General features: G+C 44.2%; 1 protein-coding gene and 1 pseudogene across 1 annotated transcript; one reads left to right on the top strand and one right to left on the bottom strand.

Moving 5' to 3' along the window:
• The first annotated feature begins 20,605 nt into the window (after positions 1–20,605).
• LOC133927971 (diacylglycerol O-acyltransferase 1-1-like) lies at positions 20,606–46,301 on the top strand (annotated as a pseudogene).
• Positions 46,302–47,702: 1,401 nt separating this feature from the next.
• LOC133929700 (germin-like protein 5-1) lies at positions 47,703–48,738 on the bottom strand. Its single transcript, XM_062376487.1, has 2 exons — positions 48,467–48,738; positions 47,703–48,393 (listed from the first exon to the last, which is right to left on the bottom strand). The coding sequence occupies exons 1-2, from the start codon at positions 48,579–48,581 to the stop codon at positions 47,864–47,866; spliced, it is 645 nt and encodes a 214-aa protein (XP_062232471.1). The 5' UTR covers positions 48,582–48,738; the 3' UTR covers positions 47,703–47,863.
• Between the last annotated feature and the right edge of the window lie 23,351 nt (positions 48,739–72,089).

Raw genomic sequence — 72,089 nt, forward strand, 5'->3', positions numbered from 1 at the left:
CCATAGGGATGGCACACTCCAAGCTCTGCCTTCAAATAGGTAAATCTTGTTGCCTCTAGAGGCTTAGAGAAAATATCGGCAAGCTAGTGTTGGGTATCAATGTATCTCAATCAATATCTCCCTTCTCATTATGGTCTCTCAAGAAGTGAAATCTCACATCTATATGTTCGATTTTAGAGTGTTGGACTGAGTTATTAGATAAGCTAATGATGTTGGTGTTGTCACACAAAATTGGCACACTCTTGAAATCTAATCCAAAATCCCTCAAAGTAGTAACCATCTACAAAATCTGAAAATAATAACTAGCAGTAGCAACATATTTAACTTTAGCAGTTGACTGTGCAACACTAGACTGTTTGCGAGAAGACCAACAAACAAGAGAGGTACCCAAGAAATGACAAGTACTTGAGGTACTCTTCCTCTCAATTTTATAATCAGCAAAATCCGCATCCAAAAAACCACAAAAAGAGAGAGAAGAAGATGCAGAATACCAAAGACCATTCTCAAGGTTGTGTTTGAGATACCTCAATATGCGCTTCACCGTTTGGCGGTGAGATGTCCTTGGTGACGCTTGGAAGCGGGCACATAGTAGACGGCAAAGGGAGCCAATCATGCTTATATACTCTCGCTGGTCTACCTCCTCACTATTTTCATCTGGATCAAGCATGATCGAGGTAACCATCGGTGTCGTTAGGGGCTTTGCATCGCTCATGTCGAAGTTCTTCAGCCTTGGTGTACTTTGTTTGGTGGACGAATGTACCTTACTTATATTGCTTAATTTGTAGCCCAAGAAAGAAATTAAGCTCACCCATCATCGAAATTTCAAATTCCCTGCTCATAGTATCTACAAACTTGGCCACAAGTGTATGAGAAGAGCCACAAAAAATGGTATCATCCATGTATATTTGAACAAGTAGGAAATCATTACCATGCCTAAAAGTAAACAAAATTTTATCCACTGACCCCATCACATACCCATGCTCTAGCAAGAAAGACTTAAACCTATAATACCAAGCCCTAGGTACTTGCTTAAGCCCATACAAAGAATTTTGAAGCTTGTATACTCTATGTGGGTATTTGGGATGCTCAAAACCTGGAGGTTGCTTAACATAGACCTCTTATTCTACGAAACCATTTAGGAAAGCACTTTTGACATCCATTTGATACAACTTAAAACCTTGGGATGCTACAAATGCAAGGAGGATTCTAATGGTTTCTAGCCTAGCTACTAGAGCAAAGGTCTCTCCCAAAGTCTATTCCCTCTATTTGAGTGAAACCTTGAGTCACATGTGTAAGCTTGTTTCTCACTACAGACCCATCCTCCCCCTGTTTGTTTTTGAAAACCTATTTTGTGACTATGGTGTGAACATTTGATTAGTGCAAGTAATTAAACCGCTCTTGTGGCTCTACAAGGATCCAAACTTTGTTCCTCTAAAAAATTTTCAGTTCTTCATGCATGGCATGGACCCAATTTGAATCAGAAAGAGCATGTACAACATCATGGGGCTCAAAAGAAGCAGCAAATGCACAATCTGTGAAATGAGCATATTGAAAAGATTTGGACCTCGTTACCCTCTCACCAAGGTCGTCGATCATCAGCTATAGAGGATGTCTCCGCTGAATATGTCAAAGACCCTCGCGCTGTGAGACGATCTTTCCCTCAATTGCTGCTAGTGGAGGCTCAAAAGCAACTGAAGTGCGATTAGAGACTGCAAGATCCTCTGCTAGTGTAGAAGTAACAGGAGCCAGCTCTGAAGCCGATGCGATGGTAGAAAGTAGTTGATCATCCTCATCATTGCCGAGAGTTGGAAGGTCACCATCTACAAAGATGCTTTCGCACATCTCTTAATGACCTATACACTCAAGAACAGGGCTAGCATAAGGGGTTGATTCATCAAAGGTCACATCATAGGACTCCATGATAGTGTTAGTGTCAAGATTAAAGACTCTGTAAGAGTGACTATGAAGAGAATAACCCAAGAAAATTTTATCGGAAGAACACGACTCGAACTTATCAAGATTTCCACAATTTAGGATGAAACAACAACATCCAAAAACTTTCAAATGAGAAACCTTCGACTTCCTCCCAAAACATAGCTCATAAGAAGACACATTCAAGATCGAGCACAAGAAAATGCGATTGAAGATGTAGCAAGCGGTGCTAATAGACCCTACTCAAAACATTCTAGGAGTCCTATGCTCATCGAGTATCCTAGTCATCTCTACCAAAGTCCGATTCTTCCTCTCAACCATGCCATTCTACCCAGGAGCACCTAGGGCAAAAAATTGCTCAATGCCATGTTCAGGAAAGAAAGCATCAAAGAGATAGTTCTTGAACTCGGTGCCATTATCACTGTGAATTAGTTTCAATGCACCAGGGAGTTTCTTGAACAATCTCAAAGCCAAGCTCCAAAAGTGTGAGAAAACTTCATCTTTGCTCACAAGAAACAAAATCCAAGACTAGCGAGAGTAATCGTCAACAATGACAAGTACATATCACTTCTCACCCACCGAACAAACCCAGAAAGGACCAATAATGTCCATATGTAGAAGCTCTTCTTGTCATTCATTCATCACCAGATTGACTGGTGGGTGAGACGCAATGACCATCTTGCCATGCCGACAAGGAGCACAGATCAGGTTCTTCTCAAACTTGAGCTTGAGCAATCCTCGGATCTAGCCTAGGACACTCAAACGAGAAAGTAAATCAATACTCATGTGCCCTAGTCTCCTATGCCACATCTAAAGCTCAGACAAAGGTTGAGCAATTAAGCATCGAGAAGAACCTACTGACTCAGAAAAATCAGCTCCAAAGACTCTCCCTATTCGAGAAATCTGGCAAATCAAGGAATCAATAACTCGAGAAGTATTGCCCTTAAGCGTACTTCCAAGTTCTCATCCAGCAACTGAGATACAGAAAGCAGGTTATATCCCAGATACTCTACCAAAGCCACATCCTTGAGAGTGAAGCTCTCATTCACTCTAACAATATCTTTGTCCTTCACTCTATCTTTCCTGTCATCCCCAAGTGTGATGTACTCGTGTCATCTCGTTGGGGGAGGGTGGAGAATTATGAAGCATCTCCGGTCATATGACGTGAACAATCGGAGTCGATGAGTCACTTGTTCTTGAGGCCTCCACCTGTCACCTATATATAAGAAGAATAATAGGTGGATAGCTCAGTACTAGGGTTAGATAAAAACCTCTTGGGAATCCAGTACTGGGTCATCCGCCCTGAAGCAGTAAAAGCAGGTGCATGTAAATCAATACTAGCGTGCTAAGAGTGAACACCACTATGAGGAGAGCACGGTCCGCCAAAGAATTGCAACTCAAATCCTCTTATACGTGCAACAAAATCATATGAATCATGGTAAAATCTACGTTGGGCACCGCCACTAAAGGAGAACTAAAGAGTGTCTAAAACTCATGGGCGGGAGTGAGGAAAAGGCTCATGTACACCAACAAAGAGGCGGTACATGTCCTAAGTACTCCACTCACACTCGCGCTGCTCATTCCTCCTATGGCAAAAGTAAAACCCAACAAGGTGGCCCTCTTTCTAGCAGTAGGTGCAATGGTAGCGTCTCTCAGAAACTCGACTATCAGTCACTCTAGACTCTCTCATAGGATCTCTCATCTTGGGCTGTGGAGCTCTCTTGGGTTGTAGTGTGGCTTTCTTCTTTGTGGATTGTGGAGTGAGTTTCTTGATGGGTTGTGATGTGTCATTGATTTTGGACTTGTCGGCTTCTAGGGTGGTAGGTGAGGTAAAAATAGTCTTACCAACCATATTGTAGGCCACCATCAAAACCCAATCCTAAGGCTAAAACCGTCTTATTGGCACACATCTTTGTCTTAGCCAAGATCAAATCTATTTTTCCCTTGCCTTTTGAGAACTTCTCCACAAGAGAAAGGAGATACTCATTCTTAGCCATGAGCTTGTCAACTTTCCTTATAACCTCCTGAGCTTATCCTTCATGAAGATGCAAGTGAAATAGTTTAGCTTCACATCCTTAGAACTCATAGTGCTCTCCTTAGAAACCTTTATAATAAATGGAATATACCGAATTGTGATCAATCCATATTGCAGTCTAGACTCTAACTCCTTTATGTGCTTGGCTTTCACATCAACATCCTTTGAGAGAAAAAGACAATTCTTGTAAGCATCTAAGAGAGTAGGTCTAGACTCGTCCTCAAGGAGATTCTTCTCAGCAGTATTAAGCTGATTGACGATTTGAGCATCCAAGTCTAAAGCTCGGCAAGCTCACTCATGACCACAAGGCAACTATCACACTCTAGCCTAGACTTAAGTAACTCAAGCTGAAAAGATGAATACTCTAGCCTAGACTTGAGTTCCTTAACCTCACGAACCACTTTCTTCAGCAATCTATCATGGCTAACAAGCGCATCATTCAAGGTATCTACCTGAATAGAAAGTTAGTCGTAGGAGGGTGATACCTAAGAAGAATCAAGCTCGGGGTCGCTGTCATTGTCGTCCTCCATGAAGCAAAGGCCGGTGAAGTCCTTAGCCTTCTTCTTGTTCTTCACGGGCTGCTACTCCTCGTCCAAGCTCTCCTCCTTGCTTGAGGAAGTGTCAGCATCACTGAGCACCGCCATAAATGCCCTTGAAGCCGCCTTGACTACCTTCTTTGTCATCTTATCACAGTTCTTGAAGAAGGGCTTCTTGGACTTCTTGTGCTTGTCGTGGTCGTGGTTGCGGTCTTCCCTCTTCTTGAGCTTGAGGCAATCTGCCTTAAAGTAAGTGGTGTCACCACACTCAAAGTAGGCCCCAAGAACCACCCCTTCTTTGGTTTTGCTGGTTGTTGTAGAAGCGAGTGAACTTCTTCACAATCAGTACAAGATCCTCATCATCAAGCACATCCACCTGCTCCTCTGTTGTAGAGACCACAGAAGAAATAGCAAATCCACCAGTTAAGGGGTTAGCAAAAAAAACACCAACTCCAGACTGATTGCCACCGCTAGGTCTTGAAACCAATGTCATGTTCTAAGACAGGGGGTTTCCTAAGCCTATCCTTGCCGCCTTCGCGATCTTGGTAGATTTGAACTTGATAAAGAGTTCATAACCAGTCAATGTGTCATAAATAGACGACTCTTCAATGCTCAAGATCTTCACTTACAATATTCTACAGTCAAGAGCATAGAGAAGCTTGATCACTGTCTCATGTCAAAGTAGGGTAAAACCCTAGTGGATCTGAGGTTGCTCACAATTCCATCAAATCTAGCAAATATAGCGTCCAAAGACTCTTCGGCGCCCTGCATGAACATTTAATATTCTTGGTTATATGTGCTCTGGCACCAAGCCTTGATTTAATTAGTGCTCTTATGAAAGACACTAAGAGTAGTCCAAATCTCTTGGATGGTATGGAGGTACTGGACTCTGTCAAACTCATTACGACTCAGGCTTGTGAATAATATATTCCTAGCCTTGTTGTTGGCTTTATATTGTTCATTTTGAATCTGAGTAGTACGAGCAATAGAGATCTCATAGTTGGATTCTACGATCTCCCATATTTCACTTCCTTGGCTTAAAAGACAAGCCTCCATGCATACCTTCCAATACGAAAAATCTCGACCTTCAAAGAGCGGGATCTTCCCATGCCTTTTTATTATCACCTACGGATCACAAAGCCAATTAAGATAAGCAGGTGATCAAACTAGCTCTGATACTAATTGTAGGACTGAGAACAGCGACTAGAGGGGGTGAATAGGGGCCTTAACAAATTTCTTTGATGGCCTTCTCATATATTCACACAACACACCTAAAAAATGAATCTCAACAAAACTCAACAAAGAACGCAGTAGAAACTCAATGCTAAAAATATTGTTCATCCGAAAGTTCCAGGTGCAATCCGAAAGTTTCAGATGTCTAGAAGCTCCAGGTGCTTCTGGCTTGGAGTTCTCTATCATGATTTAAAACTTCATTCTGGAAGTTCCAGACTGGATAGGAAGTTCCGGCCAGAAAAGAATAGCAATTCGAAAATTCAAAATCCAAACCTGAAGATCCAATTAATAGTGGGTCTCATGATTGGAATCAAACAATAGGTTTCACAGTATACTAATCCATTACTCATTCGCACATAAGGCTTGGATCTTGAGAAGAAATACCTTAGTATTAAAAAGATGAACATCGGGTGAAGAAAGTCCCCAAGTTGATAGATAAGAGGTAAGGGAATTCAATGCTCAATTATGTATGTTTGTACGTAAATTTTATGTCTCTAGCAACAAGAAAAAAACTCCAACAAGGTGGCAAATATAAACTTAAGCACTAAAAAAAAATCGCAACCGAAGGACAAAAAACTTGCAAACTCGCAAGTGAACCAATAAAGGGAAACTACAAGGAGTTGAATTCAAGCACAAGAGTAAACATAAATTTTATTTCTTGCAGAGATCAACCTATTTTAGGTGGATTACAAAGATTTTTCCTTATAAAGCTCTAACCTAATACATAGGCTAAGCACTTATCCTCCTCTCGTCCAAAACCCTAGCATAAAGCTCTCATATGAATAGTTCAAGAGGCTGAAGTGGCTGGTTCACCCTCCCACATAGCCCTATATTTATAGGCGTTGGGAGCTTCCTTGGATGCTAAGTTTCCTTATTCTCAAAATACCCCTCTCTTGTAGTACACTTCTACCTACCACTGAGAGTATTTTGGTCAATTTTCTCCTCCATCCATCGAACGATCGTGATGCCTTCATAACTTAGCTTCGCCTTGATGCAAGCTTTGCAATGATGCCACATGCACTTATGCCCTTCCCACGGTTTTAAGGTCAAACCATGAAACCCCTTGCACGCCTGTCAAAGTGTGACTCACTACCACTTGCTTGACCTCAAGCAAGCCTCTTGATGTTGACACGTGTATTCCGTCTTGCGATCATGACCACCGACAAGTCTCTCTCGCTCGCGATACCTCGGGTTGCCTTATCACTTGCATTGGCATCCCTTTCACTTGACTTTGTCAACACGTCATCTTCATCCATCCTTCACGTGTACAGTTAGGATCACCCTTGACTCCATCCGGCCTCCTCGATTGTCCGGCACCAAGCACCCCGCTTGGCCCCGATCATCCCACCGCCGGCCGCCAAGTTGCATCCATTACCTATACATCATGAGAAAAGCAAACATATTTTCCCAACTCTAAGTTCAGTTAGTCCAAAATCAAAATTCTCAGTTGAAATCACATTTCCAAGAAGAATTGTGAACACGGGACAAACAAACTTCATCCAGGGTACCCAAAAGTTCCGATCCAAACCCGGTTATTCCAGTACTCAGAAGTTCTAGTTCAATTTGGATAGAGGCTCTCGGTTTCGGTTTTCTCGTGAAACTAGATGTTCTGGGTCCAAGACAGAAGTTGCGGGTTCATGCAACCAAAACTGAACATCGGAAGCTCTAGCAATACAAAAACTCTGAACACTGGATAATAACCTGGAAGTTCCGAGTTCAGACCTGAAGTTTCTGGTTCACCAGAATCAGTACATCAAAGCTTAAGCAAAACCGAAGATCATCAAATCAAATCAATAACAATGTCAACCACTCGTCACAACCAAATCAAGGCATATTTTAACTTGATTTCTCACAAGTTTGAAAATTTTATGAGAAAATGTATCATAAACATGTAGTGCAAATTTTTGAGTCTCGTAAAAATGAAGGTGGAAAATTCTAAACAGATGGAAATTATGAAATGTCTTTGTGAATGAATTCTAGTTCCTTTAACTAGCACAGTTCATTTATGATTTGTTACAAGATGATTCTTCAAATACACATGATACTAATTGTGTGAAAAATTGCTCATAGGTTTTTGGAAACTAGCATAGCATGTTTGCTGTTTTTGTACATGTGGGTTAAGATTGGATGGCTGTAACATAGCAACCATCATACAACACTCTTCTTTGCAATGATGAAGAGAACAAGAGTATCATCTAGTACTTTCACTACATGAAAAAAAGCTCAAAAGTGACAGGTCATAATCGTCATGGGTGACAGGTCCCGCACCTGTCACCCCAAATGTGTCATTGATGACCAATCATAAGTGACAGGTAAGGACCCGTCACAAATGAGGTCATTGGTGATGGGTCAAAACTTAACCTATCACTTATGAAGGTAATAAGTGACGGGTCATAACCGTGAACCGTCACCTATGTCTATGTTACCAATTTAAATTATAGGTTGCTCCAGAGCTTAACTGCAAATAGAATAAAAACACTCTTAATAGTTTGATTCAAAATTTTGGAATCAGGGAGTGGGATTAAAGTTTAATTCAGTTGTTCACTTCGACCGAAAGCAGTTGCAGAATTGAAATATGCAATATAACTAATATTTCAAATAAGTGACCTGGAGCGCCCTCGGTAAAACAAGCATAACTTTTGTATACGGACTCTGAATTCAACGTTTTTTTGACTCTATGGACATCTAAAAAAAAGTTACATCCATTTCACCCCGACTTTGTCAGGTTCGGCGAATTTTCCGAGGCGAAAAATTCCTTGGAAGATTGAGTTCTCGTCCTTTAAAGTTTCTGCACCATTTTCAGAATGCGTGTTTGTGTCCATAGCCACCCCTTACATCAATTGGGCAGATATGTACATATTTAATATATAAGCAAATTGTTGAATGTGCATTATTTCTTTAACTATACATTTTATGGTATGCAAATAAATGCAACTAGTTATTATTTCTAATTAATTACTAGTTATTATTTTTAATTATAGTAGGTAGATTTATAATTGATATAAATTATGAAGGATAATTATTTTTTCTCACAACTACATAAAAAAGTGATGAGTTGATGGGCTAATACATATAATGTTTCATCAAACTGATTGACTAATACATCTAATGATTGAGTAATTAAAATTCCTTCCTCTACTCTGTTGCAACAAACTGGTCATTAGTGACGGGTCAAGTTTGATGCAACAGAGCAGAGGAAGGAATTTTAATTACTCAATCATTAGATGTATACCCGTCACTAATGACTCACTAGGATAACCTGTCATTGATGAGTTAGTCATTGGTGATGGGTTATAACTTGACCTATCACTTATGACTTGCTCAGGATGACCCGTCACTGATTACGAGTCATAAGTGATAGGTCTCAACTTGACTCGTCACTTATGTCTAGCCTAGGATGATCTGTCACTGATGTCGAGTGATCAGTGATGGGTCACAACTACGACCAGTCACTTTTAACATAATTGACGAGTCATATTACGTCCTGTCACTAATGTCGTGTCTCATTTGTTTATTTTTCACCTAGTGTTTATAGCATTGTTATGAGTATCATAGAACATTATATTAATGAGCACCGTATATTATAAAAACGGTGTGCTAATTAAACATGCTTGCAAATCTTTGTTTAGTTACAAAGTTACAATAGTAATTTTGCAAAGAATATGGGGAGTGTGTAGGGATCAGCATGGATCACTCCATAGGTATCCCTAGATCTACTCTAGTTCAATATATATTGTTTAGTTAGTTAATTAATTTGAACTAGAGTAGATCAATAGATTAATCCATACCCATCCCTAGGAGTGCAACGTGGAATACTCCGGTATCATGCATCCATTCCTGCAACACATGAAATGGGGTTGTCTTTAGGCTTTGGTAGCAGCTTAAAGACCACCTTGGATCCAAGAATCAAACCCTAACAAAATCTTTTAGAATTCAATTTTGGGTGGAGGTACTAAAATGAGGTTGTCGAGAGAAAGAATAGGACTCTCATTGAGTCGACAAGGACCAATCTTGATTAGTACAAGATATCGGATCAATTTTGGGTGGAGGCAGTCAACATCGCGTGCCATGCCATCAACCGCTTGTACCTCCATAGGATCTTGAAGAATACTGCATACGAGCTACTTAGCGATAACAAACCCAATGTGTCTTGCTTTAGAGTTTTTGAAAGTAAATGTTTCATTCTAAATAAGAAGGCCAAAAGCTCTAAGCTTGCACCTAAGGTTGATGAAGGTTTTATGCTTGGTTATGGATCAAATGCCTACACCTACCGTGTTTTCAACAAAACCACCGGCTGTGTTGAAATTGCGTGTGACGTAACATTTGATGAATCTAATGACTCAGAAATAGAGTAAGTTGATCAAAATGTTTTAGGTGATGAACAAATTCCAAGCGAGGAGATCAAGAAGATGGCAATAGGTGACATCAAGCCTCAAGAGCCCCAAGAGTACCAAATGGCCAAAAGTAATCAAGATCAACCCTCTTCATCAACTCAAGTGGAGCCACCTACATCAACTCAGGATCAAGAACAAAGTCAAAATCAAGCTCATGGTGACTACAACGACTTCCTTGATGTTGGGGGAAAATAAACCAGCCTGAGGATAATGGTTGAATATTACTATCCAGGTCCCTCCGGAGCCTTGATCTCCGGATCCTCAGCTAAAGGCTCGACCTCTGAAGTCATCGGGCTCCTTCGCGGTACCTCTTCGTACCTGTGAAGCCTTCCCTTGGTTTAACCGGCCCAGCCTCCTGAAGGCTCTGCCTCCCAAAGACCGCCCCCCCCCCCCCCGAGACCTCGGTCTCCTGAAGCCTCGGTCCCCTGAAGCCTCGGCCTCCTGAAGCCCCGGTCTTCTGGAGTCCTACCTCTCGAAGCCTTCACCTCCTGGAGCCATGCCTCCCGAGGCCCCTCGTCTCCAGCTGCTTGGGCTAGCTTCCCGGAGGTTACAGGGTGAGTCAGCAGGCCTTAGGAAAGATCTACCGGAAGGGGAGCACCGGTCATGCTTTGCCTGTAAGGAAGTGATTAGCATTAAACGCCTAGGCTAGTGGACGCCGCTCTGACACCCCGGAGTAATGGAGGCTATCCTGACACCCCTAACAGTACAACGTCGGGCCGTAAGTGGCGACTGGCTCGCCGACTTCAGTGGGCAGGCAACACGATAGTTACTACGATGGATATTTATCTCCCAAATAGGGTAGAAAGTAGTTATCCGGGATAAGGCCCAGTAATTCGATCAAGTCCTAGATATTTGTACATTATGCTAACTTGTATGCCAAGCTACGCACGGCCCTATAAATAGGGGGCCATGATCGCCTGGGCTAAGGACACGAGCTAGACGGCAGAAAGACACAGAGGTGAAAAAACACAAAGTCACGCTGTAATACTCCCCCAGATCGATCCATTTTTTCTACCATCAATACATTCATGGTGTTCCTTCCTCTTAAATTTTATCTCCAAGCTTGAGTCTCCTCCTTAGAAACTCTCGTCCTACTTGCTCAGGCAAGATGAACTCTTGCTGCAACACTTGATGATGATGATGATCAAATGGGAGACTTTCAAACTCAATCTCAAGTGCCACATCCAAGAGTTTATCAAAGCATCCAAAGAGATCACCCGGTTGACAACATTCTTCCTAATATACAAAAGGGGGTAACCACTCGTTTAAGAAATGCAAACTTTTGTGAATACTACTCTTTTGTTTCCTCTTTGGAACCATTGAAGGTAGATGACACACTTGGAGGTCCAGATTGAGCGATGGCCATGCAAGAAGAGCTCAATAACTTCAAGAGGAATTAAGGTTGGACCTTGGTGAAAAGACCCAATCAAAATATGATTGGCAACAAATGGGTCTTCGCCAACAAACAAGATGAGAATGGGATCATGACAAGAAACAAGGTGTAACACCCTAATTTTCAAATGTCAAGTTTCTAAAATTTGCTAGATTTTAATTTGAGTTTCAATTAAATAGCCTTGATTTCAAATCTAATTTATAAAATTAAATTCCAAATGAACATAGGCTATATTTGATTTATATGCATTCATGCTGAGTATAGGCATGTAGGGTTCCTTTGGGGTTTATTTGGCTTTGTTTGAGTTGATTTTGCTTTGAATTTGAATTTCAAATGAATTTAGAAAAGGAAATGAAATAAAAAAAAATAAAACTCTTCCCAGGCCGCTTCCTCTCCCTTTCGGTCTGCCCAGCTAGCCGGTCTGGCCTGCCATGCTCTTTCCCGCTGTCGGCCTGTTTTCGCCTCTGCGTCAACCCAACCACAGCCGCCCATCGCCACCCTCTCCAGAACGTCCCCGCGCCCAACCCACCTTCACCTGAGACACTAACATGTGGGTCCTACCTCGAGTTGGACTCTGGCGCCTTCACGAGATCGCCGCCACATTGAATCCATGCCTAACCTGAATTGAGGATCATCTAGAAGCTTGCCAAATCGAATCCCCATGATCCCCTTTATCTCTAGCCGTCTTATCCCCAAGAGAATCACGTTTAAACGAAGAGTTCTACTCGGATTTATGTTCGCCGCCGTAAGCCGAGTCCGATTCAATCTCCACCGCCACCAGGGAGTCCTAGCCCTCCCCGACTCATTTTGGCCACCTATATATCTAGCCTGAGACCTCCCAGTTCTTTCCCCAAGCCAATTTGTTGAGATCTGAGCTAACTCACCGAGATTGATCTCGTCGTCACCATAGTCGCCACCACCTTGGTTAAGCTCGACGTCCAGTTGCTCCAGAGACTCTCGTCGCCGTCTGAGACCACCGGAAGGACCGCCTGCCTTCGCTGAAGCTCATGTTTCCCTCGTCGTCATCGTTTGACCACGAAAGCACCACCATCGACGAAGACCCGAGCCGCTCTGCTGCCTCTCCCGTCATCGACCACCTTCCCGTGCCTCATCGTGCTCGGTAAGCATCCAGATTGATTCGTCGTGAGCTTCTGGTCATGTACTGCTGCTCGTCATTACCACTGGCAAGCTGGAGCGCTGTTCCGATGACCATCTGGCGAGTACACCACCGCGATCCACTTGGCGCTGATGTGCTTCGCCTCCCCGACCGACCAATCCCTCCCAAGCTGTTCGATCTAAAGCCAACCACACAGATTAGATCTCAATTTACTCCTTTGCCTGCCAATCAGAGTGTGCCGCATGTCGCCTCTTTAACCCAGTTAGTCACCAGCTCAGCTGCCACGCCACAGCCACCTCGCTTGTTTTGCTGACCTGTCAGCCCAGTCATGCCCAATCAGCAAGCCACGAAAGAAATAAGGTTTTTCAATATAAAAATAATTCCAAAAATTGTAGGAATTGATAATCTTGCAAATAGACCCCTGAACTTCTCTATTTTCACAAAATCCCTATCTTTTACACTTTAGTGCTTAAACATTTCTATAATTACAAATAGGTCCCTCTATTTTTACAAAAAGGTCCCTAAACTTTCTGTTTATATCTGATTAAGTTCTTTTCTTTCTCAGATTAAACTATAAACTTGTTTTTAGTATAACTTTGTCGTTCTAGCTCTGTTTTAAGTGATTCTCTTTGTTGTTGGATTCAATTTTCAAAGCTCTATCTTTTTAGATAGGTTTTGTCTTGTTGTTCTTTTGTTTTTGTACTGTTCTTAGTATGTTTGCTTGTTTTTCTTGTAATCGTGCGATTATACAACAACGTCCCAGATCAGTTATTTCCTTGTTGGAAAATCTTTGCCCAAGTGTCACATATAAGGACCGATTCAAGGAGTGACAACCCAAGAAACACCATTCAAACATGAGGCCGATATGGGTAAGGCTTAGCATATCAATTAGACACCTAACTGGTATTCGTTGGGGTAACAGGACCTAATTGATAGACCATGCTTCGTAGTGATCTCCTGGTGACACACCACTGACGTGTGTTAAGTGTCTTACAAACACGGCAACATGGGTATCACGACTCAAGGCTAAAAGTTGTGCAACCTCTGCACAGTGTAAAACTGTTATAACAGTCGTGCCCACGGTTATGGGAGACCTGGATCCTCACTTGATTAGATGTTATGGTATAATACAGGTGGTACTAGTTTGTTATGGTTTATGGGAGGGTTAACCTTGGATGGTTAGTTGTCGGGTTGTTGGGACATATTCACTTAACAATGGCTTAATGCTTTTAAATTACATTACTATTTTCTTTACTCGCACTTACGTAAATATAGCATGTGTCAGCATATTCTTGTTGTAAGCCTACATATCATTATCTTTCCCACACTTGCTGAGTACTCCATGTGCTTACCCATGCTATCTCCCATAATACATATGCTACTCAGTGGAAGACTTTGAAGATTTCCAAGACGACGACCTGGTGTTCTAGGAGCGTGTCTTCCGGTCGATGCCTGTGGAGTTGCTAGGTTGCCAATGCTTTTGCTCTACTACCGTCGTTTAGTTGCTGTCATTTAGCTAATGGGTTGTTTAGGTGAAGTTTTTAATGTAAGAGTTAAACAATTGTAAGTAAAAAGTATTTCTTTTGTTACTTCACCTGTGATGTCCTTATGTATGTTGAACTTCCTGGGCACACATAAGCCGCACTTGGTTTTATTTATTAAAACTAGGTGTGACACAACGCACAGTTGGTTGCTCAAGGCTTCACACAAATAGAATGTTTGGATTTTGGTGGGACTTATGCTCCTATAGCTAGGTTTGAGTCAATTCGTATATTACTTGCCTATGCTACTCACCATGATTTCAAGCTATTCCAAATGGACGTGAAAATTTCTCAATGGACCAATCTTCGAATTGGTGTATGTGAAGCAACCACCAGGATTTGAAGACCCCAAGTTCCCCAACCACCTGTATAAACTCCATAAGGTGCTCTATGGGCATAAGTAAACAGCTAGAGCCTTGTATGAATGCATTAGGGATTTTCTCATCAACAAGGGATTTGAATAGGCAAAGTTGGTTCTACTCTCTTCACTAAAAATGTTGATGATGATTTATTTGTTTACCAAATATATATCGATGACATTATATTTGGTTCTACTAATAAAAAGTTTGTGAAGAATTTAGTAGGATTATGACGAAGAGGTTTGAGATGTCAATGATGGGGGAGTTGAAGTTCTTCCTTAGATTTCAAATCAAACAACTCAAGCAAGGGACATTCATATGTCAAACCAAGTGCATCAAGGATATGCTCAAGAAGTTCAAAATGGAGAATGTCAAGTCTATCAAGGCTCCCATGCAAGCCAATGGACATCTCGACCTAAATAAAGAAGGAAAGGCCATGGATCAAAAGGTATATCGCTCTATGATTGGATCTTTACTTTACCTTTGTGCATATAGGCCCTATATTATGTTTAGTGTGTGCATATGTTCATTCAATTGATTGATTTAGTTTAGTAGTTTTAATAGCTAGAAGTTTGAGAAAATCTCCTTTTAAGTGGTATTTTCCAAAAATATTTGATTCTTTGATCTTATGATTATATTTTGCTACTTGTGGTCATTGTTATGTGTTGTTGATTGTTGGCTAATCAAAAGTAGTAAAACTTCTTACTCATCCAACTATCAAATCTCTTTTAAGTTCCAAATCAAATCTCAGCTCAAAATCAGTTTTGTCATCCTCCAGAACCCGAAAGTTCCGGGTTTCACCCAGAAGTTTTGGATTCTGTCAATTCATCTGGATATTCCAAGTTCCCCTCTGGGTTATCCCTCTCAGTTTTTTTTCACATCTCAACCCGGAAGTTCTAGGTTCCACTAGGAAGTTCTGATGTATGGAGTCACTAAACCCCTTATCGAGCATAACCCTTGATTCCACCCCTCTTTGTTCTTCTGTCTCCACCGTTCTCTCTATATCTCTCTCCCAAAGGTGCCCCTCTGAAGATCTTTGGTTTCCTCCCTCAAAACCTCAAGATCTTCGCACGGGCTACCATCCTGATCATTTCTGGGAACGTCAATTGTTCTCCAAGGTACATCTCAAGACCATTCTTCCCGATCCCTCAATGTAGATCTTTTGAGTCAATTTCATTTGGTGAACTAGCTCCTTATCTGTCATATAATCTTGTCTCAAAGGGTTTGCAATTCAGTTGAATAAATCTTTCATACCCTAAACTCTTGCCCTAAGTCGGGCACCCCAGAAGTTCCGGGTTGCCCAGACCCTGCTCATCTTGATATTGTTCTTCTCTTCCAAATCTTGTTCAATATTTTTTCTATCTCAATCATATCATCCTTGTATTTCTGAGAACAGTGTAAGATGGGGGATGAGAAGGTTGATACTCAAACTTATCAAAGGAGAACAAAGGCTCGGTATGATCCTCAAGTTCAAAGGGATGATCCATCGCAATAGCTTGGATCAGATGGAGGAGGTAGTGGCAGTAAAGGTGGAAGTGAATATGTGCAACATGGAGTTTGAAAAGTCATTCGGAAGGTTCGGGCTTCACAATCAAGTGGTATCCACATTGATGAGTCGACTCAAACAACCAATGTGGCTCGTGGTGGTGCCTTGCCACCCAGGAAAGAAAAGGGAGCGGGAAGAGGAAAAGGAAAGGCAGTGGCCTCCAGATCAAGAAGACAAGATGAGATTGAGGAAGAAGTAGCGCCTTCTGAGCAGCAGGGGCGCACTTCATTAGCAACTTTGAAACTGTGTCCTGCTCGTTACATGACAAATCAATTTGACACTGGAAGAAAGCCAGTTGAGTATAAAGGCAAGTCGGGGCTTGCAAAAGGGATAGGGAAAAGGATCCCTATGAGTATGAGAAGGAAGCCACCGACTATAGATTTCATTCTTGGTTCCAACATGACTTTTATGCATCGGTGATCTATCAAAACAAAGATACAATAACTCATATGCAATGGATCTATTGAGACTATATGGCCAAGAAGAACAATCAAGAGTTCAATTCCATCATTGCAGCTTGTGAGAACAAGAATGTCAAGAAGATCATGAGTGTCATGTATGATTGGAGTATTGAAGTTACTGCACAATTTTATGCCACAATTTTCTTTGAGCATGATGAGGATAGGACCATGAGTTGGATGATAGAAAGAGCAAAGTATAAGGTCAAATATAATGTCTTTGCAGGTATGCCTGGTTTTGATATTTGTGACACTAGCAAGGATAATATCCACGATGAATTTCAACTCTCAGCTGAAGAGATGCACTTCATGTATGATGATGAGAGTGAAGTTGAGTATGGGAAGACCAAAGGCATGAAACCATTCTTTGAGCTCATCAATATGATGTTTCGAACGACTTTATCTTCAAAAGGTGGTGATGCCACAAGTGTTATGGGAATCACAAGAAATTTGTTGGCCAAGATGGATGAAAATGCCAAAGGCTTTAGTGTGTTTGATTTCATATGGCAAGAGATCCATCTTACATCCACCAATATGCTCCATATATCATGTATATGATTGAGAGGGTTACAAGGAGAACTTATGTGAAGGAAGTAAAGCATGAACCATTGAGAATAAGGTCAAAAGTTGGTCAAGCAAGTTGTCCTACAAGCATGCCGTCTCCTCCTAGGATGACAACAAGGCGTTGTTGCTCATCCTCTTTTATCAAGAGGGTTCTCAAGGCTATTTTGAAAGTATGCACCAGCAATGCAGTGAAGATTAAAGAGCATAAGAATTGCACCAACGTGAGGCTAAGAAAGCTTGAAGTGAGACAAAAGGAGATTCACGCTCAACTAATAATTGAGCCTCCTTGCTCTCCAGTGGCCTCTGAGGAAGAAGATAGTGAGCCCGAAGGTTTCAAGAACCCATGGGCTTGGTATGATACTGCCTAAGCTACTGCAGGGAAATTGAGGAAGAATCCAAAGAAGAGGATCTTGGGGGAGCTGAGGAGAGCTCAAATGACAATGATGATGGCAGTGGAGATGGAGATGATGACTATGAGGAGGGCAGCGAGTGATACCTCTTCCTGTTTCTTTTTCCTTTTTGGTGTCTTGATTCCAAAGGGCGAGAAAATGTTCATCTTTCTCCTATTCTGTTCTTTTGCCAGAACCTTCTCAGTTAAACCCTTTATCTCTTCCGATGTTGAACATGTAATACTATTGAACTATGTGGTTTGCTAGTCATTGATTTTTTTAACTTATCTATGTTAGTGTGATGCTTTTGTGATGCTAAGCCATGTGATGTTCTAATGTAATGTTGTTTTTATTCATCATTATATGATATATCATGTCATATGCATCGCAGATCATCTTGTACACTCATTTGTTGCACCCCATGAATGCTAAGATATAGGGGGAGCTCTTGCAAAATTCTTTTAAATATGTACATTTGATGTCAAAATCAAATTTCATTCACTGCACACATTTAGGAGGAGCTCACAATATATCCTAGGATTCAAAATCTTTAATTTAATTATCTTTTGTAAGCTTTAATCGAGTTATCATCAATCACCAAAAAGGGGATATATAAAGTGCATCTAGGCCCTTTATGTGGGTTTTAATTAATTGATGACAAGCGATTAAGGGACTAATAAAGTTTAATGAGTTTATGAACATGTATTAGTCCCATAGAGAATTAATAAGATGTTAGGGACTCTCAAAAAGGAAAAGAGAAGCGGCATGCGCCTACTCAATAGATTTAAATTTGTTTTACTTTTGAAATTGAGTTTAGGTTTGCCGTACTATCAAGAGAGATACGTGTAGATAGATTTGAAGATGTCTCAGTGCTCAAAGTACCCTTTTTTAACCAAGTTGAGAGACACAAATTACGCCATGAACACCGGGAAGTTCTAACTTAATGTGTACCCGGATGTTCCAGGTAAGGTGGAACCTTTGGATAAGGATCTGGGAGGGGTGCTCGGTGTGGCTTTTCTAACCAACCCGAAAGTTTCGGGTTAAACCCGGAAGTTCTGGGTAGCCGGACGTTCCAGATGAGGACTGGTTTGACGTTCTCTGTTTGGGTTTCAAATCTGAACCCGGAAGTTCCGGATTGGGTCAGAAGATTTGGATTTAAGTGGCTAGTTGGAACCTTCGGATTGAGTCCGAGCTAGGGCTATCAGCTCTGCATTCAAGTGTCAACCCAAAAGTTCCAGGTTTAGGTAGAAAGTGCTGTAACGGCTAGTTTTGGGGGGTTTGGTATAAATACTCCCACACCCCTCTTGCATTTGCTGCTGACCTACCACGAAACAAGTGCATTCAAAGCCCCTTTAGAGCTCTCCCTACTCACTTTGGCTTTTAACTCTTGCAAGATTTTGAGAGTTAGGTTGAATGATTCAAATTGAGTGCTAGTGAGCTACTTTGCAATCTTTAAACACTTGAGTTCGTCGTCAAGCCACATCTACATCGTATTTGTTACTCTTGGAGGTTCATCCTCCTAGACGGCTAAGCATCACACTCCATCCATCTAAGCTTGTAGAGTGTCGTAGGACATTTGTGAAGGTCCATCTCACCTCTGCAAGAAAAGAGGACTTTGAGTAAGACCAAGCTTGATCTTCGTTATCGCTTGGTGAGGAAAAAGGGTTGAAAAAGATCCAGCTCTTTGTAACCACCTCAACGGAGACGTAGGATCATTGGATCCAAACTTTGGAAAACAAATCCTTGTCTCCTTTGCTTATATGTGTTCATTCTTATTCTAATTGACTTTTGGGTAATTTTCCTCGATCTACGTGGTTGTGTGTTTGTGACTACATGTGGCTTGTGGAAAGGACTCACTACACCTCTAGAAACATGTGGTAGCACATAGAATCAACTAGACTTGCTTAGGCATACTTTTATTTCAATTTCGCTCTCTGTATCCAGAAAGTCCGGGTTGAACTCGAAACTTCCGGTATCCGGAGTTCCAGATTCTATTAATCCATTGTGAAGTTTTTATTTTTCAAAAATGCCTATTCACCCCACTCTAGACGATATCTCGAATATTCACTTACCTATACATGTATCCGTCTACCCATCGGGTCGTATTTTTTACTCACGAGTGTACCCATGGGTACCAAACGCTATCCATACACTACCCTATTGAGGTATTTACCTACAGATAAGCAGATAATTGGGATAAATTGTCATCCCTACTTTTAATTAGAATACTATAGCTACCCTACGATTCACAGGGATAAAAAAATCCACTCCCACCTCTAATTTTCTCTTCCTTCGTGTAAGCCCAAGGTAGCCGCTCCATTAACGCTGGATGAGGGAGGATTAGTCATCTGCACTACGTGTAGAAGGCGAGCTTGCTCCCCATCCTCACCAGCGTACACCTGCTTGCTAGTTGTTCCCATATGCTCCAATCCGCTGCATGTCACCTCCTGAAGAGGTCCATCGCTGCCCCTTGGCGCTCCCATCTGGATCACCACCGTCGCTATGTGTAGCCTGTAGTGCTGGGAAGAACTAGAGAAGAGAGAAAAGAAAGGTAATGAATTGAGCTTGCTGGAAGCCTGCATCCATGAGAACTGTTAGATGGAGAATCTGGCCCTTGGCTATCTTCTGTGCATGCATGCATGGCGTGCATGGCATTGTGTGACTGTCACGGCTTCGATCCTGCGTGATCGAGTCCGGTGCTACTAGGATCATGCATTAGCACTAATCCCGGCCAGATATCCCTTGTATTAATTCTGTTTCTATAAATCACATGATGTGGTTATCTCAATCTTGGGATATAAATCAGTAACTTGTGTCTCCTATGGATGTGATATTTCCTCTCACATGGTATCAGTTATGTTCACATCCTGCGGCCATCACTTCCACTAACCAACAGCCATATCTTCTGATTGGATCATGGACGCCATCGCCGCTGCACGCCAGCACGAGGACGAGGCCACCGGTGTTGCTGCACGCCAGAGCGAGGTAGAGCCTACTCGCATGCATGAGCAGGGCACTGCACGTGAGGCCAAGACCACTTGCTTGTGTCAGGAGGCGGATGCGCATGCTACCGAGGATGTCCACCTATGCTAGGAGGTCGACGCCACCATGCATGGCATGATGATCGCCAACGTCATGCTCCTCCATGAGGCGGCCGCCATCGCCAACCTCCACACCCAGGTTGTCAATGTCCAGAATATTCGTGCCCTCGTGCCGGTCGTTCTTGATCTTGTCTCCCCCAACTACACCAAGTGGTGCAACCGCTTCCTCACCCACTCGACAAATACTCCCTCGCTGATCACGTCCTCACCAACGCATCAAGTTCACCCAAAAGCCTAAGCTGATGGAGAAAAATAGGCAATTCACTTATACTTCAACATCCCCTCACTTGGAGGCTCCCTCATGCCTCAAACGTGAAAGTAGGAGTCAGCTGCAATTTTTTGTTTCATTGCGTCCGCAAAGACTAAAACTCGAGACCTCTAGCTCTGATACCAAATAGAGCTGTATGCATCAACTAGTTCACCTAAAATCCTAAGCTAATAGGGGAAAGGTGGACAATTCCCTTATACTTCAATAGGAACGAAGATGAGCAAAGGACGATGGTGTGTGCATGTGGATGGATAATGATGGTGTATTCGGTTGGGAGGAGTTCATGGATCATTGGGTGATTGTGTCCCACACGTCAGAGTAACAATGAAAAGAAATAGTACTAAATGTTCCATCCGTTCAGAAATAATAGACGTATTTCTTTTGGGTTCGATCTTCGAAGTTGGATTTTGACTAAGATTTTCTAATAAAATATATTGTTTATAGCTTCAAAACCTATATAGTGTGAAATTATTTTGAATTATGAACTTAGTTATATAATTTTATACACTAGATATTCTTATAATTTGATTAAATATTAGTCAAAGTATGTAAAATTTGACTTTTTCAAAAAGAAATTCTCATACTATTTCTGAACTGAGGAAGTAAATGTTTCTTAACCATTCTAATGGTTTGTGATTCTTATGCTACACTTTCTTTTGCTCCAAACACATCTTTCTGTTCGTTTCCTATGTTTTCCATTCCTCATATTTGCCACTACCTTATTATCCGTTCGTGCATTTTCTCTTGTTCTGTTCCTTCAATCCAAACTGACCCCCACTCCTAACTATTTCCTGCAGCTTTTCCCTGTTCCTCTATTTTCTATTCCTCCATTTCCAAATGACCCATCCAACAAGGATCCCACTGCCGCTGACTAATCTTCCTAGTTCCTCGTCTTAGACACGTGGGCTCCACGGCACCACCCTCATGGCCCCAACGTGTAATCGAAGGTGCCCATAGACCACCTAGGCGAGTTTGTAAAACTATGGGGGGGGGGTGATGCAAGGCATCCAACTACAGAACACATCCCAGATGATATAACATGGACATTCACACCACACGACGAGTACACAATGGCCTCTGCATACAAGGCTCAATTCTTAGGATCCACAAGCATCGCTTACCGTGCACTCATATGGAAAACATGGGTGCCACCGAAATACAAATTCTTCGCATGGCTAATCATTCAAAACAGAGTGTGGATTGCCGATAGACTCGTGGCCAGAAAGACACACAACCCGGTCCGTGCGCTGTGCGGCTACTTAGCGGAAACGACTAACCACCTACTCGCATAATGTAGATTCACAAAACACATCTGGGACGCAATCGCGACCTGGGTTGGGTACCTAGAGCTCAGGCCGGCACATTGGCCACCAAGTGACTTGGTCCAGGACTGGTGGACATCAATCGCCACAGCTCCTTGCATGGCAGAAAAAGCCATCCAAAGTCTGGTCTTGCTTACTTCATGGGAAATCTGGAAGGAGAGGAATGCACGAGTCTTCCAACAGCCATACCTTTCGGCAATACCCCTCGAGAACAAGATCAGAGAGGAAGCCCGAACTTGGCATGTGGCGGGAGCGTCGTGCCTAAGTGCATTTCTTGATCACACTGTATAGCCTTTTCTTTTTTCTTTAGGCGTCTCCCAGGGTGCCTTTGGTGTAAACTTTTCTGCTTTAGCAATGAAATAAGCACAAAAAAAGGCATATCAGTGCTTCAGGTCACATGTTGAGGTTGTAATGGTTGGTTTATTCTACTTAGTTTTTTGCAGTAATCTTTGCTTGATATTTTTGTATATTTGTTGAGCTTTTTCTTCAAAGCTTTATCTTCTGGATGGCATATCTTCCAGCTGCGGGAACCCTGCTCTCTTATACTTCCCTTTTGTAATTTGTAACAGAGTCTTGCAGGCCTTTTCAACCTGTGCATTATTGTTCTGGTTGCAGTGAACAGCAGGTTTATTATCGAGAACTTAATGAAGGTTTTTACTAGCCTTTTTCCCATCTAGCAAGTAGATGCCACTGCTTTCTCTCTCTCTCCAGCGCATAACATATTTATTTGAGTTATTTCCTCTTAATTTTTTTTGCAGTATGGATTATTAATAAGAGCTGGCTTTTGGTTTAACGCTAAATCATTACGAGACTGGCCACTGCTAATGTGTTGGTAATATTCTATACTGCTCTATCTTGCACTTTTTCATTACATTATTATATCTGAAACTGATCAACTTTACATTCTTTTTTTTAGCCTTAGTCTACCTGCCTCCCCCCCTTGGTGCATTTGCTGTCGAAAAGCTGGCATTCAACAATCTTATTACCGATGCTGTAAGCAGATATCTCTTAGCTATGCACCTTACATTACTGATGTACGGTTTTCTATTAAACAATTTATACATTTGTCCATATTGTGTATGGACTATTCATTGTATTTGATAGAAACAGTCATGAGGCCCTTTTATTTGATACAATATTACTTCAAAATTTCCTTATACACCATTGAATCCTAGTGTTATTCACTTTTTGCAGGTTGCTACCTGTCTTCATGTTATTCTTACAACGGTTGAAATTGTATATCCAGTGCTTGTGATTCTTATGTAAGTATATGCAACATTTCAAAAATGTGATTATGCAAATTGCTCTGCAGCAAGAGATCGTCATCTAATTTATCAAGAAGGCACATAGAAGCAGAAGAAAATAAATGTTCAAATATTCTGTATAGCAAATATGAAGCTACCATGAGCCTATTTTGAAAAGACAATTACATTTAGAATTTTTTGTAAGCTAGAGGTTTTGCAAGAGTATGATGTTCTTTTGGCATGGTTTAAAAATCAAATCCTGTATCTTGGTTCAGGTGTGTTTCTGCAGTTTTGTCAGGCTTTCTGTTAATGTTTATTGCCTGCATTGTTTGGCTGAAGGTTTAATCTTTTGCACATACAAACCATGATATAAAGAAATTGATCACAAGCGGCAAGAAGGTTGTCATGTGTTCCAGTGTGTCTTTCGTTTTTGTTGGCTCTGCTTTTGTTACTAACTTTGGGTGTGTGTGTGTGTATAAATAATAGCTTTATGGTCCTGCTTGCATGAGGAGGATTAGGAGGCCATAAGAAACAGATATATGAACACCTCTAGTTATAGCCACTTGTGTTGCTTGAGTTTAACCTCCCTTTCTATTTTGTTGATAATGAACTTAGCGCAGCTGACATGGATAGTTTACAAGCTCCAACTTTAGGGAGTCTAATATACTTCATGATGGCGCCATCACTCTGTTATCAGGTATTTTGTCATCATTGTGTATGTTAATTCTAAAGGAATTGTGCAAACCTGAAATTCTGAAAGACGGTTATTCTAAACAGGATCGTTTATAGATTGGGCCATCTCTTATTCATTAAATAAAACTGTAGGGCATTCTCCTAATTAATTTAAAGTAAGAAGAGAGATATGTTCTGCAGCTTCGCTACATAGTATATGTTGCAAATTTTGAAGTTCATCTGCTTTTTAGCGAGGCACCTGGAATTTTGGTCCTCTATGCCTCTTCTCAACTGGCTTTGAATTCATATTAATGTATTTACATGTTGGTTTATTTATTCATTTGTATTTTTACCCTGTCATTGCTGCACATTAAGCTATATCCTTGTATTCATTAGTCAAAACTGAAATACTAGACTCTAGTCAGTAGTCAAATCACTAGCGGTGACTGACAATGTTCTACATCCTTATTGTTGATATTTCGGGTTGTTAGAGATATTTAATTTTTTTATTGCCTTTTGAGTATCCATTTCTACTTAGCTGCAAAAGGAGAGCTAACAGGGTCCCTAACTTTTAGAAATGAATCTTTTTGGAGTTAATTGCAAAAAATACATATATTGTGTCATTTGTAACATAAAACTATAACTTTTGTTTCTAATAATACCAAACTACAAGTATTATGCTATTTGTAACACAAAACTACATATATTATATTATTTGTAATACAAAACTACAACTATTAATGTTTAATGTGTCCCCGTTAGTTTGATTGTAACTCAAAACTACAACTATCCATAGTTGTAAGATAGTTGTAGTTTTGTGTTATAAATAACACAATATATGTAGTTTTATTTAATTCACTCATCTTTTTGCTATTATTCTTGCAGGCAAGCTATCCTCGAAATCAATATATTAGAAAAGGTTGGCTGGTTCGTCAAATTATTCTTTACTTGATATTTACTGGTCTCCAAGGATTCATATTGAACAAGTAAGCCATTCAGATATCTTTGTATGTCTTGTAAAATATCCTCAGGAAATAATCATTTATTGTTTTTATAAACTTGCAGTACATAAATCCAATTGTTGTGAACTCTCAACATCCACTGAAGGGAGGACTATTGAATGCTGTAGAGACTGTTTTGAAGCTCTCATTCCAATTTCTATATTTAGGGGGGAAAGTCCATTTTACTCCCCCCAACAATCCACTTTGTCCGACTGACCCCAAATAAAAACTTGACTTGTTTTACATCCCAAACAGTTCAATACTGGTCAATTAACACCCTAACCTGGTTTTGCCTACTTGGACGCTTTTTCGCCGACATGGAGAGGTTTTGCCACATGGAAGATGACATAACCATGGCCCACAGATCAGTATCAGTAAATAGCAATTATGTTGTTGCACAAACCAAAACCAAGACAGCTGGGAGCCTGGAAAAGTCACCATTTTCTTTTTTTTCTTGAGCTTGTGCGGCATGGCTGAGCTTTGAAGCTCGTTCAACCTCTGCAAGGTAAGATGGCAGGGCTCAGGTGAATAGTAAAATTGGTGGAGGAGGTCGGTGTGAGTTCAGGAGTGGTAGTGGTTTGACAGAGTCCGCAGGGTGGCCCTACAGGGCATTTCGTCGAGCGGGTGGCCTGCATGGAGCATAATCCTCTGTTTATCCGACTTTGGCTGGGGCCTCCAAGACGTGGAGTCCCACACGGCCAACCAATTCATGGTGGACTAGTCAGCCTCCAAGAAACATGCAGCAAAAGGGAGTCGCCGTCCCTCATGCAGCGCTGGCCAGGGCTGTAGTGCTGCCACCCACTCCTAGCCTTGGATCTGCGCCAACTGGAGTAGGACAGAGCGTCAGGTCTGCACCAACTGGAGCAGAGGAAGAGTGTCGGAGCCTCTGTCGAAGCCGGCCTCGCAACCACCCACAGCGCTGCCATCAGTAACAGCCATGGCTCTGTTCTTCTTTTCCCTGGGTGCTTGGGCGAGGCAGAAAAGAGAGGAAGAAGACAGAGATGGCGTGGAGTGCTCATGTGGACTCCCTACGTGGCAAAACCGTTTCGCATTGGAAAAAATATGTCCACGTCGGCAAAACCACTAGTTAAAACCAGGTTAGGGTGTTAGTTAACAAGTATTGAATTGCTCAGGGTCTAAAACGAGTCAAGTTTTTGTTTGGGGTCAGACGGACAAAATGGATTGTAAAATTGACTTTTTACTTATATTTATACATTCAAATAGAAAACCAGTCCTAGAAATATCAGTTTATATTCATGCTTTTCCTTAGAGCTTCCATGATCCGGAAGAAATATTTTTTTCTTATGCTCTTTAAAATGTGAATATTTGCAGTTTGAACTTACATTCTTTTATACAGGTTAAATATTGTTGGAGCAAGAGTTTCTCTTGCCCCAACAAGTACGGTGAGAGTTTCTTCTAAGGAGAAGACTCAAGTTTGGAGACAAAGTTTAAAAGGAAGGAACACCACGAATATATTGATGGTAAAAAAAATGGATCGATCTGGGAAGAGTATCACAGCGTGACTTGGTATTTTTTCACCTTTGTGTCTTTCTGCCGTCTAGTTCATGTCTATCGCTCAGACGACTAGGGCTCCTATTTATAGGGCCGTGCATAGCTTGGTGTACAAGTTTATCATAATGTACAAATATCTGGGATATGACCGAATTACTGGACCTTATTCTGGATAACTACTTTCTACCCTACCTGGGAGATAAATATCCACCATAGTAACTATCGTCGTGCCTGCCCCCTGAAGGGGGCGAGCCGGTCACCAATTGCAACCCGGTGTCGCACTATCAGGGGTATCAGGATAGCCTCCATTACGCTGAGGTGTCAGAGCGGCGTCCACCAGTCTAGGTATTTAATGCCGGTCACTTCCTCGCAGGCAAAGCATGGCCAGTGCTCCCCTTCGGGCAGATCTTTCCTGAGGCCTGATGGCTCACCCTGTAGCCTCCGGGAAGCCGGCCCGAGCAGCTGGAGACGGGGGCCTCGGGAGGCATGGCTCCGGGAGGTGAAGGATGCGGGAGTCAGGACTCTGAAAGGTCAGGGCTTCGGGAGGCCGAGGCTTCAGGGGACCAAGGATTCCGAAGACCGAGGTTTCGGGGGGCCAGGCTTCGGGAGGTTGGGCTTTGGGAGGCTGAGCCTTCGAGAGGCTGGGCTTGTTAAGCCAAGGGAAGGCTTCGAAGGTACGAAGAGGTGGCGCGAAGGAGCCCGATAGCTTCAGAGGTCGAGCCTTTAGCTGAGGGTCCGAAGATCAAGGCTCCGAAGGGATCTGGATAGTAATCTTCAACCATTATCCTCACGCTTGTTTATTTTCCCCCAACAGTACCCCCTAATTCTTGGGCCCCGATGTTTCGGAGGGGGTAGAGGATGTAGAGGAAAACCAACCCCAGCCTGGTATAGTATCAAGGATGCCCGATGGCGATTCCTGTCCTTAAGAAGTTTTTTTGTCGGGAACCATGGGCGTCGATGTCGAGGCCCAAGACTGATGGCGTACTGGTGGTGACAATCTGCTACGGAGCTTGTTGGAGCTGGCATGCGTGATGTCGGGACCCTAGACCGGAGGGGCGTCGATGGAGGTCGTGTACTCCGGGGTCTGTGCCGAGGCCGATACAGGCTATCCGGATTCCTTCGGTAATGGTTCTTCTTGCCTTTTGAGGTCGCTAGAGTAGAGATTACGTGTAGGATCAGGGGACCCTATGCGTTTTTCTGGCAGAATGAGACGTGCCACTACTGCGTTCTAACTAGATAATGCGGGGCGTCATTTAGGGTCTTGTGCCCACGTCCTTGTCACGCGCCAAAAGGAGTCTGGGTTATTAAGGCGACGAGACGTCCGTGCGAGAAAACGAGGCATTTATCGTGGAACGCTGCCACATGCTGGCGGAACGACCGGGGTATGGCCAAGGTCCCCTCAGGCATTCAATGGGGGACACCGCTACGTCGGTTCTGCTTCATCTCCCGAGCTTACATGGCTGCTTGGCCTGGGTATAAAGCTAGGGTCATCCAGCTGGATTCTCCACAGCCCTACGAGTGAGCAGTTAGCCTTGACTTGAGTATAGCGTCGACTTACCGAAGTCTAGGCGGTAGAGGTGGTATGCGACCTCCTCGACCCTTAGTCGATGTCCGGCTCTGGAGGTACTCCGTCCGGAGCCTGGCGATGGCGTGTCGGAGGCGAAACCGAAGGCTAGGTAGTAGAGGTGGTCCATGACCCCCTCGGCCCTTAGTCACTGCCCGGCTCCGGAGGTACTCCGTCCAGAGCTCGGCAAAGGCGTGTCGGAGGCGAAGCCAAAGGATAGATGGGAGAGGTGGCCCGTGACACCCTCGGCCCTTAGACGCTGCCCAGCTCCGAAGGTACTCCGTCCGGAGCCTGGCAACGGCGTGTCGGAAGCGAAGCCAAAGGCTAGATGGGAGAGGTGGTCCGCAACCCCCTCGGCCCTTAGCCACTGCCCGGCTCCGGAGGTACTCCGTCCAGAGCCTGGCGACGGTGTGTCGGAGGCGAGGTTGAAGGCTAGGCGGTAGAGGTGGTCCGCGACCCCCTCGGCCCTTAGCCGCTGCCCGGCTCCGGAGGTACTCCGTCCAGAGCCTGGCGACGGCGTGTCGCAGGCGAAGCCGAAGGCTAGATGGGAGAGGTGGTCTGCGACACCCTCGACCCTTAGCCGCTGCCTAGCTCCGGAGGTACTCCGTCCGGAGCCTGGCGACGGCGTGTTGGAAGCGAAGTTGAAGGCTAGATGGGAGAGGTGGTCCGTGACCCCCTCGCCCCTTAGTCGCTGCCTGGCTTCGGAGGTACTCTGTCTGGAGTCTGGCGATGGCGTGTCAGATGCAAAGCTGAAGGCTAGGCGGTAGAGGTGGTCCGCGACCCCCTCGGCCCTTAGCCGCTGTCCGGCTCTGGAGGTACTCCGTCTGGAGCCTGACAATGGTGTGTCGGAGGCAAAGCTGAAGGCTAGATGGGAGAGGTGGTTCGCGACCCCCTTGGTCCTTAGTCGCTGTCCGACTTCGGAGGTTCTCCGTCCGAAGCTAGGCGGGAGATGTGGTCCATGACCCTCTAGGCCCTTAGCCGCTGCCCGGCACCGAAGGTAATCGGTCTGGAGCCTGGCGATGGCATGTCGAAGGCGAAGCCGAAGGCTAGGCGGGAGAGGTGGTCCACGACTCCTTCAGCCTTTAGCCGCTGCAATGAATTTGCGGCCTCTGCAATGTACAGTTGAGGGTTCCGCTCTATTTCCCGTGCCAAGCAGCTTGGGTTTTTATTAAATGTCAGTATAATTTTCACAAAATGATGTATGAAATGTGTCTTTAAAGGAGATGGTGGGGTAATGATTTTACCTTTTACCATACGTGTTTGAGTCACGCGGGTCATACCTTTCCCTGTAGAGAGGGGGATTTTTATACCCTTTGATCTGTTTGCTGTGCCAATTGGAGTCCAGTGGGTTTCTTGCCCCTTCAACACGGGGGCATTTGCCTTCAAAATGTCGGGGTATTCTTCCCGTCAGGTCCTTTCAGAACCTTTCCGCCTGGCAGAGTTTTCGGAAAACATCCCCATTTCTAGGGGTTTTGGGAAGTCTCTCCATTTTAGCAGAGGTTTGGTAAATTCTCCGTGGTGCGGAGGTTTGTTAAAGCTCTCCGTTTTTGCCAGAGGTTTTGTAAAACTCTCCGTTGTGCGGAGGTTTTTGGAAGTCTCTCCATTTTGGCAGAGGTTTCGTAAACTCTCTGTGTTGCGGAGGTTTGGTAAAGCTCTTCGTTTTTGCTGGAGGTTTTGTAAAAAATTTTGTTGTGCAGAGGTTTTGTAAGGTTCTCCGTTTTTGCCAGAGGTTTTGTAAGGTTTTCCGTTTTTGCCAGAGGTTTTGTAAGGTTCTTCGTTTTTGCCGGAGGTTTTGTAAGATTCTCCATTTTTGCCGGAGGTTTTGTAAGGTACTCCGCTTTTGCTGTAGGTTTTGTAAGGTTCTCCATTTTTGCCGGAGGTTTTGTAAGACTCTCTGTTTTTCGGAGGTTTTGTAAGACTCTCCGTTTTTTGCCAGAGGTTTTGTATGACTCCTTGGCATGTATTAATGCCGAAGGCCCTACACACTATCGGAGCTACACAATACCTTCCAGGAAACCTAGGCAGTCTTGCCTTCTAGGTGACCTAGGTATACTACGCTCGTAGTGTGTAGGCTTGTCGTGCTCCCGAGGAAACGCATGGGGTGCACCGTAACACTGTCCACCAAGGATGTACCCTGGCGCGAGGCATTTATATGACCGAAGCTATGCAATACCTTCCAGGAAACCTAGGCTTGATGCCTTAGCGGTGACCTAGGCATGCTCAACCTGCAGTATATAAGCATGTCGTGCAACAAGGATTCCTTGCGACGGCATTCCTCAGTGTACCGCATCCTCACATCAGGGCCATCCCCTGTAATGCGGCGTCCACACACTATCGAGGCTACAATACCTTCCAGGAAACCCAGGCAGTCTTGCCTTCCAGGTGACCTAGGCATGCTACGCCTGCAGTGTGTGGGTTCCACTGCCTACCAGGGCAAAGCCTACCCTCCGGGAAACCTTTTCAGGTGACCTTGGGTTTAAGCAAACAATGCTTACGGGTGTGTGGCCCTATCACGCCTCCGAAGAAATCCCTCGGGGGCACCACAACTACATTACCAAGGAAGTCCCTTGATAACCGGTATCTACAGACTATTGAGGCTACACAATACATTCTAGGAAACCTAGACAGTCTTGCCTTCCAGGTGACCTAGGCATGCTACGCCCACGGTGTGTAGGTATGTCGTGCAACGAGGATTCCTTGCGACAACATTCCTCAGAGTACTGCATCTCCACCACAGAGGACATCCCCTTGGGCGTGGCTTCAACACCCGAGGCTATGCAAATGCCTTCCAGGGCACCCTGGGCATAATCTGTCTTCCAGGTGACCTAGGCATAAGCGGCGCCCGCGGTGTGTGGGTCTCACTATCTACTGAGACTACGCAATGCCTTCCAGGAAATCTAGGCAGTCTTACCTTGCAAGTGACCTAGGCATGCTACGTCTGCAGTACGTGGGCTTGTCACGCCACCCGAAGATGTCCCACGGGTGGCGCCGCAACACGGTCTATCAAGGAAATCTTTGATATATGGCAACTACACTTCTGAGGCCGCACAATACCTTCTAGGAAACCTGGGCAGACCCACCCCCAGAAGACCTAGGCATGATGCGTCTGTGGGAGTGTAGGGATTTTGCATGGTTATACTAGCTAAGTTTTGCAGCATGCTATTGGCAATAAGAAGCTAATTGTAGTATAAGACATAGCTTGGTTATATAACTATTCATGCTAAATGAGGATATAACTTAAGTTCTACTGCTTCTACCTAGTGGCTATCTATTGCAAAAGACTTCTAGCAGTAAGTTTGGAGGCCTCCAACATACTCTAACCTTGCTGTATGAAAGATAGATCACTAGGTAAACTATTGATAGTTAACAGTGGGCGTACATTTGTAGGAATAAGACCTCTACTGTGAGGCTTGGAGTCCTCGAAGCCTATGGCTAGGCCGGGAGAGGTGGTGCTTGACCCTCTCAGCCCTTAGCCGTTGCCTGGCTCCAGAGGTAATCCGTCCAGAGCTTGACGATGGCATGTTGGAGGCATAGTCGAAGGTTAGTCGGGAGAGATGGTCCTCGACCGCCTCGGCCCTTAGTCGTTGCCCGGCTCCGGAGGTAATCCGTCCGGAGCCTAGCGATGGCATGTCCCCGACTCAGTTCTTGTTGTTGGATATAGTACCGTTGGTAGTAGGGTTGGTAGTGACGGTGTAGGGTTGAGGGGCCGAGGATTTGCCCGGAAGTTTGCCCCAGGCCTCCGAACCCTGCGTCGTCCTTCGTCGGCTCCTTTTGTGACCAAGTATCCTGCTTGCCTTCCGAGGTATTCCTCCCGGAAGGTCATGAGGGTGCGGCAGTCATTGGTGTTATGGCTGCGCCCTGGTCCGTATAGGATGCACCCGTGTGCCTCCGGGGGCACCAAAGCTTGGAGTTGTCATTGGGGTCGCTGTCGAAGGCGGTATGTCCCAGAACCTGTAGTTTCCCCAGGGTCTCCTTCCCCTTTGGGAGACCGTCGAGGCTGCCCGGTGAACCGGCTTTTAGAGCTGAAGTGGTTCTGACTATGCCTCCCCGGATGAGGTGGGCTTGGGGTTCACTGGACACGATTGGTGTTGCGAGGGTGGCGTCGAAGGCACTGGCGGGGTCTGTACACCCCGGAGCCCTGTGTCTCCTTGGAACCCTCTTTCGCCTGAGGGGCCCAAGGAGGACGCTGGGTGGATAGACTTTCTGAAGATGTTGGCTCGCTTAGGGTATCCAAGGTGTTGTCGAAGGGGATACTTTGGGACCAAGCCTAGGCGGGAACACTCCTGGGTTGGACTGCCCAGAACCACTAGAAGGCGGCTTGCTTGGCTGTGGCTTCGGCCATGTCCTCTCCTGAGGCTGGAAGGCCTCCGCGCCGTTTGGAGTTCCTGTACCGACCCAAGGTTCTGGGTTAGCCAAGGTCGGAGGAACACCGTCCCATACGGTAGTGGGGATGGAGCATGCACACGATGTGCATGGCTGAGACAGTCATGCATATGGTTGCATGCTTGCAATGGTGGGAATGACGGTTTTGGCTAGCACTTTGGTGGTTTTCCTAGTGGATTCCTACCTCTCTTAGCACTTCTGTGTTTGAGTCCCCATGGACGGTGCACTGTTGGAGCAAGAGTTTGTCTTGCCCCAGCAAGTACGACAAGAGTTTCTTCTAAGAAGAAGACTCAAGCTTGGAGACGAAGTTTAAAAGGAACGAACACCATGAATGTATTTATGTTAGAAAACATGGGTTGATCTGGGGCGAGTATCACAGCGTGACTTGGTGTTTTTTCACCTCTGTGTCTTTCTACCGTCTAGTTCGTGTCTCTCGCTCAGGCAACCAGGGCTCCTATTTATAGGGCCGTGCGTAGCTTGGTATACAAATTTATCATAATGTACAAATATCTGGGATCTGACCGAATTACTGTGCTTTATCCCGGATAACTACTTTCTACCCTACCTAGGAGATAAAGATTCACCGTAGTAACTATCATGGTGCCTACCCCCTGAAGGGGACGAGCCGGTCGCCAATTATGAACCGACATCGCACTGTCAGGGGTGTTAAGATAGCCTCCATTACGCTGGGGTGTTAGAGCGGCATCCACCAGTCTAGGCATTTAATGCCGGTCACTTCCTTGCAGGCAAAGCATGACCGGTGCTCCCCTTCCAGCAGATCTTTCCTGAGGCCTGATGACTCACCTTGTAGCCTCCGAGAAGCCGGCCCGAGTAGCTGGAGACGGGGGCCTCGGGAGGCATGGCTCCGGGAGGTGAAGGCTTTGGGAGGCAGGACTCTGGAAGGCTGGGGTTTCGAGAGGCCAAGGCTTCGTGAGATCGAGATTTTGAGGGGCCGGGCTTCAGGAGGCTGGGCTTTGAGAGGCTGGGCCTTCGAGAGGCTGGGCTGGTTAAGCCAAGGGAAAGCTTCGCAGGTACGAAGAGGTGGTGCGAAGGAGCCTGATGGCTTCGGAGGTTGAGTCTTTAGCTGAGGGTCCGGAGATCAAGGCTCTGGAGGGACCTAGATAGTAATCTTCAACTATTATCCTCAGACTGGTTATTTTCCCCCAACAAATATACTTGCTGAGATTCTTCGATCATGAATTCTACAAAGACTGGTGGAATGCAAAAACAATTGATGAGGTGAAATACAAGTGTCTTTTAAGCTAGTATTACTTGTTTTTTCAGTATAAAAAGAAGCTACGTAAACATAGCTAATGTTGTGTATGATGTTTCCTTCTGCTGCATGTGCTGCTGTACTCGGATGGGATCAGTATTGGAGAAAGTGGAACATGGTATGCCTTTTCTTTTCTTTAAAGGCAATAGTACTTTTACGAAGCGTGTACTCAGATATGATATACACAGTTGAAGTTAAATATAGCCATGCCAAGTAACAGCATGAAAATATGGCAAGCCAGTGTAAATGTTATTGAGAAAAGAGAAACCTGAACCTCCCTTGTGCTATGCAGAACTAATACTAAGTTCCAAGTAGGTAGAAGAAAGTAAAGAGAATGGATGATACCATGAATGTGGTGGAATTATTCTGCTATAATACTCTCTGATTTTTTTTAGGGGAATACAGTAGGGGCACCCCTGCTGTGGTGCTATAATACTCTCTGTTGGTCTATCAATTTTATATTCGTTTTATTTGGCTAAATATGATGACTAATACTGTATAACTTTCACAGCCTGTGCATAAATGGAATCTTCATCACATTTACTTCCCTTGCATGCGAAATGGTATATCGAAGGTAAAAATTCTATCGGTGTATGTTATGCCTGCACTTGTATCCTGTGCACAGTAAATTAAACCATAGCTGCATTCTCATTGTGGGCCTTCACTACTACAAAACCTATTTTCCGAGACACCTAGGATTGATTTGTATAGGCGGTTCGTAGGAAAAACCGTTTGAAAAAGTGGCTACGGCCCCGTGCGGCCGAGGACCGCCTGTGAAAATGAGATCTATTTCCACAGGCGGTTCACGTAAGGAACCGCCTGTGGAAATGGAGAATTTACACAGGCTGTTCCTAACGTAGACCGCCTGTGGAAATAGATCTCATTTTCACAGGCGGTCCACGTAAGGAACCGCCTGTGGATATTACTTTTCACAGGCGGTTTATTACGTCGACCGCCTGTGAAAATACTCCATAAATACTGTTTCTTCTCAGCCAGCTCCATTCAGACAGACTTACTGTTCGAAACAGTAAGCATTTGCTGTGGCGGCCGATTTGGAAAATAGGGGGAGAGGTTTTGTTTTTGATTTCCTTGGAGGAGCCAAATAAGGTATGTATATCTCATCCCTAGCTTGCATTTTTTTGAAGTTTAAATTTAGATTTAAGGCTAAATTAGAGTTTCAATGTGATCTAGAGATGCTCATGGTTCTTGCTATTTTGATCATCAAATTAGCTTAAATTTGCAGCAATATTGATTTAATTGTGTTGATTCACATGATTCTAGTATTATATTTTAAAAATATAGCTAGAATGTGATGTTAAGCCTTAGGAGGTTTCATCATGCATGAATGGGGATATTTTCTCTAGATCTAGATCTAGATCTAGGGGAGAGGGAGAGGGAGAGAGAGAGAGTAATGAATTCACATTATTTTGAGTCATAAATTTACATTAATGTAGATTCAATTGTGTAGACATATTATAATCATAATAATCTTTTTAATTTTAATTTTCAAATAAATTAGTTAATTAATTAATGTATCTAATTTTGTGGTTGAAGTTAAAGATGGACAGAGCATGGATGTATGATGCGCTAAGACATGGAGAAATATACATCAAAGGACTCTCTATTTTTATTGAAGGCGCAGAGAAGGACGCTTTAATTAAGAAGACAAAGGAAATGTATTGTCCATATTCTGACTGCAAGAACCAGAAATTGTGGGACAAATCAAGTGTAATCAAATCGCACTTGATCTTGAGAGGTTTTGTTGAGAATTACAAATGTTGGTCCAATCACGGCGAACAATGTACAAGCAAATCAAACCAGGACATCGCTGCTGATCAAGTAGATGGTGATGATGAGGGAGCAGTCGGAGCCGACAATGATTTTATGATGGATGATGAACCCGATTTTGATCTGGATGATGATGCTGACTTTGATCTGGAGGAAATGCTACGCCACGCTGAACCGCATGTTTTAAGGGACACGAGAGGTTTAGATAATTTCGAGGCATTAAAAAAGGCATCGAACGAACTTTTGTATGAGGAATCGAAGGGCTGTGATAAGGAGTTCACGGTGTTGCATTCGGTGCTTGAACTTCTAAGGTTGAAGGCCAGCAATGGATGGTTCGACAAGAGTTTCTTGGATCTGTTGAGTCTCTTGGCAAACATGCTTCTGAAGCCTAACTTCTTGCCCACCACCACTTATCTGGCGAAGAAGCTTATCTGCCCGTTGTCATTGGATGTGCAAAAAATACACGTGTGTCCGGACCATTGTATCCTCTACCGTAAAGAGTACGAAGCCTTGGATAGATATCCAGTGTGCAATGCGAGTCGGTACAAGAGGAATGATGATTGCGAGGACGAAGTTGCTTCCGCCAACACGAAGAAGAAGAAAAGTAATGCTGGTCGTGATGAAGAAGACACTTCTTCCAACGCGGAGAAGAAGAGAAGAAGTCCTGCGATGGTGATGTGGTACCTACCAGTGATACCCCGCTTGCAGCGCCTGTACTCGAACCCTAGGAACTCTGAACTGATGCGTTGGCATTTCGATAAGAGCAAGAAGGATGGAACTAAGCTTCGACACCCCGCAGATGCTAGGCAATGGAGAAAGTTCGATGCCATGTATCCAGAGTTCACTGAAGAACCAAGGAATGTAAGGTTCGCGTTGAGTACGGACGGAATAAATCCTTTCGGTGACATGAGCACCTCACATAGCACTTGGCCAGTGGTCCTTGCCATCTACAACCTTCCTCCATGGCTATGCATGAAGCGGAAGCACCTTATGCTGTCCACTCTTATCCAAGGACCGAAACAACCAGGCAACGATATAGATGTGTTTCTGGAACCATTGATGGAAGATATGGCAAAACTGTGGAATGAGGGGGTCCGGGTATGGGATGAATTCCGACAACAGTACTTCACGCTGAAAGCAATGATTTTTGTTACCATCAATGATTATCCCGCCCTTTTTAACCTATCGGGATAGGTTAAAAGGAAGCAAGGATGTGCAGTATGCTTGGATGAAACCGCATCTGTGTACCTTCCGTACTCACAGAAGGTAGTGTACACCCGCCACCGACGGTTCTTACTCAGAACTCACAGATACCGCAATATGAAGAAATATTTTGACAACACGGTTGAGGAAGATACTGGCCCGAAACCTCGCAGCGGGGCACGAGTGTTTGAAATGGTCAATAGCATCAAGGTTGTTTTTGGGAAGCCGCCGAAGGGTACAAAGAAGAAGAAAAGTGAGACGCCGACCAGCACGCTGTGGAAGAAGATGCCAATTTTCTTTAAGTATTTACCCTACTGGAAGGACTTGGACGTCCGTCACAGCATCAATGTGATGCACGTTGAGAAGAATGTGTGTGATAGCATCATTGGCCTCTTACTGGACATACCAGGCAAGACAAAGGATGGAATCAAGTCACGTAAGGACTTGGTGCATTTTGAAATTAGGCCAGAGCTACACCCTGAAGACAGACCAAATGGGAAACATTATCTTCCGTCGGCTAGCTACTCTTTGACACCTGAGGAGAAAAAGGCATTGTGCAAGTGCTTACGTGGGGTGAGAGTCCCGACTGACTACTCATCCAACATTAAGAACCTAGTCTCGATGAAAGATTTGAAGCTAATCGGCATGAAGTCTCACGATTGTCATGTGATGATGACGCAGATGCTCCCTATTGCAATAAGGGGTATCAAGCCGAGATACATAAAGGTGGTCATCACACGGTTGTGTCACTTCTTCAACGCAATTGCTCAGAAGGTGATCGATGCTGAAAAACTGGGTGCTCTACATAGTTCGTTGGTAGAGACTTTGTGCCAACTTGAGATGTGCTTCCCTCCATCCTTTTTCGATATCATGGTACACCTCTTGGTTCACATCGTGAATGAGATAATTGCGCTGGGCCCCGTATTCTTACATCAGATGTATGCGTTTGAGCGGTACATGGGCATTCTGAAGGTCTATGTACGGAATCGTGCTCACCCAGAGGGTTCAATGATCGAGGGCTACAGTACCGAGGAAGTCGTTGAGTGTTGCATCGATTACATAAAAGATTCTAATCCCATTGGTGTACCTGTATCTCGACATGAGGGGAGGTTGTCTGGGAGAGGGACCAAAGGAAAGAAAAGATTCATCGATCATGATTACAAAGCAATGGAAGAAGCACATTTCACCATATTGCAGCAGATCCAGTTAGTGGCGCCGTACGTCGAGCAACACCTAAATGAGCTGTACACAAAAAATCAAGGCCGCTTGTATGATTGGATCTTGAAAGAGCACAAGCGTCGCTTCACCACATGGTTCAAGAACCAAAACCTTCCGGACGGTGAATCTCTAGATAAAAAAAATGTTAAAATGTTGGCCTGTGGCCCATCAAGTTTAGTTATGTCATGGCAAGCGTATGATATTAATGGGTACACGTTTTATACCAAAGCAAAAGACAAGAAGAGCACGACCCAAAACAGCGGAGTTCGAACAGAAGCCTATGACACAACAGGGGAAAAGGTTACCTACTATGGGTTCGTAGAAGAAATCTGGGAACTCGACTATGGAGTGAATCTGCAGATTCCCGTCTTTCGGTGCAAATGGGTCATACACCCAAATGGCGTGGCGGTGGACAACTACGGCTTCACAATTGTCGACCTCAGCATTGTAGGCCACAAAGATGACCCGTGGGTACTCGCTGAGCATGTCGCATAAGTTTTCTATATAATTGACCCCGCAAATGAAAAGAAGCACGTAGTTGTTGCCGGAAAACAAAGAATTGTCGGAGTCGAGAATGTGGAGGATGCGGAAGAACACAATTAGTTCGATGACGTGCCGCCTTTTGGAGATCCAGAAAAGATCAAACTTGTAGAAGCAACCCTCGATCGATCTGTGATGCCGTACATGCGTCTGGATGGTGTAGGGAAAACAGTTCAAGGCAAATAGTGCAATGATATGCGAATTATTTTTCTAATGTGATAGAACCCTGAAATTTGTATACAATTAGGATAAGCTTTATTTTGTATTATGGACTTGTATGCATTTAAGATGCTTCAATACGTAATAGATTATTTAAGATGCTTTAGTACGTAATAAAATATTTAAGATGCTTTAATATGTAATAGAATAGTATTTCCCAAACTAGCAAAAAAAAACATTCAATAGGTTTCCACAGGCGGTTGACTTAAGAAACCGCCTGTGGAAATCATTTTCACAGGCGGTTCCTTCGGTGAACCGCCTGTGGAAATGGATTTTCACAGGCGGTTTCTTAAGTCAACCGCCTGTGGAAATCGTTCCTACTTATATAACTGCGCGCGACCCCGAAAACCCTAGTGCTTTCAGAAAACCTCGACCTCGCCGTCAGGCTGCTCTTCCGTCCCCCTACCGCACTCTCTGTTTCCGCTGCTGCCGCCGCCGGTGGAGGGCCGACTGTGCCGAGGAGGAGCTGTCGCGGCCGCCGCCGAGGTCCACAGCACCGAGGAGGAGCCGTCGCCGCCGCCACTGCCGCCGAGTACGACAGCGCCGAGGTGGAACCGTCACCTCCGTCGCCGAGGTCCACAACGCCGAGGAGGAGCCGCCGCCGCCGGTGAGTACTTCCATGTCCTCCTCCCGGCCGAGCTGTCGTAGTCGGTTCTCCGGCCGGCCGTGTGTCACCCCCCCTTCTCTGTGATGCTGGCCATCGAGCTGTGGTGCAGCACCGTCGTAGTCGGTTGTGTACCTCCTGTTCCCCCTCCCGGCCGCGCCGTCGTAGTCGGTTCTCCGGCCGGCCAGGTTCCCCCCCCCCCCCTTCTCTGTGATGCCAATTGTTATGCACGCAAGCTGGACCTGTACATATCAAACCTAATCTCTTTTGTTATGCACGCAAGTTAAGCTTCTTCCACCTGCACCTTCCTCCCACTTGGAGGAGTAGGAGAACGAAGTACATATGTTTATAAATCGCATGGAAAATGAACAATGTGAAACTTGCAGTACCATAATTGTTTCGTTAAAAAGAGACATTGTGGAGATGTTTATACCATTTTCAAGCTGGTACTGCAGGTGAAAAATTAAATTTGTCAGGCATGGATTAAGGTGAGATATGGCTGATTTATATTTTTGATAAATCTTGAAGGTTTGGTTGAGATTTTTCATTTCCTCTTTTATGTTCCTATCATGTTGATCAATAAATAATTAAGCGGCTGAAGCGAACACAAATCGTTTTATCGTTAAAACTACTGAATTAAACAATAAACGGACTATAGTAATCATTGTCAACTCACAATGACTAAACTGAAGCATTAATTAATAACTCTCTGAATTAAGTGGCCTGAAATTAATACACTAAATTAAAAGAAAAATAGTACACAGAAAGGACATGCAGAATTGTTCATTTACTTAATGTGTACAGACTTCAATTTCAGAGTCACATGCATGATATAGATAGCAAGATTGGTAACTTGGAACATACCTCTTTTTTTCGAAAGGAGGAACATACCTCTTTTCATCATGCATATATAAATATCCCAGCTTGCTCCCTCCAATAATCCGTGATCATGAATGAAGTATTTGATCTGTAATTTAGCCGACATGTAGGTCCATTTTCTTACATGTACGTTGTTATATATTGTGCATGCACATGAGCTTGCGAATATTTTATGATTAACTAGCTAGCTAGTATTACTATATATACATAGGTGATCATACGTACACTAAGGTCGGCCGGTCATCATGTTCATGCATGTTTATCGATCAAAATGATCGGTTGATCAGATTTGTTTGAACAAAAGTTATACGAATATCTAAAGAAGCGTCATGAAGAGAAAATGTTTCCACGTCGCAGAGGGCTTTTGCTAGAGGCTTTTGAGAAGAAAGACCGCCTCTACGTATCTCTCTCCTCCCTTTCCCTTTCTCTTTTGATCAGCACCTCTTTTCATGCGATCATATGAAGGAAGAAAGCAGAGACAAGAGATGAACGCATTATACGTTCTTCTGCTGCGCGTCAAAGTGAGTGCTTCCAGCAGCTCTTGGATCTCTCGCTAGCCACTATACCGATCATGGGAGACTGGGTATCTAGGCAGCTACGTACTATATCCACACAGTATTATATATCCATCTTCCATGTGCTGTCCAATGTTTTCATTCTCTGCTCTCTAATTTCTATGCTTCTCTTGTGTTCAATGATACTCAATTTTGCATTTTACACTACTACTAAATTCCCTTTTTTTTTCATACTAGCATACTTGTTAGCTTTTTCTAGACAACAATAATCCAGCGGTTGATTCAGTACTATGGGGCAGAAGAGGACAGTAACCCTGAAGAAACCAGAAGCAACCAGGATGTCGGATGTTGCAACAGAGGTCGACCCGGCACAGAGGACGCTCGCAATAGAGGCCTCCCCGGCACAGAGGTCGGATAGGGACCGAAGCCCACACAAACCGTCCTCCTTCGACAGCAGCAAAAGCTCGGGCTCGTATCACAGCCCGAGCCCTGTTCCATGCGAGCGGGAGATCCGTCGTCGGGAAAGTGACAACGAGTACTATCCCGCCGAAGAGGTATTTAGTTGAGTCAATGCATTTCATTCTTGTTAAATGGAGGAATATCTTATGTTGATGTCAGCTCTTATTTATTTTCTCTCTAGAGGGTGAGGGTGCCAAGATCTTCACGTCGATCATCTGCGCCACAATATTCTGCGCCACAACCCACCGCTACATCTGTGCCCGAAACTGCGGGTCCCTCTGGGCCGACGCTGAAACGAAGAAGGGGCGAGCGTAGCAGGAACAAGTTGCCATCCGGCATTTATACAATAACACAGGTCGGACTTGAAGGGGAGCCTATTGCACCTCGTGAGGCCTGCGCTAAATTCCGCAACGGTTGCGGATTCCTTGTGAAGGAGTACGTCCCAATCACTGTAACTGATTGCGATTGGTGTCGGATGAGACAAAGGATTTTCTATGGGCAACATTGCAGAGAACCATCCGATTCCCCTCGGGAACAGAGGAAGCAGCCAAACAGAATGCATTGAAAACTATGGGAAAAAGCTTTCGGGGTTGGAAGAGTGAGCTCAACAAGGAATTCGTGAAGAAGAATCTGGTACCCTTTAATAAATATGGAAAAATTACACCAGAGCAATGGACAGAGTTTGTTAGGCAGAAGACCACACCTGATGCCATCAAACTGGGTGAATCGTTCAAGCAACTTGCGAAGAAGAATAAGCACCACCATCACCTAGGCACATCTGGGTACGCCCCCAAAATTCCTGAGTGGAGAAGGCAAGAGGAAGAGGCTGCCCGGGTTGGGAAACCCAACCCTTTAGAAAATTGTGATGAGCAAAGCAGGAACTGGGTCTATGCTCGATCACAACGAACCGAGTATGGGGACTTAGCCTTCAATAGCCCCGAGACCATGGAGGTGACCCAGACCATCCAAGGGCTTGCTAACGAAGGGTCTATAGAGGCTGATAGGGAGAATGACCTGCTTACCAAGGCCCTGGGGAACAAGGAACACCCGGGTCGCACTCGAGGCATCGGATCAAAAGTGGGCTGGAAGCATGGGTTCCCAAACGATGCGGGCCAGTACAAGACACGAACTAGATATAAGAAGACCCTAGAGGAACAGATACAAGAACAGGTTAAGGTCGAATTCATTAAGATGTGGAATGAAAAGGAGAAGGAAAGGGCGGCATTAATGCTGATAGAGCAACCAACCAGCCCAGGATTTCGGAGCAGCGTCGGGTCCACACATTTCGATAGCTAGAGATATCCTGTGGATGAAATCAAAGAGGCTACCCCTTGCATTCTTCATGTTCCGGTCGACAAGGGAGACTTCACTGTCGAGGCTGCCACTGGCCAGGCCATTCCAGGCTGTGTGTTTCACAGTCAAGATATTCCGGCCGGTTACGCCAAGGTACAAGTGGACTCGGTGCAGCCGATTTTCAGGAAGTACAAGCTCGAAATCAGCGCACCTGAGGGTATTGAGATTCTCGATGAGGCTGTTGGAAACTTCATTTTGTGGCCCAGACGGGATATCATAGTAAGCTGTCAGAAGTCACAATCGCCAGCGTCCCGTCTGTCCCAGGGCCCTGCATCTCTGCCTCAGGCACCGCTGCCCCAGAGCCAACCCACTCCGCCTCAGGCACCTCAGCCCCAGAGCCAACTCACTCCGCCTCAGGCACCTCAGCCCCCGTGCCAACCCACTCCGCCTCAGGCACCTTCGCCCTCGCGCCCGGTATCTCCGCCGAAGGCAACTTCGCATCGTGCTTCACCGTCTACAACTCAGGCACCTCCGCCTCCAGCGTCTCTGACTCCGGCGTCTCCGCCTCCTGCACATCCATCACCTGAGCATCGGAGAGTTCCTACAATGATTACCCCGTATGAGAAGATTGAGCTACCTGATCCGATGAAGAGGTGGCTTCTGTCCTCGTCAAAACCAAATGCATCATCCGCACAGGAATCTCCAGCGAAGGGCAATCTCACGAAAGAGATCGTCAAAGCATTAAGTACGTCACAGATAGATTTTGTGCCTACACTGGATGTTCTCGAAAAATATGAGCATGGCAAGCCATTTCTGCCATCATTTCAACTCTAGAAAGGTCCGTGGGAGATGAGGAAATTCCACGAATGGTACATGAGGGCATGTCGCGTGGGCCTCTCCATAATCACTGCTTCTGTCCCCGCTAACGTTTATCTAAGCGGAGACAACTACCTCATGTTGGATTTCAAGGACATGCACGCTGTGTTCCGCCTCGACAAACTTGACATCAATCTCATAAGCGTCTGGTGCCTGTAAGTGCCAACAATCTACCTCTACGTTCATAAGTGTACCAATATATGTTATAGAAGCTAATGACTATTAATTTGTTCTGTAGGATGCAATTTAACGATGCAGATAAGTTAAAGAGGCATGTCGGATTCCTTGATCCGCAACGAATTTCCCTGCCAAACATGATCGTGAACATAAGGACTGATGACCCTAGGATTAAGGGGAAGAGTAAAAAGGATAAAGCACGGGTCATAAAAGAAGCAACCAAAACAAAAAGGCTCGAAATGTCAACCTACATATGAAGGGCTATGCTTGAAATGCAGGACAAGGACTGCATCTTCGCTCCCTACAACTTTAAGTAAGTGTGATACGTTATGAATCTAACATAAGTGTTCAACTTAGTTGATCGATCAAGAATCTAACAGAAGTATTCATGTAGCGATCACTACATTTGTATAATGCTGATGCCGAAGTCGAGCAGACTCGTGGTCCTTGACTCTGCCGATTTCCAATAAAAATCCTACCAAGATTTCATTGATATTATACAGAGGTAAATGAAGTCTCCCATACTTAAAACTCTTATACATTATTTATGAATTGATAATTACTTGTTGGTATTCGAATAGGGCCTACAAGTGGTACGTAATGAAAGGTGGGATACACGATACGGACAGGCCAGATGCGATGACAGTCCGTACACATTTTCCGGTACTAACACAACTTCTAATTCTTGTATTCCACTATTAATGACGAATAGTTTTATTGAACTAATGAATACGTTGCATTTTTTTTAAGTGCCACAAGCAAGGTTTCAATACCGTTCTTTGTGGATACTATGTTTGCGAATTTCTTAGGATAAACGGGAGGTACACAACGAACCCTGAGGACGTAAGTCATCATTGCGCCTGCACATTCTTATTTGGTTATGTTTCCGTTGTCAGTAGTGTTTTAACTCTTTTAGTGTATTTTCAAACCAGGCAAGGATGATTCAATGTGCGAACCAAGCTCTCACCGATAAAGAAATCCAAAACGTCCAACGTGACATGTGCCGGTTTATTATGCACGAAGTCATCCACAAGAACGGTAGATTAGCTAGCCATCCGAGACTTTGTGTGTGGGACAGCGACTCTTAGCTATATAGGCTTGTGATGTTGTAAATATTGTTTTGTAAATATTGCTGTACTTGTGTTAAATGTTGAAATATGTGATGTTATTCATATTGTTATTTAAACTGTGTGAAATCTGGATGGAATAAAATATATTCTATTTTATTTTTTTTAAATAAATACATACCACATGCGGTTCTCCTACGGAACCGTCTGTGCAAATCTTTATATCACAGGCGGCAGCTAATGTGGACCCCGCCTGTGGAAATCCATTTCCACAGGCGGTTGACATTAGGAACCGCCTGTGGAAATAGATTTCCACAGACGGTTCGTTAAGATAACCGCCTGTGGAAATCCATTTCCACAGGCGGTCACTTTTACGCCTGTGAAAATCGTTAGCTTTCTGTCACAGGCGGGTGCGCCAAACGCCTGTGAAAAGGCTTTTCCACCCACCTGTACAGTATCGTTTTGTAGTAGTGCTTGTAGATCCCCAAACAGAATGATGCTTATTCATTATTCCCTCTTTTTCCCTAAGTAATTTTGCATTGAGCAACAAAAGTTTACCTACTCATAAATCTGTACGAGTCAAGTAACAAAAGGATGATTTTTAACTGTTTGAGCAATAAGTATGTGCTGATTTCTTTTTATGGATGGCCATACTAGCAGCAATGGCTACTACCAGCCCTACTAAAAGATTAGCTGCTATACTGGAGATCTCTTGTACTCTGTTGTGTCTGGTCTTGTGTGTTATTATTATTGTTGTTATTTTTGAAAGGGTCCTTTGTGTTATTTTTCTTGTAGTAAGTTGCTGTTGTTATATCGTTCTTTGTTTCTGCTGTACTCCATGAGGTAAACTTTCTCTCCATTTTCCTTCACTTTTTGGTTCTTCATATGCAGACACTAGTTATCTATTGTTTTGTTGTTTGACATACCCCTTTTGACATGCTTCAGTTCTGAACTTATAAGCTGTAGTGTTGCTTGGATAAACATTTGCTCTTTATGCCATTCAATAATTCTTGTTCAGCATATTTCAAGCAAATTATGATACATTTTCTTCGTAATTGTACACCAGCTATGTGTTGCTGTTCCCTGCCGCATGCTCAAGTTATGGGCTTTCTTAGGAATCATGCTGCAGGTAATTTAATACAACCCAAAATGATGTGGACGATATCCAGCATTTCATTTTTTCTTTACTAGTTCTCTTATGATTATCTAAATAGTATGCTATCTTATGAGCATCATCGCATGTGTTCAAGGTATATGTCTTCGAATAGGATTACTGAATTCCATCATGTAGTCTCATCTAGCCTGTTCTGACACCATGTAATTTTTTTCTTGTCACCAGATTCCCCTTATTGTATTCACATCATACCTCAAAAATAAATTCAGAGACACAATGGTGACCCATATTTTCCTTAGTTGCTACAGTTATGATAGTTCTTTGATGTGAACCCGTTCTAATTTGTGTTAGGTTGGCAACATGATCTTTGTTTCTTTTTCTGCATCTACAGGCAGCCTATGTGCATTCTCTTGTATTACCATGATGTGATGAACAGGATTGAAAAGACAGATAAACATACATGGATAAATTTTTATGTTCCATTTTCCATCCTAGAATCTGAAAAGCAATAATTTGTATGCACTCACGAAACTGCATAGTTCTGATCGCTTCGCTAGTCCTTCAGTTTTCCGTGGGAATCCAGTAGATCATTTCGTTATGTGTATGATGGCAAACCTCATCTCACCCTTGTATATGTACATAAGCTTAGTCTGTTGACGTTCTACTTGTACATGTAGTGGCTAAATTATTGTTCCCCTTCATAGGCTGCTACGTAACTAAGCTGTAGTAGTATAACATCATTTCCTCTGTGGTCCGTGAGAAACTTAAGCATGTCTGTGACCTGATATACCGTGATGCCGTCTGATATCTGAAAGGGCCTCGGTGGTTCAGGATTTGATGTTTGGATAATGTCAAATGAAAATGTATCTACTCCTTTGAAATTGAGGATGGACGGTGTCACTGAAATGGCCGGGATGAATTTTTGGATAGTTTATGGACAGATGTTTACCTAATCATTACATGAAAAACGAATAAAAAAGACACAATTTAGTGACGGGTCATTACCCTACCCGTCACTTGTGTCACCTCTGATCGGGACCGGATATATACCCGTCACCTATAACATAAGTGACAGATAATAAATAAAACCGTCACTTATAACCTGGTCATATGTGACGAGTCTCTCCGTACCAGTCATAAGTGACGGGTCATGGTACAACCCATCACTTATAATTTGACATAGATGATGGGTCTTCCTGGACTAGTAATAAGTGACGGGTCGTAATATGACCTATCACTTATGAGAAGTAATAAGTGACGAGCAATATTATCATTCGTCATTTATTACTTAGATCTGTTATAAAGCTGGCCAGCCACGGTGCGGGCCGAATAGTGGTCAACAGTACCGTGCGCTTAGTTCTGGCGATTTTCTCTGGTTCCACTAGAGACTCTCTAATATTTTGTTAATTTGAAGTTTGAATTGGTGCTAGGTCTTTGAAGGTTTGTATCTCTCCTTTACTTCTCCTCTAATCCTTATTTGGTAGATTTGTTGTGCTTTGAGATGTAATCGGTCATTTTGCATCTTTATTCAAAATCTTAGTACAAGTAAGTTGTATTTATGTTAGATTTGGTAAATATTATCACCCGTCACCCATATCCCTTTCACGTAGTGAATTTTAAATTGGGTTTGGCATGGACTAGATTGATTGGTATCGCTAGATTCTTGAAGCTGAGATCGGACTGAGGCAAGGAAAATGAGTTTTCTACAGCTTCAAACTGTCTCAGAATGCAAATTGACTACAACAGGGTTAGCATCATTTAGTTGAATAACACACTGTATATAAACATTATCATAATTATTTTGGCCTGTAAACGGTCGATTTTGAAGGAAAAATTATATAGATAGCATTGCAAAGATGTCTATATTGCAGAATACTATTAACTGTGAGGATGATATGCAAACCCTGAAACCACGTATCATTGAGATACCGATGATAGTTTTCAACTTATACGATATTTGTGATGATATTTACTAAATTTGCCCAACTTCGAAACTTCCACATGATTCTTATTTGTCAATTCATGCAGATATTTTATTTTGCAAACGACAATAAAACACACATCCATCAGCCTTCTATGACCGGAACTTGGCCCCAATCTTGTGGACCGTCTCTCTGTCCGTCAAGAACGTCTTGGCGAGGAGGTCGTCGGCGAGGCCGGACCCGAAGAGCGTGTCGCCGAGGAGCACCAGGCCGGGGTTCTGGCTGCTCAACGTGGCGTACAGCGCGGCGGGCGCGGTGCCGTTGTTGTAGAGGAAGTGGACGAGCCCCTGCGGCACGGCGAAGACGTCGCCCTTGTGCAGCACCTTGGCGAAGAGCTTGTTCTCCGGGTACGACGTGACGAAGCCGAAGTAGACGGCGCCCTCCAACACCACGGCCGTCTCCGATGCCCGCGGGTGGTAGTGCGGCGGGAAGACGCCACCCGGCGCGACGTCGACGCGCGCGTGCGAGGCGCCGAGCGTGTTCAGCCCGGGGATCTGCACGGACAGCGCCGAGAATCCGTAGCGACGGCTCTCCGTTCTGCCAGGCTTGTCGACGCCGGCGAAGAAGAAGTCGTCCGGGACGACGGTCGCCGGGTCCTTGCATGGCAGCCCGTTCACGCGCACTGCATGCAGAAATGTAAGATCATGATTGAGGTGGCGCAGGTTAAGTACTGAGCGCAAAGAGGTCGATCAAGCCTTTGGATGTCGTGTCGGCGACGCAGAAGTCCTGAAGAGGGTTGGGGTCGAAGGCAGCTCCATTGCCGGCGCCAAGAGCGACGGCGGTGACCACCAGCAGCAATGCGCTAGCCATGGGTTGTTGATACTGATATTGCCTATGGATTTGTTGACGGGTAAGCAAGACTCGTTCGTTTGTTCGAGTTGCGTTTGGGCCTTGTGGTTCAGCACATATATACAGTGACTATGGCGAGGGTCTGAAGCAAAGACTAATGAATGGTCAATATCATAAAAGGAAATGCAGATTCAGTGGAAATGAGTTCGTGGATATTAAAGGAAATGAGATATCTTGAAATAGAATTACTAAGTGGATATTATAACGATATCCGCCAGCACGACAAAAATATCAGATTCAAGGTGTGTTTGAAGAAGACATAAATGCAAGCAAATCAATTGACCTAAAGGGGGAAATTTTGGTATGCAGAAGAATATGAATTCGACTCACTTACTTCACCTTGTGAAAGTATAGTATGAAGAATGATACGAATTCTAGTCATTTAATTCATGAATGCAAGTCTAGTATGAAGCAAAATATGAATTCGACTCATTTATTTGCACAAGCCAGCAAGAAGAAGAATATGAATTCAAGAAATTTAATTCACCTGCCCAAGCCTAGCATGAAGAAGAATACGAATTCAAGTCCTCCACTCTTGAGGGTAGGGACAATTGGCTTGTGGTGTCTCAAAGGCTCAGAATACACGTTCGAACCCTAAAATATTACAGTGAAAATCTACACAAATAGCAAATAGCCTAACCATCCATGGCTTGATGGAAATTGAACGATTTGGTCTTCAGATGGAGAGATGAGATGCCACACCATTAGTATATGAAATAGTTGGAGCAGGTCTTTTATTTCTGCAGGTTTGTACACACAAGTATATTGTTAAAGACTAATGGGCCCCATGTATTCTTTTGTTTCTTTTCCCTTGGTATAGTTCTGTATAGTAATATTCTATCCACCAAATGTCCGATAAATTATCTATGTAACACTTAGAAGTCGTTCATATGCACTTGCAAGTTATTTTGAATGTACTTACTTATGACGTATCTCGATATATGTAGTTAACTATAGTAGTTACAACTAAGTCAGATATGCCTTCAAGTTAGTTAGATTATATTCACACGTTTGTACCAATTATTTTGAGCTCGAGGGAGTAGTTACAAACATTGCATTTGCACGACTAGAGCTGGATAAAAATGTAAAAACAGCCTGTGTAGTGGAGCTCTTGCATGTTCTTGTGCAACACTTGTCTTTTTGGGTCTGTAGATGAATGTGAGCGTGAAAAATGCAAGTGGTACTATATGTACAAGATGTTCTATTTTCTTTCATTCCAACAGGATTCAACATACGCTAATTTAAGATGGGTGTGTATATGCACCATGTGCTCACCAAACCCACACTAACTTATACTCCACTCCTAGTGTTGTCTAATATTGCACCTTTTAGTTCCATCAATCAGCTGGTAGTTTGTGTTTATACCCCACTCTATGTGTTCTTGTCTTGTAGTCCACTTTTAGCTCACTTATGCATCAATCCAAGCTGTGTGTTAGGGAGACAATGACCAGTAAGAAACCATGCCAACAGACAAGTTAATGTACACATAATTTGCACAATAAATTGATAAGTACTTGATCATTTTAGTTTTTAGAGAAAGTACTTTATCATTTTAAGAGCGTAGCTGAAAGTTTTGCATTAGACCTCAGCATCTTCCAGCATATTTTCTCCTCGTCCTCTATTCCGAGCTCATCCACTGCTGATCCGTAATACCCAAATATAAGTGGTCCTCGTGATATTGCAACTGGGCTTTCAAAATGTAATGGAGCAACGCCACTGCTCTATGGACCCATAGTTCAATAGAAGTCCACAAAAAAAGTAACAGCCCAGATCCTACAGAAAAACAATAAAAAGGCCCACTATTTTGCTGCTCAGAAAGTCAGCAGCAGCAGTCGCAGAAGCTCAATCATAATCGGAATCATTGCAATTGACAAAGCAAGACGACGAATAAGAAGACGTGTATGTAGGGACACTTTGTCATGCAAAATCGTTAAGGAAAATCAGTAGCAGGTGCAAAGGCAAATCTTTTTGCAAGATTCTCTTAAGTTGCCTACTGATTTCTACCTCCTTTTCACCTTCTCAATCCGAATGTCTATTGCGGTGGCTGGCGCTAGGTATTTATCTAGTTGTCGATCATTATTTCTCACACTGGAAACAAGCTCCTCTCCTCCTTCCCCACTCCATTCTTCCCCTTTTCTACTAATTACAAAAAATTCCAACTCAACCAAAATGTGTCAACTCCATTCGAAACATTTCAAATGGAAAAGGTGCAATCCAAAATGTTCAACTCAGCTGAAAAAAGTCAAATGATTCAAGAAATTCAAACTTCAAATTGTCAGTTGATTAAAAAAATGCAACTCAATTCAGAAAGTTTATAGAAAAGTTTCCAACTTGAAATCAAAGAAAAAAAAAAGCTCAAAATTAGGATTAGCACACATCCTTCTCCAAGATTTTCAACCTATTTTGTGAAATCTAACCCTGATTATTAAAAAATATTGAACATGAATTTGACTCGGTTCTGCAAATTCTTGCCTGATAACTAAAAGATTCAACTCCAATACAAATATTTTCATAGAATTTCAACAAGAATCACAAGAGCTTTGACTTAACACCAATCCATAAATTTCTACACAATTTCCCACCTGATTCAAGCAGAAACTAGGGACTACGCATAGGGAAAACCAACAACAACAACAATGCTAGCCTCCAATCGCCAAGAGCTATGGGTGTATTTTGTTGCTCGTATGAGATTTTGCCTGCATAGACCGTATATACAGGCTGAGGGGAAGCATACTGAGCAAAGTCATATTTGTCGAAAAGAAGAGTGTTTGGTTAGTTATATCTGTCTGGACAGGTTGAGCTGAGTTTCTGTTTGGTTAACCGAATTTGAGACCACATGAGCAGATGAAAGAGTTAAGATTATGATTGATTACTCGCTTAAAAATGATTTTGTCATACTGACAAGTGGGCTTGCACGCACGAAGGGATACAAGAGTCGGTTTCCGTCAGGCCAAGTTGCAGAGTGAAGCTCGAATGCTTATAATCGAGCTTCACTCCTGGGCTAGGATGAGATCGCATATTTGCACCAGCCGAGCTAGGTTGTAACAATGGATTTAAGCAACCAAACATACATCTTTTCAAGATTATAAGCATTCACTGGGCCAAGCTAAAACAAATTCAGATAACCAAACACATCATATATGAATCTTGCGCCCACATCGTGATCTATTTTTGTTGTTGATGTTGTTGTGTGGGAAGAGAGTGATTGTAAGGATGAGTGTAGGAGTCGCAGCGATGCATGGATTCGATAAAAATTCAAGAGGGTAACTTCTCTCTGCACACAGCTAGGTGCCCACACTCAACTTTTTTAACACATGTGAAGGGATCGGTGATATTCTAAAAGGGGGTGAATTAGTACAATTAGAACTATTTTAGCTCTAAAAACAACACAAGATAAACCTATATCAATTTCTCTTTAAATGTGCTCTAAGTTTATCTAATGAGTCTACTCTACCGATCAAAGCATTTGCAACCTATCTAAGAAGATAAATTGAAGAAACATAAATAAGGTAAAGAGAACAAACTCGGTACAAGGATTTATTCTCGTGGTATCGATGACATAAATGCCACTCCTAGTCCACGTTGGAGCTCCACAAAGGATATTTTCCTGTCAGCACCAGGTCATGACTCTTGAGCTGCCAAGTCACAAAGACCAGGCCTCCACCCGAATGAGCCACCAAGGCAAGATCTCACCACTAGCCTATCTTTCGGTTCCTTGCTGCCGTAATAACTTTTAGAGCTTGAGCTATCAAAGCAAGGGTCTCCACGTCCCCGCACAATCGTCTTCCTACCACTCCACACCAAGTCGGAGGGTCAACAAGCTTGCCAGCAAGTCACCAAGACTCTAAGGTACCGGTGTACCAAGAGGTACAACCTTGGATCACTACTTGATCCAATCTCTAGGCAGCAATCATCTAGAAATTTTCTCTCTCGGCCTATAAGCACTAAACACTTCCTAATCTTGTGCTTAATCGCTTTGGAAGATCACTTTAAGCACTTTGGTAGCTTGGATGTCTTCTCAGGTGTACATGAACTTCTCTAGACTCCAGGACCTTCAAATGGCCAAGTGGGTGGATATTTATAGCCTCAAACCCACACACTAGCCGTTAACAAAATGGCTCCGAAAAGCTGTTAACACCGTACGATCCGGTGAGAATGGTAGTACCAACACCGGATCATCCGGTGAGTACACTCTCACAAACTAGCCGTTGGAACCTCACTCAAGCCTCTGTGAATATCGGACACTCCGGTGTATACTTCATCTCCATCACCAGACTATCCGGTAAGTTATCCTAAGCCATCTGAATCTTTCCTTCTTCTCTGTGTAAGTTGCTTCGGTGTATGCATCCGGTGCACATCACTTCATCACCAGACTATCCAGTGAGTTGACTTCAGCCAACCGAGCCAATGCAACCCTCTCTGAAAATAATGCTCCGGTGTTACACAGAATTCATCACCGAACTTTCCGATGTCTTCAACTTCGATCTGCTTCTTTGTACTATTCATTGTCCAGTGTATTGTCTAGTGTTCATTCCATTCACACCGGACCATCCAATGGGTTAAACCTTCGATCTTCAGAGGCTGCATCCTTCTCTAGTAATAATGCTCCTGTGCATTCATCCTTCTCAACACCGGACCATCCGATGGGTTTAGCCTTCTCTTCTTTTATCCAGAAAAGCTCTGGTGCAACTTTCACTGATCACCGAACTATCTGGCGAGGCTTAACCTTCATTCTTCAGCATATCCCCTTCTCTGGAAAAATTGCTCCAGTGAGCACTCTGCTCAAACATCGGACCTTCTGGTGAAGTCTTCAGGCATCTCTCCCATTTGACAAATATACTTCGGTGAGTTCAAACACCTAGAGCACCGGACCATCTGCCGAGGCAAATCTTCCTGGGACTTCTCCAATTCATTCCAACTTTGTCCCGACCTCGGTGGCTTATTCATTTATTGCTTCCAAGAGACCTACTAACATATATTCTTGACAAACATGTTAGTCTCATTAACTATATTGTCATTAATCACCAAAATCACAATCATGATCTATTAGGGCTATTTTCGCTACAATCTCCCCCTTTTTTGTGATTGATGACAACACAACCAAAGAAAGTGGCAAATAATAAAAGATACCAAATGTAAAGATCATAAGCGAGCACAAAGTCTTACCACATTGCTTGGATGCATGTTCTAACCACTTAGTCCCTCTTTGTTGTGACTCTCTTTTTCTTAATTACCACTATCTCCCTTAAACGACCTATGCAAGAGCTTCTCTTTTGTCAATCTAGGTGCGTAGCATCTTTTCTTCTTCCTCTTTGTCAACTTCGGCATTCCTAGATGTCTTGCTTTTTGCTACAATCTCTTCGCATTATTCATCTTGCTTTCATATTGCTTTGGTCGTCAAACTTCTCCCCGTTTGTCAACAATCTCCCAAAAAGGACTATAAGCACATGTTAAACTCAAGTGAAAAACATTAGAGCACAAGGGAGACAGCTTCACAAATCATGATCCAATAAAAAGATACCAATTGTATGGATATCATTATAAAATAATGCTACATGAGACTACAAAAGATGTCACTAGCAACACATGTTAATCTCAAAATCATAACATGTAGGATATACTCCCCTAAATGTGTGCATACAAGTGTTCAAGATATATGCACTTGTTATTGATAATAATAGGGATTTATCCTATACATTGCATCATGGCATATAAATGATACCAAATGAAAAACTAGTGCCATGTAAGTAACCTACAACTAATAAACCATGTAGGTTGCTCATGAGTTAGAGATAAGCACAAGCAACCTACCATATGAGACTTACACTAGGCATTGCAATAAATTGAAATAAGCGCATGCAATCCTAGATGAGGTAAAAAGAGCTACATCAAATGAAAAGATTTTGCATTTAGCTTCATTACCTCTTTTACCTTTGAATGGTAATTTGGGTATATAATGTTCATGATCTTCATCAATGCGTCCAATCTTGTATACTTAGATTCTTTGTTTGAATCTTCAGTCCATCTTGTAAGCCAAGCCTCCAAATCCCCATAGCCACTTTAGGGCTTCAAGTCTTCTTTGGAACCTAAACCGATTTGGGCCCTTTCATGTTGGTGATGACTTCCTTGGGCACCCAAATAGGTTTGTTTCACTTCTGGTCCTTTCTTCCATCCATGTGTGCAACCACTTTACCATTGTCCTTCTTCTTGAGCTTATAGTGGTTGCTCTTGGTTTTGATCTTGTAGTTGGGCTTGGTGTAGAGGTTGGAGATCTTGTTGGAGAGGTTCGCCATCTTTTTTTTTTCTCCTTAGTCTCCTTCTTCACTTGTTTGCATTGGAAGGACTTGTGGCCTTCTTGATGGTATTTGAAGCATGCCACGGTGGACCCCTCCGCAAGCTTCTTCACTATGAAAGCACGGTTATATTGAGGAGGTTGGACATATCCTTTGCCCTTTAAACTCGTGAAGTGCTTCTTGAGCTTCTCCACTTCTTGCTTAAGCTCATCATTCTCTTGTGCAATGAGGTTGTTAGATGATTCTACAAATACATTCTCAATGTATTTCTCATTGCAAAGGGGTGAGCATGATATATCAATTAAATCATTGTAAGAAGTAGAATCATCTACCTTATGATTGTAATTAAATAGAGAGGTAGATTGTTTCAAAGGGACTTTAGTTTGAGATTCGATGTACTCAAATTTAGCTTTAAGCTCTTCATCCTACTTGTTTAGCAAATTGAATTTTCACAATAATTGTTCATAATTAGAAACAAAGGTAGCATGAATGTCAATAAGTGCATTGAATTTCTTAAGCTCTTCTGAATGTTTATTAAGGGCCCTTTGTTGCTCATTGATCAAATGAAGGAGTTCATCATAGGAGGGAGAATCCTCATCGGATTCATCATCACTTACATTGCTATCCCTACCTTTGGCCATAAGGCACTTGTGAGATGACTTGAGCGATGACGACTTATGTGATAACGACCTTGAGGAAGATCTTCTCTTGCAGGAATGGATAGTGATGCTCTCATCACTTGAGCTTGAATCTTCATCATCACTCACCCATCTTCCTATCTTAGCAAGTGCCTTGGCTCTTCCCCTTGTCTCCCTCTTCTTGGTCTTTTTTTCCTTCTTGATGTGATCAGTTGTGTTGACCAAGACTTCAATAGAGATAGGATGATCAACCTTGGCATTGATCATCTTCATGTTCTTCTCTAACTTTGAGAAGAGCTTGGCCATCTCAGGATAAATTTCTTCATTACTTGATGTGCTTTGATCATCCTCTTCATAGCTCTCTTCATCTTGATCATCATCATCTTCGCTTGAGCTTGACTCTTACTCTTGTCTCCTCATCCTTGCCTTCATGTGTTGGCATTGAACTTGCTTGCTTGTTAGAGCATGGTTTTTGGTGTCAGATAAGGAAGAAGCTTCCACACCCATGTTCATTGCCATCTCATGGGCAGTGATCTTGCCGAGCAGTTGACTTGGAGTCATCTTCTTGATGTCATTGTTGTCTTGGATGATGGAGACTATCAATTTGTACTTTGGATGAAGAGCTTCAAATATTCTTCTCACCACTTGATCATCATCAATTAGCGTCAAACCTAACCCATTGATCTCATTAACAAGAATGTTCAAATGAGAATACATATCATTAGCACTTTCATGTGGTAGTTGCTTGATGCCATTGAGCTTAGTAATAAGCACATGATATTCCTCATTCTGCACATCCTTTGTGCCTTTATGCATTTCAATGAGACTAGTCCAAATATCATATGCATTGGTGAGAGAATAAACACGATTAAATGCATCAACATATATAGATAATAAAAGGATACTCTTGGCCGATACATCTAATTTCCTCTCCTTTTTTGTGATGCAAGGTCTCATCCCTTCCTCGGTAACTCTCCAAACATCCCACCCTCGAAATTGCAAATAACAAGTCATTAGAATTTTCCACTAGGGAAAGTTTATGCCATCAAAAAGTGGAGTACTATGGGAATCCATCCCAACCCCAAACGTCACAACTCACTAGGCGGTGAAGCCTAATTGATCACAATGAATCTAAGGCTCAAATGCCACTTGAATTGACGAAATCTTGTGAAAGGTGTAAAGATCTAACACAATTTGTAGAGCTAGATGTGAGCCCTAGCTCTGGTACTGAAGGGCTCGGTGACGTCCTAAAAGGGAGGTGAATTAGGACACTTAGAACTATTTTGGCTCCAAAAATAACATAAGATAAACCTATATAAATTTCTATCTAAATATGCTCTAGATTTATCTAGTGTGTCTAGTCTACCGATCAAAGCATTTGTAGCCTACCTAAGAAGGTAAATTGCAAGAATATAGATGCAAAAAATTAAATAAGGCAGAGAGAGCAAACTCGGCATAAGGATTTTATTCCCGTGGTATCGATGGAATAAATGTCACCCCTTGTCCACGTTGGAGCTACACAAAGGATATGCTACGGTCGGCACCCAGTCACGACTCTTGAGCTACCAAGTCACAAAGACAAGGCATCCATCCAGATGAGCCACCAAGGCAAGGTCTCACCACTAGCCTCTCTTCCGGTTCCTTACTGCTGTAATCACTTCGGAGCTTAAGCCACAAAGGCAAGGGTCTCCGCGTCCCCACACAATCATCTTGCCACCGCTCTACACCAAGTAAGAGGGTCAACAAGCTTGCCAACGAGTCACCAATACTCTAAGGTGTCGGCGTACCAAGAGGTACAAGCTTGGATCACTCTTTGATCCAATCTTTAGGTAGCAATCACCTAGGAACACTCTCTCTAAGCCTATAAGCACTAAACACTTTCTAATCTTGTGCTTAATCTCCTTGGATGATCACTTTAAGTACTTTGGTGGCTTGAATTTCTTCTCAGGTGTACATGAACTTCTCTGAACTCTAGCACCTTCAAATGACCGAGTGGGTGGATATTTATAGCCTCAAACCCATGCACTAGCTGGTAACCAAATAGCTCTAAAAAGCTGTTAAAACCGGATGATCCGATGAGAACAGTAATACTAACATCCGATCATCCAGTGAGTACACTCTCACAAACTAGCCGTTGGAACCCCATTCAAGCATTTGTGAATATCGAACACTTAGGTGTATACTTCATCTCCATCATTGGACTATCCAGTGAGTTATCCTGAGCCATCCGAGTCTTTCCTTCTTCTCTGTGTAAATTGCTCCGGTGTATGCATCCGGTTCATATCACTCCATCACCAGACTATCCGGTGAGCTGACTTCAGCCAACCGAGCCAATGCAACCCCATCTGGAAATAATGCTCCGGTATTGCACAGCCTTCATCACCGGACCTTCTGATGCCTTGAACTTCGATTGCTTCTTTGTACTGTTCATTATCCGGTGTTCATTCCATTCACACTGGACCATCCGATTGGTTGAACCTTCGATCTTTATTGGCTGCATCCTTCTCTGGTAATAACGCTCTGGTGCATTCATCCTTCTCAACACCGGACCATCTGGTGGGTTGAGCCTTCTCTTCTTTTCTCTAAAAATGCTCTAGTGCAACTCCCACTGATCACCGGACTATCCGGTGAGGCTTAACATTCATTGTTCAGCACAACACCTTCTCTGGAAGAATTACTCCGGTGAGCACTCTGCTCAAACACCAGACCTTCAGGTGAGGTCTTTAGGCCTTTCTCCGATTTAACAAATATACTCTGGTGAGTTCAAACACCTAGACCACCAGACCATGCGGTGGCAAATCTTCCTAGGACTTCTTCAATTCAGTCCAACTTTGTCCCGGCTATGGTGACTTTTCATGTATTGAATCCAAGAGACCTACTAACATATATTCTTGACAAACATGTTAGTTCAATTGACTATGTTGTCATTAATCACCAAAATCCCAATCATGACCTAATGGGACCATTTTCGCTACAACATGTAAAGTTGACTCGGGGTTAAGATTGTACTTGAATATAATCACAGACAATCAAGGAGCTCCTAATGAAGTCACATACTGTACATAGGAATGTTAGACGTCCCATATATCACCACCATCTTAAATACTTGTTCTCCAGTGCGAATCTTTGAAGCTTGACGATGCTCCAATGTACCGTCAAAAGCTATTTTATTCTTACAACATGGGTGATCTAAATGAAGGAACCTACGGTGACCCATGAAGATCATTTTCTGACTATTTGTCAGCCACCACCTCATTTCCTCCAAACACTAAACACATCCATTGTACCATTTTATAGTCTGCCCTGATAGGTTACCAAGAGAGAGCCAATCTAAGATCGTTACAAATAGTATTGCGCACAGGGTGAAATTCTCACGTCTGTACTCTTCCCATTCATGTACACCATCTTTCCACAATACAAGAATATCTTCAACCAATGGTTTGAGGTACACATCGATATTGTTGCCTAGTTGATTCGGCCCACTAATCAGCAAAGGCATCATAAGGTACTTCCGCTTCATGCACATCCAAGGTGTAATGTTGTAGATACAGAGAGTCACGGGCCAAGTGCTATGAGTACTTCTCGTGTTGCCGAAAGGATTCATCCCATCTGTACTCAACCTGAACCTTATATTCCTCACTTCATCTCCGAATTCCTTGTATTTTGAATCGAATATCCTCCATTGCATGCCATCAGCAGGGTGTCTAAGCATTCCATCTTTCGTGCACTATTCGGCATGACATCCCATCAACTCGGCATTCATTCTGTTAGCAAGCAATCACTTCAAACGGGGGATTATAGAGAAATACCAAACTACCTTAATGAGGCGGGGGTCTTTTCTTCTTTCTCTTCACCCCCATGCCATCACTCTCGATATCATCAATTTACGCTTGTACCGTGGTGCATTGCAAACGCGACATGCTTCCAAGTCTGCATCCTTGCCACAAAATAACATGCAGTCGTTTCCACATGCATGTATTTTCTCTAATTCCAATCCCAACGGGCAGACAACCTGCTAGGCATGGTACATATTTTTGGGCAACACATTCGCCCTTGAAATCAATTCCCTTAAGAATTCTAACAATTCATTGAAGCCCTAATCGGAACAACCATTGCTAGCCTTCATTTCCATCAGTGTCAGCACCACATGCAACTTGTTGTGCTCATCTTTACAGTTCGGGTAAACTGGTGTTTTAGAGTCCTCTACCATGCACTGAAACTTTTGATGTTGTCTTTCACTGGTGAAGTCTCCCTCCCCATTGCGCAACATTTTCTCTATGACATCTTCATTGTTGCCAACAAAGGTGTCCCCTCCATCGTTGTCGACAAAAGTATTTTCAAATGCCCACACATCGAAGTCTTCGTTAGCCATCATATCGTTGCTTATGTCTTCTTCAACTGTTTGTTGCTCTTCACGCCCAACATCTTAAAATTCACTGTGCTCATTCCAACGGGTATAGCCAGCCTTGAAACCCCTGCAAATCAAGTATGCACGGATCTGCTCTATGTTTAAAAACTGCTTCTAGTTCTTGTAGTCGACACACAGACAACATATATAGTGATCGGCACGCTTCCTTCTTGGCTTCTTGTATACTGCGGTAGCCCTTAGAAAATCCTCAATGCAAACAAAGAACTCTAGCCCTTGATCCTTGTATATCCATGACCGGTCCATCTGCAAATTATTATAATTAAACACATTCAACTTATAATCATTAAATATTCCAAAATCTAGAATAAATTCATTGAATCACCTCGCATCCTGATTGGTCCCTATTTGAGGGCCCATCTTCTTCTGGTACTTGGGCCTGGTCAGGGGACCCGCCTTCCAAAGGCTGTCGTGTCCGATTGTGACCCGTGGGTGGGTGTGATATTCCTACAACATAGTATTCTATCAATTATATTAAATTCACTACATTGATTAATGAACAGAGGAAATCCATTGGATTATTATTTAACTTCAAGACTTTAAAAATACACGCAAACAACATACTAAAAAATTGGAGCTAGATTTTAGGGGCATTTGCAAATACCTCCTTAATTTTTTATTTTTTGGAAGGATGCCACTCGAATGACAGTTCTAGTGGTATTTTTGCAAATTTTTAATGACAATAACGGTTCAAGTAGTGGAAAATTTGTAATTGTCCATAGATTTTAATGTACGCACCTACATCTATTTACATGTGACTATTAATCTATTCCTTAAATCATTTACAATGATAAAATAACGATCTTTCTCTAATTTATATTGTATTGGAGCTCTTGCTCATTCCAAAATTCAACACTAAGGAACAACCACCTAAATTCAAATCTAGAGCAATATAGCAACTAAATCCAACTAAGAATCAAATGTAGATCATCTCTATACATCTAACAATGATAAAGTTGCAAACTTTTCCTAAATTAGATCTCATTGCATCTCTAAATCCATAACCATAGAACAAGCACTAACCTTAAACCCTAGAGCAATCTACCAAGTAAATCTATCTAAAAAAGAAATATATATAATCTTATTAACCGTAGAGCACTTGACTCCTCCAAATCTTGAATCCTGCAACCATAGAGATGGCAAAAATGACGATCGGCGCTGTTCTAGTGGGCTTGCGGCAGCTCTAGTCATGCTTGGGGGGCTCTGGTCGCGCTTGGGGAGAATGTGTGCTTTATACTGTAGCATCCCATCAGTGCCGGTTGGTATATCGAGTCAGCACTGATAGACACTATCAGTGCTAGTTTGTGACTGAAATCGGCACTGATAGTATCTATTAGTGTCGGTTCTTAACTTTTTAGTGGTTATTCGCGCGCGGGAGTTTAAAAAGCGGTACTGATACATTAATAATACCAGTTACTGTTGAACCGGCACTGATGGGTGCTACATATGTGGTGTTCTGTAGTAATGTAGACACGTAGTAGAAGTACCTTTATAAGTTTTCTTGATAGTTTTTAGCCCACTTCATATTTTTTCCACATAGTGTTAGCCTATTTCCCACACTCTTAAATCTGGGACTCACCACTAAATAGATATTGCTTTAGTTTCTTCTTTCTCTTGCTTAAGCTCTCGGGGTAGCACTCCTCTCAGGACGTCATGTGCCCAAGACGTCAGATTCCGTCTTCGTTGACTGTGCTTAGGGTGTGCGACTCTACGTAACTGATGTTATAGTTCTTTCTTTTTAATCTATTGATGTGATAATTTCTGGTAGCAGTGAACATGGTAGCTCTTTTTATATGTTTCGGTTCTATAATAGATGTGACAATTTCTAGCCTTTTACTTTTGTGGCTTAACGGGGCTTTCTAGAGGATTCAGACGCACAAATTTATTCTGAATTTATATATAGTCCATTGTATTTGATTGTGTCATTTCACCATGTGTGTCATTGCAACATCCCACTCTATAGACCTTAGTATTTCGTAAGAGGCTGAGCAATTGAAGCGTAGCATTATTTAATGTTATAAATTTATAGATACATAGAATATACCGGTGACCTGACTTTATTATAATTTAAATTCTTTTGTTTGTACTTGCAACTGCGTTGAGAGATATGTATCTTCTATTTCTAACTTTATGCTGCTATCTGCTCACAGAATTAAGCTGTTCGTATGCAGTGATGATCGAGTTAAGAACGACAAGCACAATTAATGGATTGGGTATGATAATTGGTTTTGATGTCCAACTTTATACCCCCACGCTCGACCAAATGTAACAATTTTTCTTACAAAACTACCTGAATTTTGGGAGGGTCTCTGATATTCATGGGGTCTTCACGTGTTCGAGTCGGATGCATCTTCTTATCGGGATGAACCCTGCTATACATATGAAAGCATAATTTGTACAAAAACACTTGTGCAAGCGGATCATCTTGTGGCGACTCCGTTGCTGGACCTTACGCCACTTGTTGCTCTCACCGGCCCATGATTCTTCGAGCTTACCAAGTTCCTCTCTCTCATTATAAATATAGATCGTCTTAGCTCCTCAACTATTCTTTAAATATAAGTTATTCTTAAATTTCTATATATTTTTTTTTCTTATCGTTGTTTAATAAATACTATCATTCTCATAAATGAATGAGTTATCTTTTCAAATACAGAATAAATAAAGTGCAACAAGATTATTTGACCTACGTATAAATCTAAAACTATATAGATTTGTAATTAGAGGGAGTATTCTATGAAAAAGCTTACCAGGTTGCGCCGCCTTTTCCTTCTAGAGCAGGATAGGACAAATCAATCACATCTTACGTTCATCAGTTCAAGCTCTTTTAGTAATGCAATACATACGCATATCTCGGCCTGCACGTCCCGTCCTAAGGTCCATGCATCCGTCAATTATTACACCGTGCGAGCCATAGACTGAATGAAGCAAGCTAACAAAAAACGAAAGATCGAAGATTGAGCAACATCAAGCATAACGCCTATTGCGAAACATCCGCTCGTGTTTGATAAAAATTTACATAATAGTAGTCTTCAAAATACGATGTTGAAAAGCGCAATGCATACTTCAAAAACTTCTTGAGAAATTGTGAACATATATAAGTCATGTTGTCGTGCTTCATGGCAAAGTAAGGTAAATTCTATAGTTAGATATTTTGGCATGGTAGAAAATATTTAGATTTTAGATAAATATATATGTAATAATTTTTAGAATTTGGATATTTTATAACAATTATGTGAAAGGTGCCACATGGCAAAATTCCAATAACCATGAGCACTTTATAAATAGGGGTGCTCCCTTTCAATTGCCATACCATGACATAGGAGTTATAAGTAGAAGCCACCATAAGGCATCATGAGGGCAATGTCATATGAGGCATAGGTGAGGTAGCATGACATGGTTGCTATGGTGTTGTTGGGATCTTAGTGTTGTCATGGTGAGTCCTAGATAGGCTAGTGAGTGAGCAGTAGGGTAGCCACTAAGAAGAAGAATATTTGTTGTATCGAGTTTGTAGTATTGAATAAAGAGTTGAGTTATCTTGTTGTGTGAGAGTCAGTCTCCCAAGGTAAGCCATATACTTCTTAGTACTTAGTGCTTAATGGTTTTAGCTTCATCGAAGGTAGGCTCTACCACCCAGAAGTAAGAAGATTGGCTTTGCTACCAAAGAGACCCATGACAGGCATTATCACCTGCGTATAAGAAAATCACTAAGTATTGAGAAGGAGAGGCTAACCAACTTAGGGCAGTTGGTGTCAGGGGCGGAGCTAGAGAAAAGTGGTAGGGGTGAGCTACCTCACTGTATATGTAACAACATATACAAATAAATTGTTTCAGATGACATAATTTTAGGTTTAAGGGGTGCCTCAAATAGGTCAATTTTAACTAAGATTTTGATTTACAGGGGTGTCTGTGCACCCCTATCTAAATGTGGCTTCGCCCTAGTTGATGCAGTAGAGTGAAGGTTGTTGGAGAAAGAGTTCTTCTTGCCCTAGCAAGTACGGCGAGAGTTTCTTCTAAGGAGGAGAATCAAGCTTGAAGACGAAGTTTAAGAGACAGAAACACCACGAATGTATTGATGTTTGAAAAAATGGGTCGATCTGGGGGGAGTATCACAGCGTGAGTTGGTGTTTTGCCATCTCTGTGTCTTTCTGACGTCTAGCCCCTTTTTCTTGTCCAGGCAGCTATGGCCCCTATTTATAGGGCCGTGCTAGCTTGGCGTATAAGTTACCATAATGTACCAATATCTGGGATCCCACCGATTTACTGGGCTTTATCCCGGATAACTACTTTTCTACCCTACTTGGGAGATAAATATCTACCGTTGTAACTATTATGGTGCCTGCCCCTTGAAGGGGGCAAGCCGATCGCCAATTGCGGCCCGACGCCGCACTGTCAGGGGTGTCAGGATAGCCCTCACTACGCCATGGTGCCAAAGTGGCGCCCATCAACCTAGGTCTTTAATGCCGGTCACTTCCTGGAAGGCAAAGCACGACCGACGCTATCCTTCCGGCAGATCTTCCCAAGGCTTGCTGACTCATCCTGCTATCTTCGGGAAGGTGGCCTGACCATCCCAAGGCAAGGGCCTTGGGAGGTGTAGAGCAGAGAGGTAAAGGTGTTGGGAGGTGGGACCACGAAGGGCCGGGACTTCGAGAGGCCGAAGCTTCGGAGGATCGAGGCTTCGGGAGGCCGTGTTTTGGAAGGCCTCGAGGGGTTGAGCCGGCGGAGTCAAGGGAAGGCTTCGTAGGCGTGAAAGGGTACCATGAGAGGTTCTGATGATATCGGAGATCGAGCTTCTAGCAGAGGGTTCGGGGGGACCAGGATGGTGATCTTCAACCGTTATCCTCAGGCTGGTTTATTTTTCCCCCAACAGTACCCACTCATTCTCGGGCCCCGATGTTTCAGAGGGGGAAGAGGATGCAGAGGAAAAATCAACCCCAGCCTGGTATCGTATCAAGGATGCCAGATGGCGATTCTCTGTCCTCCGAAATCGCTAGAGTAGAGGTTTTGTGTGGGTTTGGAGAATCCCGCACGCTCGACTCGCCAGACAAGACGTGCCACTACCTCGTTCTGACTGGATAACGCGAGGGGTCGCCGGGGTCTCGTGCCCATGATCCTGTCACGCGCCAAAAGGGGTTTGGGTCATTAATGTGATGGGACGTCTGTGCGAGAAAATGAGGTATTTCGTCATGGAGTGTCGCCACGTGTTGGAGGGAAACCGGATAGGACCACGACCCTATCCCCTAGGTGTTTAATGGGAGGACACGGTGACGCTCGCCTTGCTTCGTCTTCCAAACTTACGTGGCTGTGTGGCTCGGGTATAAAGACAGGGGTTACCTAGCTGGAGCCTCTATAGCCCCATGAGCAGCAATTTAGCCTTGACTTCAGTATGGCATCGTCTTCCTCCTCATCCTCCTCGGAGACATGGATGATCTCGACAGCTCCTTCGGGAGCTGGGTTGTTTTGGTCATCAGTAGAGGAGTCGGAGGCGGAACAGCTTCCACCTCTACAGGGGATGTGGTTGTCCGCTGCTCCGGCCCGACCTTTGGCTGGAGAGGACGTGCCTGCCGAGATCATTAATATCTCTGATGACGACGAGGAGATCGACTGGGATCTCCTGCTGACGGAGAGTGACCCGGCGTCTGTGGACCTGGTGGCAAAGCAGGAAGAGGCTGGGAAGGCGAGGAAAAGGGCCTCGCCGGTGACATCCTCGAACTCTTTAGCGTCCTCCAACAGCTCGGGAGCAGGCTACTGTATCAGCTTCCGCAATGGCATGCCGCAGATGAGGCGCGTACGCCGTCTCATGCGTGGCCTCTGCCGAGACTTGTAGGAGGTGGAGGCGGTCACCGGGGTGACGTACTTGGTGACGCTGTGATATATCCATGTCATGGCTGTCCTTAGTCACCTTGTACTCTTTCTCGCCCATTTTTGCTCCGTAGGGATCCATCTTCTTCGTGGCGATTTCTGTTCAGTTTTTTGCTTTGTATCCGATGGATGTATCGGTTGTTTAATAATATAACGTGGATCTTCAGGAACAGTCGTGCCTCCCTCCATATCGCAATGCGAGAGGACCCTTCGAATGGGTGGCCGCGTATGTGTGCACTTTCGTGCCTCCAAATCGTACTTCTTCATCCCTTTTGAAGGCGATGGCAAGTTTTTCTGGCGATCGGTGGATACGTAGGGTAACTAAGGAGAACCGGGTGGAGTAGTGGCAACCTCATCGTTCCTAGTTACCGTGTACTCCTCAGGCTCGGCACTGGTAGGGCCTTTCTTCCCAATTTGTTCCAGATTTCTGACTCAACAAAGTCCATTTGGAACCCTTGGAGACAAGCTCTGGAGGTGGTCCTTGACCCTTCGGGTTCCTTAGCGACTGTCGGGGTTGAAGGCAATGGTGTGTTGGATAGGCGGGAGGGGTGGTCCGCAACCCCCTCGGCCCTTAGCCGCTACCCGGCTCCAGATGTACTCCGTCCAGAGCGTGGCGACAGTGTGTTGGAGGCGAAGCCGAAGGCTAGGCGGGGGAGGTGGTCCGCGACCTCCTCGGCCCTTAGCCGCTACCCAGCTCCGGAGGTACTCCGTTCGGAGCCTGGTGACAGCGTATTGGAGCCGAAGCTGAAGGCTAGGCGGGAGAAGTGTCCGCGACCCCCTTGGCCCTTAGCCACTGCCCGGCTCCGGAGGTACTCCGTCTGGCGACGGCGTGTTGGAAGCGAAGCCGAAGGCTAGGCGGGAGAGGTGGTCCACGACCCCCTCGGCCCTTAGCCACTGCCCAACTCCAGAGATACTTCGTCCGGAGCCTGGCGACGGTGTGTTAGAAGCGAAGCTGAAGGCTAGACGGGAGAGGTGGTCCGCGACCCCCTCGGCCTTTAGCTGCTGCCCAGCTCCGGAGGTACTCCTTCCGGAGCCTAGCGACGACGTGTTAGAGGCGAAGCCGAAGGCTAGGCGGGAGAGGTGGTCCGCGACCCCCTCGGCCCTTAGCCGTTGTTCAGGTCCAAAGGTACTCCGTCTGGAGCCTGGCGATGGCGTGTCGGAGGTGAAGCCAAAGGCTAGGCGGGAGAGATGGTCCGTGAACCCCTGGGCCCTTAGCCATTGCAATGAATGGTGGTCTCTACAATGGACAGTCGAGGGTTCCACTATGTTTCCCGTACTATGCAACGTGGGCTTTTATTAAATGTTAGTATAACAAAAATGATGTAGGAAATGTGTCTCAAAACGAGATGGTAGGGTAATGAGTTTACCTTTTACCATGCGTGTTTGGAGTCACGCGAGTTATACCTTTCCCTGTAGGGAGGGGGGTTTTTATACCCCTTTGATTTATTTGCTGTGCCTTTTTAGAGGCTAGCGGATTTTGTACCCCTTCGGCACGGAGGAATTTTGCCTTCAATATGGCAGGGTACTCTTCCCATTAGGTCTTTTCAGAACCTTTTCGCCCGGTGGAGTTCCCGGAAAACATCCCATTCGCGGGGGTTTTTGGGAGTCTTTCTGTTTTGGCGGAGATTTGGTAAAAATTCTTCGTGGTGTAGAGGTTTTGGAGAGGCTCTCTATTTTTTTCGAAGGTTTGTAAAACTCTCCGTTGTGCGGAGGTTTGAAAAAGGCTCTCTGTTTTTGCCGGTGGTTTGTAAAAAACTCTTCGCTGTGCGAAGGTTTGGAAAGGCTCCCCGTTTTTGCTGGAGGTTTGTAAAACTCTCCGTTGTGCAGAGGTTTGGAAAAGGCTCTCCGTTTTTGTCAGAGGTTTGTAAAACTCTCCGTTGTGCGGAGGTTTGTAAAAGGCGCTCCGTTTTTACCGGAGATTTGTAAAAAACTCTCCGTTGTGCGGAGGTTTGGAAAGGCTCTAAGTTTTTTTCCGGAGGTTTGTAAAAAACTCTTCGTTGTGCGGAGGTTTGGAAAAGGCTCTCCACTTTTGCCGGAGGTTTGTAAAACTCTCCGTTGTGCGGAGGTTTGGAAAAGGCTCTCCGTTTTTGCTGGAGGTTTTGTAAGGTTCTTCGTTTTTGTCGGAGGTTTGTAAAACTCTCCGTTTTTGCCGGAGGTTTGTAAAACTCTCCGTTGTGCGGAGTTTTGTAAAAGGCTCTCCATTTTTGCCGGAGGTTTTGTAAGGTTCTCTGTTTTTGTTGGAGGTTTTGTAAGGTTCTACATTTTTGTCGGAGGTTTGTAAAACTCTCCATTTTTGCCAGAGGGTTTGTAAGATTCCTTGGCATGTATTAATGCTGAAAGCCCTACACACTATCAGAGCTACGCAATACCTTCCAGGAAACCTAGGCAGTCTTGCCTTCCAGGTGACCTAGGCATGCTACGGCCACGGTGTGTAGGCTTGACGTACTCCCAAGGAAACGTCCGGGGTGCACCGCAACACTGTCCACCAGGGATGTGCCCTGGTGCGTGGTATTTATACGATCGAAGCTATAAAATGCCTTCCAGAAAACCTAGGATTGATGCTTTGGCGGTAACCTAGGCATGCTGTGCCCGTGGTATATAAGCATGTCGCACAAAGAGAATTCCTTGCGACAACATTCCTCAGAGCACCGCATCCTCAAATCAGGGCAGTCCCCTGATATGCGGTGTCCACACACTATCGAGGTTACACAATACCCTCCAGAAAACCTGGGCACTCATGGCTCCCAGGTGTCCTAGGCATGTTACACCCGTAGTGTGTGGGCTCCGCTTCTGACCAGGGCAAAGCCTACCCTCCGGGAAACCTTTTCAGGTGACCTTGAGTTTAGGCAAGCGATACTTACTGGTGCGTGGGCTTGTCACGCCTCCGGGGAAATCCCCCCAAGGGTGCCGCAACTACATTACCAAGAAAGTCCCTTGATAACCGGCATCTACACACTATCGAGTTGACACAATACCTTCCAGGAAACCTAGGCAATCTTGCATTCTAGGTGGCCTAGGTATGCTACGCTCGCGGTGTGTAGGCATGTCGTGCAGCGAGGATTCCTTGCCACAACATTCCTCGGAGCATCGCAACTCCGCCACCGAGGACATCCCCTAGGGCGTGGCTTCGACACTCGAGGCTATGCAAATGCCTTCCAGGGCACCCTAGGCATAATATGTCTTGCAGGTGACCTTGGCATAGGCAGCGCCCACGGGTGTGGGCCTCACTGGCTATCGAGACTACGCAATGCCTTCCAGGAAATCTAGGTACTCTTGCCTTCCAGTTGACATAGGCATGCTACATTCGCGATACGTGGGCTTGTTACGCCACCCAAAGATGTCCTACGGGTGGCGCCGCAACACGGTCTATCAAGGAAATCCCTTGATACATGACAACTAAACTTCTAAGGCCACACAATGCCTTCCTAGAAACCTGGGCAGACCCGCCCCCCAGGCGACCTAGGCACGATGCGTCTGCGGGAGTGTCGGGATGTTGCATGGTTATACTAACTAAGTTTTGCAATCTACTATTGGCAATAAGAAGCTAGTTGTAGCATGAAACATAGCTAGGTTAAACAACTGCTCATGCTAAATGAGAATATAACTTAAGTTCTACTGCATCTACTTAGTAGCTATCTATTGCAAAAAACTTCTAACAATATGGTTAGAGGCCTCCAACAGACTCTAACCTTGCCGCATGAAAGACGGATCACTAGGTAAACTACTGGGTAGTTAACAACGGGCATACCTTTGTAGGAATAAGGCCTCTATGGTGAGGCTTGGTGGCCTCGAATCCTGTGGCTAGACTAGGAGAGGCGGTGCTTGACCCCCTCAGCCTTTAGCCGTTGCCCGACTCCAGAGGTAATCCGTTCGGAGCCTGGCGGCAGCATGTGGGAGGCGTGGTCGAAGGCTAGTCGGGAGAGGCGATCCTCGACCACCTAGGCCCCTAGCCGCGGCCCGGCTCTGGAGGTACTTCGTCTGGAGCCTGGCAATGACGTGTCCCCGACTCAGTTCTTGTTGCTGGGTATGGTACCATTGATAGTAGGGTTGGTGGTAATGGTGCAAGGTTGAGGGGCTGGGGATTTGCCCGGGAGTTTGCCCCAGGCCTCCTAACTCTGCGTCGTTCTTCGTCGGCTCCTTCTGCGGCCAGGTATTCTGCTTGCCTTCCGAGGTATTCCTCCCGGAAGGTCATGAGGGTGCGACAGTTGTTGGTGTTGTGGCCGCGCCTTGGTCCGTGCAAGACACACCCGTGTGCCTCCGGGGGCACCAAAGCTTGGTGTTATCGTTGGGGTCGCTGTCGAAGGTGGTATGCCCCGGAGCTTATGGTTTCCCCAGGGTTTCCTTCCCCCTTGGGAGACAATCGAGGCTGCCCGATAAACTGGCTTTTGGAGCCAAAGTGGTTCTGACTATGCCTCCTCGGACGAGGCGGGCTTGGAGTTCCCTGCGCGCGGTTGGTGTTGCATGGGCAGCGTTGAAGGCGCTGGTGGGGTCTGCGCCCCCCGGAGCCCTCTGTCTTCTTGGAACCCTTTCTTGCCTGAGGGGCCCAAGGAGGGCACTGGGTGGACAGACTTTCTGAAGATGTTGGCTTGCTCGGGGTATCCCAGGTGTGGTCAAAGGGGACACCTGGGGACCAAGCCCAGTTGGGAGCATTCCTGGGTTGGACCGCCTAGAACCATTGGAAGACGCCCTACTTGGCTGTGGCTTCAGCCGCGTCCTATCCTGAGGCGGTGATGTCTTCGTTGTGTAGGGGCTGGAAGGCCTCTACGCCATCTGTAGTTCCTATACCGACTCAGGGTTCTGGGTTGGCCAAGGTCGGAGGAACACCGCCCCACACGGCAGCGGGGCTGGAGTATGCATATGGTGCGTATGGCTGAGACAGCCATGCATATGGTTGCATGCTTGCAACAGTGGGTATGGCGGATTTAGCTAATTCTCTAGTGGTTTTCCTGGTGGATTCCTACCTCTCTTAGCACTTTTGTGTTCGAATCCCTATGGACGGCGTGCTATTGGAGCAAGAGTTCTTCTTGCCCTAGCAAGTACGGCGAGAGTTTCTTCTAAGGAGGAGACTCAAGCTTGAAGACGAAGTTTAAGAGGAAGGAGCACCACGAATGTATTGATGGTAGAAAAAATGGGTCGATCTGGGAGGAGTATCACAGCGTGACTTGGTGTTTTGCCATCTCTGTGTCTTTCTACCATCTAGCCCCTTTTTCTTGCCCAGGCGGCTATGGCCCCTATTTATAGGGCTATGCGTAGCTTGGCGTACAAGTTACCATAATGTACCAATATCTGGCATCCGACCGATTTACTGGGTTTTATCCCAGATAAATACTTTTCTACCCTACCTGGGAGATAAATATCTACCGTTGTAACTATCGTGGTGCCTGCCCTTGAAGAGGGTGAGCCGGTCGCCAATTGCGGCCTGGCGCCGCACTGTCAGGGGTGTCAGGATAGCCCTCACTACGCCAGGGTGCTAGAGTGGTGCCCATCAGCCTAGGCCTTTAATGCCGGTCACTTCCTGACAGGCAAAGCACGACTGGCGCTCTCCTTCCGGCAGATCTTCCCAGGGCTTGCTGACTCATCCTAATGTCTTCGGGAAGGTGGCCTGACCATCCCGAGGCGAGGGCCTTGGGAGGCGTAGAGCAGGGAGGTAAAGGTGTTGGAAGGCGGTACCCCGAAGGGCCGAGACTTTGGGAGGCCGCAGCTTTGGAGGATTGAGGCTTCAGGAGGCCGTGTTTTGGAAGGCCTCGGGGGGTTGAGCCAGCGGAGTCAAGGGAAGGCTTCGTAGGCGCGAAGGGGTACCGTGAGAGGATCTGATGATATCGGAGATGGAACTTCTAGTAGAGGGTTCGGGGGGACCAGGATGGTGATCTTCAACCGTTATCCTCACGCTGGCTTATTTTTCCCCCAACAAAGGTCTTCTTGGTGTAGTGTGGGTATAGGTCCACAAGAGAAGTGACATTACTCTAGTTTGGTACCACTTCCAAAGAGTCGGTGTCAAGGTCGGAGACATCGATTTTTCTACAATTGGTATCAAAGCTGGCAATTTGAGACTACTAGTAGAGGAGTTTATAGTAAGTGTAGGGCAATTACGTTGGTCGGTGCAGTCAGTAAGCTTAGAGTGCTTCCACTGCTCGGTGTGGCATCAAGAGGTGTTCAGGGAAGACTCTGGAGGAGATCATAGTATGGGACTATGAAAGAACATTGGTTTGTGATCAAAGTTAGGTGACACTAGAAAAATAGTGCGCAGTTAGCG

The sequence above is a fragment of the Phragmites australis genome, chromosome 9 (genome assembly GCF_958298935.1).
Source record: "Phragmites australis chromosome 9, lpPhrAust1.1, whole genome shotgun sequence".
Taxonomy (NCBI): Eukaryota; Viridiplantae; Streptophyta; class Magnoliopsida; order Poales; family Poaceae; genus Phragmites; species Phragmites australis.

What these genes read in the sequence shown, in the direction of transcription:
- LOC133929700 (XM_062376487.1), bottom strand. Translation starts at nt 48,581, where the DNA reads ATGGCTAGCGCATTGCTGCTGGTGGTCACCGCCGTCGCTCTTGGCGCC. An exon ending in CGCCGACACGACATCCAAAG is followed by an intron (nt 48,394 to 48,466) that starts GCTTGATCGACC and finishes TTCTGCATGCAG; the next exon opens with TGCGCGTGAACGGGCTGCCA.